The 72,089-nt window shown below is 39.7% G+C and overlaps 1 protein-coding gene across 5 annotated transcripts; it reads left to right on the plus strand.

Moving 5' to 3' along the window:
- Positions 1 to 14,048: 14,048 nt before the first annotated feature.
- LOC130462028 (uncharacterized) lies at positions 14,049 to 18,787 on the plus strand. 5 transcript variants are annotated; one of them, XM_056830358.1, is made up of 4 exons: positions 14,049 to 14,683; positions 14,832 to 14,882; positions 16,068 to 16,239; positions 18,541 to 18,787. In XM_056830358.1, exons 1-4 carry the CDS (start codon positions 14,555 to 14,557, stop codon positions 18,660 to 18,662), a joined length of 474 nt encoding a protein of 157 aa, XP_056686336.1. In that variant the 5' UTR covers positions 14,049 to 14,554; the 3' UTR covers positions 18,663 to 18,787. The 5 variants fall into 5 exon arrangements, 2 of the variants coding, with proteins under 2 accessions (XP_056686336.1, XP_056686335.1); XM_056830357.1 differs by having other exon boundaries at positions 14,053 to 14,683; positions 14,832 to 14,955; XR_008922138.1 differs by lacking the exons at positions 14,049 to 14,683; positions 14,832 to 14,882 and adding exons at positions 14,966 to 15,162; positions 15,272 to 15,414.
- Positions 18,788 to 72,089: the final 53,302 nt, after the last annotated feature.

Here is a 72,089-nt window from a genome sequence, read left to right on the forward strand (position 1 = left end):
TTCTACTGTTGAGTTTATATATGTCAGTCTTCACGATGTGGTGATCCACAGGGCTTGGACCCCTAGACAACTAGACGAGAAGGCAACCACCATCGGAGATCTAGCTCCATATATCATACCATAAAATGAAATTGAGGCTGTTAAGTTTTTGTCTTGTGTCAGGTAACCTTTGATGGCCATGGCAGCTGAAGCTCCCAACAAGGTGGCTGGTAGAACATAAGGGTCGTCCACAAGCTCTTTCCCGTAACTGGGAGTGTTAAGTAGTATCATCCCAACTCCCTCCTGCTGATTTTACTACTAAGACCTTTGTAGTTTTGTCATTGATCAGCTACCGCATGGTTTATGGCAGCCAATATGTCAAACTTAGCACAATTCCCTTCCCAACAAGCCTTGTATGCTGCTACATATATCTTTGCTAATGTCACTATAGGAAAAATCCTTATAGGTGGCTCATCAAAGGTTGCCCTTATACAACAAGAGCAACTTTTGATGGTTAAAAAAAAAAGAAAATTAAATCGTTAAAACTTTCCCTCCTTTTGAAATAAGCGCAACTTTAACATACTCACGCAACCAGCTTCTTCTCTTCTCTCAGCTCGCAGTCACGTACTCCATACTCACGTACTCCATAAGCCTCCTTCTTCTCTCGTGCAAGTCAGCTCCTCCGGCCACCATCACCGCCCACCATCACCATCACCATCACCATCACCACCGGCTCCTCTCCTCCAAAGTCCGGCTGTTCTTCTCCTCCAAAATTCGCAGTGCTGGCCTTCAGAATCCGACCGTTCTTCTTCACCGGCCTAGCTGCGTCCTCCTCTGCGTCATCTTCACCGACGACAAGGTTCTCCTCTTCAATTTTCTCGGCTTTGCTCAATTTGTTGTTTTTGGGTCAATTTGCAATGACTTTATTTTGTTAATTTGATGTGGGTGTGTTTGATTTATGTCTGGTGTTAATTGGGGCTTTAGAAAATTCAGCAGTTATTTGATTGATTGCTCAATTATACAGAGTAGTCAACGTCATTGCGTAAGCTAGTCCGATCTACCAACCGACGTAATTCAATTCATCGCCTACTTCCTTAGATTAAGATGCAAGGATGTGCAAAGTTTTCGAGGGGTTTGCACGGAATGGTGGCGCGCCACCCACATTTCAGCCTTGTTACCCCGCCGTATTTCCTCGAAGTTAACGATTTTCTCCTCCTACGTCTCTCTCATCCGTCCACTTAATAGCCCTCATTCACCCGCCTGGATGGTTCTAGATGTGAAGGCTACCGGCGCCGCCACCCAATTGTTCAACCCTATCTCCAGAACTCGAATCCCTAATTTTCCAGATAATTTCGATTTATCCCGTTATAAGTCCACTCAACTAGCCACGGAATACCACATCGTTACCGGTGACGACCATGGCGACAATTTCTTCTATTTTTCGTTCTTTTGTCTACGACAAAGTGTGAAGGAAATAATGCCCTTGGTCCAAGTATGCATTCAATGCTAAGTCTAATAAATGCGGTTCAGTATTAATTAATTATGCAAGTTAATAATTCAGTGAGATCAAGTGAACTGTATGCCCAGCTAGAGGCCGCTTCAGTTCAAGTGGAATTAATAATATTAATCCATAACTTACTCTTGACTGAACCCGTAAGGTCACAGAAATATTACGTGAACGGATCAAGTATTTAAGTGAATTAAATACTCTACTTATGGATATTCGGAATCGACGGATCTCGATTATAGTGGGAGCTGAAATCGTCAAAAGGCAAATTATGAATACTCCGAAAACGATGATATTGCCGGAAACGGAAATATGGATCGTATCGGAAATATAAATATTATCCAAGTCGTAGATATTTCCGGAAACGGAAACATGGTACGTATCGGAAAATATTATCGGAAATGGAAATATTGCCGGAATCGGAAATATTGCCGGAAACGAAAATATTGCCGGAATCGGAAATATTATCGGAATCGTAAATATTAAATATTTGTTCGAAACGGAAATTAATTCCGGAATCGGAAATATTAAATATTGTTCGAATCGGAAATGAATTCCGAAATCGGAAAATAAATCAGAAGCGCGACGTACGAAATAAACATCAGACGAGCTTGCTAGACACAAGGCCCAACACGAAGCTAGGCTCGCGCCTAGAGAAGCCTGCGCAAAGGCAAGCAAGGGAGCAACAGCCCGCCCCACCAAGGCAGGCCCAGCCAAGCACAAGGCAAGGCCAGGCCCAGCCACTGGCGAGGCAGCAGGCTGGCCGCGCCCACACATGGGCCGCGCGCGCTGACAGCGCCCTCGTGGGCTGTTCGTGTGTGTGGTCGATGTTCGTGCAAACTTCGAATCCTTAGTTGCTTAGGATTTGTAAGGTTAGATTATTTTCCTAAAACTACTAGAGTTAGTTGTTTAACTAAACACTAAAACAAAGGTTTAATTTAAGTCTAATTCTAATTGAATTAGATAAATTGAATCCTAGTAGGTTTCTAGTTCCGATAATCCCATCCTATAAATAGGTGATGAATAATCACAATTTATACATCATATTCTCAAGTATTCATATAGTTTTTAAGATTAAACTAAGCTTAATAATTTGCACAATAATTAAGTACGAATAACATAAAACCTTAGGCTAAATTCTAGTTAATTGAATCTAAGGCGGATCCGAACGTGCTGTGGACTATCTACGGAGGGACTACACTTAGAGTCATAAACTTGTTCTTGTTCGGTTCGGGAGCAGCTAGGGAAGGCATGCTTCAAACGTATGTATCCTAAATTATGCTAATTGACTATGTGACAATTAATTTGGATTACTGGCTTTATGGTTTTTCCGCATGAAATATATGTTTTATATTTGTCATAACCTAACAGTGGTATCAAGAGCCTCTAATTCATTCCATAATCAATTATAGTTAACATGGTTAAATTTTATAAATTTGCAATGAATTAAAGGGGTGATTAATTTCGATTTTTGTAATTAATTGCAAATTCATGCGATTATTTAATTATATGTTCGCAGGATTATCGGCAGTTTAGTCAATAATGGCCGGAATCGTATAATTTTATAGTGAATTTCGCATGTAAACGACGTTTTAAAATTTTGACTGAAATCAAAGATTTGATGCCGAAGCCAGAATTCCCAAATTCCAAGCCTAACTATGACTTTTCGGAGGTTTTAGTTTTTCGAACCTAAAATTTATAATTTTTAGGATGTTAAATTAAATATTTGCGAATCTTGTTTGTAAATCTTGAGTCTATGATTGACCTACTGTATATGTTAAACAATTTTAATGCCTAAGCTTGTTAATTATACAACCTAATTTGTAATTGTAATTAATTTGTTGAAATTCGAATAATTTAGAATTTGATTTGTTTTTCATAATTAGTTAGCAATTTAATTAGGAACCTATGATTAAAAACCACCATAAAATTTGTTAAAATTGAAAAGTTTTAAAATTTTATGACCTAGAATTGAATCCATGAAAATAATAATAATCGGAAATTAATTTGAATAATAAATTTTCGATTTTTCGCCCAAAATTTATGAAATTAATATGATTTATTAATTCGTCAATAACTTTAAATATTAAAAGTTTTAATTTTATGAAATCCGTTCACGAATCTTGCACGCACGAAGCAATGGACGCTAAGTGTTACCCTTAAGGGGTGTTGTATAGTGCGGGCATGCGGCGACGAGCAAGGGAGCTCGTTGCCCATGCGGTACGATGCATCGAGCAAGGGAGTGGCACATGCGCGCAAGGCAGCAGCCCTGCCATGCGCTATATGCTGCGTGCATGTGGGCGGAGGGGCGAGGAGAGCAAGGCAGTGAGCACTTGTGTGCTGCGCGCGCGGGTAGCGTGGGCTGGCTCGGCCAGCAGCGTTGCCCAACCCATCGAAGGAAGCCTCGAAACAGTAGGCGAGCGGGCTGCGCGCAAGAGTGGCTTGCTTGTCTTGCTGCGTTTGCGCGTGGCTGCTCATTTCTTGCGGTACGATCAATGCGAGTGGCAAGGCATGCCACGAGGCCTCGACGAGGCATGGGTGCGAGCCCATGGCCTTGTCTTGGCCCGATTGGTTCTTTTTAATTTTGATTTTTCGGTTGAAATTTTTTTTTAATTAAATTTAAAATTCGTAATTTAATTTTTTCTCGGAATTTAATTTTGAATATTTTAATTATTATAAATTTATTTATATTAATTATTTTACTAAAATTAAAACTTTGATTAAATTTAAATTAATTAATTTAATCAACTGAAAATAAATTAAAGGATTTAAATAATAATTTATATGAGCTTTAAATTTTAATTAAATTTGTAAGTTTCCGGTTGGACTAGGAAATACAATTTTATGTTTAAAATTCGTAAAGCATGTAAAATTCTTGGTTTTAGTGGGAGCGTTTTAGTCATAAACTCTTGATTAGGTCTACATTCCTTTAAGGTTAAAACTACTCGATTAGAATTAATAAGGATTGAATAATTGCTAGATTATTGGAAGCCTTGATTAATTAATGCAAATATTTATGTGATGCATAATATGTTCAACCTTCTATGTGGGCCATTCATTGATAAATGAATGGGTGAATGATATATTGTAAATGTACTGTTTTGCAGGTTATGGAAAGTGACTAGTATGACCCAAATAGGATAGAAAATATGGTATGCGTACCATTAATTTGAATGTAAAATTGGTATAATGCACCAAAGTTTTTAATTTAAATATGGTCTACGTACCATCAAATAGTTGTAATTAGTTTCAATTATAGCTTATCCTCTTTGAAGAAAATGGCGCCTCCCATGGTGAAATTCAAGACGGAGTTTCCAATCCATTTTCAAGACGGAATTTGAAGTTGAACCTTCAAGATGAAGTCGGGCTATACTAGATCACATTTATATCTTATGCATGCTTTAAGTTATTTATTGCTTTAAATATGTCTTAATTATGCATGAGATTGTGGCTTGATTATGTTGCATGATTAAGGATTTTAGTTCACATAAAATCTAACCAACATAGTAAGAGCCTTAAGTTCCAAACTTTAAAAATTGAGTTAAAAGGTGCCATGCCAAAATAACACTTACTTAGATAACCTTTACATCAATCTTAGTAATAGTTTTCCGCCATAGCGAGGTATTACTTATTGATCCTAAAGGGGTAAGGTACACAAAGAATTGTGAGTACATGTTAGTTTTAGTGAAACTCAACGATATAAGTAAGGAGTCCTTTTATGTCGTGGCAAACGAGATAGGTTTACCTAATAAGTTCTTAGACGTACCTATCAACCAAGAGTAGTTTCTAGACTATTAGAAAAGGATTTGCTTACCTAAAATATTTTAGAATTGAGTCTAAATACATAATGTGCTTAATTCTTCAATTATTTAAGGATCTTGGAATCATTTTATTCACACCTGTCGGAACAATAAATTCGAATAAAATGCCAATAACTTGTTTAAATTGCATGATTGCTTTAATTTTCAAGTTATTATTCATGATAAATGTTTAGACTTTGCGTGCTTCAATGTATGTTTTAATTATTGTTTATAATTAAATATCTTGCACTGCAGTAAATCCTTTTAGAAAGGTAACAGTACATTTCCTCGATTGGTAGTGAATCCAAGAACGATTCACGGCAATGAGAGAAAATGAGCAATTTAAAATGTACGTTTCTTATATCGACTTTTATGGTTGTTTTCGAGTATCAAAGTCGAATGGCAAACCGATTGGTGCTTGTGAATTCAAAATACAATGTAGTTTTGAGATCATAAAGCATTGAGTTTAAATGATCAGCTTTACCAATGGTTAACAACCTAATATCTTTGTCCATTTAATTCTCAAATGAGTCTAGTCCCTAGACATTCGAATAGATCGATGCTTAGAGAACTAATTGGCCGGAATTTCTTGATGGATTCGGGGTTTGCATTCTTCGGAATTAAAACAATATTAACCCTATTGATCGAGGTTGGGGTGGACTTGTTTATGAAAATGTGAGTAATAAATGCACACAAATCCACCTTCAGAAGGTCCCATTGATCTTTATAAAAAAGAGCATGGAAGCCGTATGGGCCTGGAGCCTTGAAAGGCTCAATTCCTAACAGGGAATTTTTAATTTCTGTCTCTGAAGGAATAATTAGCCACAACAAATGGGCAACCCCCAACCCAACATCAAAGTCATGGCTCATGTCCCTTTGGATTGTATGCTTTGACGTGGTAAATAGAATTTCAAAAAATCCGATAATAGTTTTAATCTCCGCTTGACCAGAATAATATTGCCCACTTCATCCTTAAGTTGGACAATCCTATATCTGGCCAGCCTTTTAAGGACTAATTTTTGGAAAAAAGAAGTGTTTTTATCCCCATAAATAATCTAATTTTCCTTAGACCTATTATGCCAGTACCTTTCTTCCTGAATAAAGACATTTTCCAACTCCTCCCTAAGATTCAAATTTAAATCAAACAAGTAAGAGGAACAGGGATGATCTCATAAAGGCACGTTGGACTCCCTCCACTCTGGCCAAAAGTCTGATTTTCTTCCTATGGACCGAACCAAAGGTGGACTTAGCCCAACAGGAGAATGGGGGACGCAGGTCTCTATTCTCACATCAAAAGGCCATTGGTCCGCAGCCATTCATTTGTGATCAAGGTCGAAAAGCAGGGTTCAAGGGTCCAGATTGACTCAAATTTAAAGGAAGGGTGGCGGTGGTTGGTTGTGGGGGTGGTAGTTCTCATAAGAATTGGATTGTGGTCAGATTTCAGTCTTGGAAGGTGGGAGCCACTGGATTCAAGGAACATGGACGGCCAATCGGAATTATATAAAGCCCGGTCTAGCCTTTCGAAAATTGGAGACAATTTCCTTCGGTTAGTCCAAGTAAAGCGTTGTCCAATAAAACTCTCATCCATTGAATTACAGTCTTGAATACATTGTAAAAAAGCCTGAAGTGTATGCATTTAAGGATATTTTCCCCCAAATTTTCCGCATGGGAGGTAATTTTATTAAAGTCCCCTATCACATACCAAGAGCCCGTTGAAGGAAATAATGCCCTTGGTCCAAGTATGCATTTAATGGTAAGTCTAATAAATGCGGTTCAGTATTAATTATACAAGTTAATAATTCAGTGAGATCAAGTGAACTGTATGCCTAGCTAGAGGCCGCTTCAGTTCAAGTGGATTAATGATATTAATCCACAGCTTACTCTTGACTGAACCCGTAGGGTCACACAAATAGTACGTAAACGGATCAAGTATTTAATGGCATTAAATACTCTATTTAATCAATATTCGGAATCGACGGATCTTGGTTTCAGTGGGAGCTGAGATCGTCAAAGGCAAGCAAATGAATACTCCGGAAACGATGATATTGTCGGAAACGGAAATATGGATCGTGTCGGAAAATAAATATTATCCAAGTCGTAGATGTAGCCGAAAACGGAAACATGGTACCTATCGGAAAATATTATCGGAAATGGAAATATTATCGGAATCGGAAATATTGCCGGAAACGGAAATATTGTCAGAATCGGAAAATAATTCCGGAAACGGAAATATTAAATCTTTGTTCGAGACGGGAATTAATTCCGGAATCGGAAATGTTAAATATTGTTCGTATCGGAAATGAATTCCGGAATCGGGAAATTAATCGGAAGCGCATCGTACGAATTAGCATCTGACGAACTTGCTAGACGAAGGCCCAGCACGAAGCCAGGCCCGTGTCCTGCAAGCCAGCGCGCCACACAAACAGCCAAGGCCACGCCAGGCCCAGCGCAAGGCCAGGCCCAGCAGGCCGTGGCTGCGTGCGCAGCTGCGAGAAGTGGGCCGCGAGCAATGCTGCTGCGCTAGCGTGGGCTTGTAGCTCGCGTGGGCCGAGCGGCCGTGTGGGATGTGCGTGGGCATGGCCTGCACACTTGCGGTTCATGCTCGTGTAATGTTTGTGCTTCCATACGAAACCTAAAACGTATAGGATTCGTTTGATGATTAAATTCCTAATCCTAAAAGATAAATTAATTAAATAAGAGTTCTGCTAGGATTCTAATTTAATTAATTCGTATCCTAGTAGGATTCGATTGCTTATTCCATGGCCTATAAATATGAGATCAAGGCTAGCTCATAATTTATAACGAGTTTGAAGTATTCAAAGGTAAGAATTTGAGCAAAAATTCAGTCATACACTTGCCCATAATAGCCGAATATTTTAGTACCTTAAGGGCGATTCTAGTTGGTCAATCTTAAGGCGGATCCGGACGTGTTGTGGATTTTCTACGGAGGGGCGACACTTGGAGTCCTAAAGACTTGTTCTTGTTCGGTTCGGGCGCAGCAAGGGAGGGCACGCTACAAGGAGTATGCATCCTAATTATGCTAATTGTTATGTGGCAATTAATTTGGAATCCTGGCATTTATGATTTTTCCGCATGATTTATATTCGTTTATATGTATCATAACGTAACAGTGGTATCACGAGCCTCTAATAAATTCCATAATAATTTCTTAACATGGTTAAATTTTACAAATTTGCAAGGAATTAAAAGGGGCGATTAATTTTCGTAATTGTTAATTAATTGCAAATTTGCGTTTATTTAATTATATGTACGCAATTTTTCAGCAGTTTCTTCGTTACTCAACGAAATCGAGTGATTTTTGTGTCAATTCCGCATGTAAAAGGCATTCTAAAATTTTTGGTCGAACCCAGAATTCCCAAATTCGAAGCCTAACTATGAATTTTCGGAGGATTTCATTTTTCAAACGCAAAAGTTTGTAATTTTAAGATGTTAAATTAAATATTTGCGATTCTTGTTGTTAAATCTTGAATTTTTTATTGACCTACTGTATATGTTTAACAAATTTGAATGCCTAAGCTTGTTAAATATACAACCTAATTTGTAATTGTAATTAATTTGTTGAAATTCGAATAATTTAGAATTGATTTGATTTTCATAATTAATTAACGATTTAATTAGGTATCCATGATTAAAAACCACCATAAAAATTGTTAATTTATGATAAATTTTAAATTTTTATGACCTAGATTTGAATCCATGATAATCGGAAATTAAATGATTAATAAATTTTCGATTTTTCGCCTTAAAATTATGAAATTAATATGTTTTATTAATTTATCATTACTTTTGAATTAAAAGTCTTAATTTTTATGAAATTCGCTCATAAAAGTTGCACGCACAAAGCAATGGACACTACGTGTTACCCTTAAGGGGTGTTGTATAGTGCGGGCATGCGACGACGAGCAAGGGAGCTCGTCGCCCATGCGGTGGATGCTGCGCCACAACGTGCATTGCCTCGCCCAGCAAGCACGCCAAGGCAGCATACAAGGCAGAAACAAGCACAACACAACGTGCACGCGGGCAGCGTTGGCTGGCGTGTCCAGCAAGCGTTTCCCATCAGCGTGCCAATGCAATGGGCGAGTGGGCTGCGCGCAAGCGTGGCTCGCTGGGCCTGCTGCATTGGTGCGTTGTTGCTTGGGCTTTGCGCTATGATCAATGGAGTGACAAGGGGTTTGTTGCTTGTTGGACTTGACGAGGCATGGGCGCAAGCCCATGGCCTTGTCTTGACCCGATTGGTTCATTTTAATTTTAATTTTGAATTTTCCGTTCGGAATCGATTTTAATTAATTTTAAAATTCATAATTTAAATTGTTCGGAATTTAATTTTGAATAATCTAATTATTATAAATTTTAATTTATACTAATTATTTTACTAAAATTAAAACCTTGAATTAATTTAAATTCATTTAATTCAACTGAAAATAAATTAAAAGGATTCAATTATAAATTTATATGAGCTTTAAATTTTAATTAAATTTGTATGTTTCCGGTTAGACTAGGAAATACATTTTTATGTTTAAAATTAGTAAAGCATGTAAGTTTATTGGTTTAAGTGGGAGCATTTTGAAGGAAATAGTGCCCTTGGTCCAAGTATGCATATAATATTAAGTCTAATAAATGCGGTTCAGTATTAATTAACAAGTTAATAATTCAGTGAGATCAAGTGAGCTGAATGCCTAGCTAGAGGCCGCTTCAGTTCAAGTGGAATTAATGATATTAATCCACAGCTTACTCTTGACTGAACCCGTAGGGTCACACAAATAGTACGTAAACGGATCAAGTATTTAATGGCATTAAATACTCCATCTATGGATATTCGGAATCGACGGATCTTGGTTTCAGTGGGAGCTGAGATCGTCACAAGGCAAGAAATGAATACTCCGGAAACGATGATATTGCCGGAAACGGAAATATGGATCGTATCGGAAATATAAATATTATCCAAGTCGTAGATGTTGCCGGAAACGGAAACATGGTACGTATCGGAAAATATTATCGGAAATGGAAATATTGCCGGAATCGGAAATATTGCCGGAAACGGAAATATTGTCAGAATCGGAAATATTATCGGAATCGGAAAATAATTCCAGAAACGGAAATATTAAATATTTGTTCGAAACGGAAATTAATTCCGGAATCGGAAATATTAAATATTGTTCGTATCGGAAATGAATTCCGGAATCGGGAAATTAATCGGAAGCGTATCGTACGAATTAGCATCGGACGAGGCCTGCCAGACGAAGGCCCAGCACGAAGCCGGGCCATCGCCCAGCAAGCCAGCGCGCCACAACGCACCAGCCAAGGCTGCGCCAGGCCCACCGCAAGGCAGGCCCAGCGCGCGCCAAGGCTGCTGCAGCGTGTGGGCCTCGTGGCAATGGGCTGCGAGCTCGCGGGCTGCGCGCGCGCGCATGGCGCCCCTCGTGGGCTGCTGTGCGTGCGTGTGTGTGTTTGTGTGCTATACGAATCCTAAAGCTATCAGGTTTCGACATATGATTAAATTACTAAACCTAAAAGGATGAATTAATTAAATAAGAATTCTATTAGGATTCTAGTTTAATTAATTCGTATCCTAATAGGATTCCAGTTCCTTTTCCATACCTCTATAAATAGGTGCCTAGGGTCATAATTTATAGATACAATTCAAGTATTCAAAGAGATTTTTGAGAGCAAAAATTCAGTCATACAATTGCCTACAATAGCCGAAAATTCTAAGTACCTTAAGGGCGATCCTAGTTGGTCAAGCTTAAGGCGGATCCGGACGTGCTGTGGACTATCTACGGAGGGACGACATTTGGAGTCCTAAAGACTTGTTCTTGTTCGGTTCGGGCGCAGCTAGGGAAGGCACGCAACAAAGTGTATGCATCTAAACTATGCTAAATGATTATGTGTAAATAATATGCTTTCCTGGATTTATGGTTTTTCCGCATGATTTATGTTTTGTCATATGAATCATAACCTAACAGTGGTATCACGAGCCTCTTATTATTTTCATAATCTAAATTGCATGAACATGGTTAAATATTACAAATTTGCAAGAATTAAAAGGGGTGATTAATTTTCGTAATTGTTAATTAATTGCAAATTGCGTTTATTTAATTATACGTACGCAGTTTTTCGGCAGTTTCTTCGTTACTCATCCAAATCGAGTGATTTTTGTGTTAATTCCGCATGTAAAAGGCATTCTAAAATTTTTGGCCGAACCCAGAATTCTCAAATTCGAAGCCTAACTGTGACTTTTCGGAGGTTTTAGTTTTTCGAATGCAAAATTTCGTAAATCTAAGATGTTAAATTAAATATTTGCGATTCTTGTTGATAAATCTTGAATTTTTGATTGACCTACTGTATATGTTTAACAAGTTTGAATGCCTAGCCTTGTTAATTATGCAATCTAATTTGTAATTATGATTAATTTGTTGAAAATTGGAATAATTTAGAATTAATTTGATTTTTATAATTAGTTATAATTTAATTAGATACCTATGATTAAAAACCACCATAAAAATTGTAAATTTATGTTAAATTTTAAATTTTTATGACCTAGACTTGAATCCATGTTAATCGGAAATCAATTAAATAATAAATTTTCGATTTTTCGCCCTAAAATTATGAAATTAATATTATTTATTAATTTGTCATTAATTTTGAATATAAAATTTTTAATTTTTATGCGACTCGCTCATATAACTTGCACGCACAAAGCAATGGACGCTACGTGTTACCCTTAAGAGGTGTTGTATAGTACGGGCATGCGACGACGAGCAAGGGAGCTCGTCGCCCATGCGGTACGAATACAACGAGCAAAGGCATGGTGCACGAGCACAAGGCAGCAGCCCTGCCTTGTGTCGTGGGCTGTGAGCAATGGGCGTGTGGGCAGGGGCGAAAGCAAGGCACAACAGTCGCGTGTGGGCAGCAAGCGTGCTGCGCCACAGCGCGCACTGCCTCGCGCAAGCATGCGGAGCCTCGCGCGCAGCGAGCGCAAGCTCGCGTGCCACCAGCGCTACGCACAACGTCGATGCCTCGCGCGCAGCGAGCGCCAGCTCGCATACTGCTGCCTCGTACGATGAGCGTAAGCTCGCGTGCGGGAAAGGCAGGCGCGCAGCGAGCGATGGCTTGCATGGATCGAGCGCTGGCGAGCGAGCGCAGCGAGCGATGGCTCGCGTGCATCGAGCGCTGGCGCGCGCAGCGAGCACCAGCTCGCGTGATGCCTTGCGATGGTGAGCAGCAGCGATGCGACGCAGCGCATGGGCTGCGCGCACATGGCCAGCGATGGCTGTGTGCGTGTGGCCCATGGGCGTGCGTTGCGTGGGATTGTTGCGTTGCGATTAGATCGTTTTGAAATTTTAATTTGAAATTTTCAGTTTACGTAATTTTAATTAATTTTAAAATTAATAATTTAAATTATTTTCTTGGATTTTAATTTTGAATATTGTAATTATAATAAATTTTATTTATTCTAATTATTTTACTAAAATTAAAATCATGAATTAATTTAAATACGACTGAAATTAAATTAAACTTTTTGGATTCAATTATAAATTTATATGAGCTTTAAATTTTAATTAAATTTGTATGTTTCCGGTTAGACTAGAAATACATTTTTATGTTTAAAATTAGTAAAGCATATGAATTTATTGGTTTAAGTGGGAGCCCTTTTTAGTCATATACTCTTGGTTAGGTCTACAAATCCTTAAGGTTAAAACAACTTGATTAGAATTAATAAGGACTGAATAATTTGTAGATTATTGGTGCCCTTGATTAATTTCTGCAAATGTTTATGTGATGCATAATGTGTTTTACTAACCAGCTATGTGGGCCATTCATGATAATGAATGGGTGAATGGTATATATTGTATATGTACAGTTTTGCAGGTTATGAAGTGACTAGTATGGCCCAAATAGGATAGAAAATATGGTCTGCGTACCATTAATTTGAATGTAATTGGTCTAAAGTACCAAAGTTGTTTTTCAATTCAAATATGGTCTGCGTAACATCAAATAGTTGTAATTAGTTTTAATTATAGCTTATCCTATTTGAAGAAAATGGTGCCTCCCACGGAGATTTTCAAGATGGACTTTGAAGTTAAAACTTCAAGATGAAGTCGGGCCATACTAGATCACATTTATCTTATGCATGTTTTAAGTTATTTATTGTTTTTAAATATGTCTTAAAATGCATGAGATCAAAAGCTTGATTATGTTGCATGATTAAGGATTTTAGTTCACTTAAAATCTAACCAACATAGTAAGAGCCTTAAGTTCCAAACTTAAAAATTGAGTTAAAAGGTGCCATGCCAAAATATACACTTGCTTGGATATCCTTTACATCAATCTAATAATAGTTTTCGCTCAGCGAGGTGTTACTTATTGGTCCTAAAGGGGCAAGGTACACAAATAATTGTGAGTACATGTTAGTTTTGGTGAAACTCAACGATATAAGTAAGGAGTCCTTTTATGTCGTGGCAAAATCGATAGGTTTACCTAATAAATTGTTAGACGTATCTATCAACCAAGAATAGTTTCTAGACTATTAGCAAAAGGCTTTTGCTTACCTAAGATGTTTTAGAATTGAGTCGACAAACCGTGCTTAGTTCTTCAATGATTTTAGGATCTTGGAATCATTTTATTCACACCTGCCGGAACACATAACTTGAATAAAATGCTTAATGAACATTGAATTATGCATGTATGCTAGAATTTAAGTTTATTAAGAGAAACTGTGAATGCACTAGTAGAAAAAACCCCTGTTGCAACCCCCTTGTTGCAGCGTACATGTAATAATACGCTTCAACAACCAGTAGGTCAACGCGGGTCAAACTTTATAAAGGGTTGTTGCAGCGTACAAATTAATTGCCCGCAGCAAGAGAGTTTTTTGCAGCGTACAAAATAAAAGCCCCCTGCAATAGCCCATTTATTTTGCAGCGTACAGATAAAAGCCCGCTGCAATAAAAAAATTTCGCTGCAAAGCTAATTAAGAAAAACATTTCGGATCTCAAACCTAAGGACGCTCATACTCCCTCTTCTTCCCTCAGCTTTCCCTGCGTACTCTCTCACCTCCTCATTCTTCTTCTTCTTCATCTGCTCTCTTTCTCTCTCCTAAATCCCTTCTTTCTCCGCCTGAACCACCACCTTGAATTCTGTCGCTGCCCTACCCCCTCCCATCGTCATCCCCGCAGTTCCTTCACTCCACCACACTCAATTTTACATCTTATCTTTCGCTTCAAGAAATTTGAAAGGGGTGACGTAAAAAATGGGAACCCGAGAAGTGTACGAGGAGAAGCTTCGAACTGGAAATGTGTATCACCATGATCCCACCATTAATCCTGGCCTCGGCACCCCTCGCTGCCCCCGTTGTCTCTTTCTCCTCGACTCCGATTCTGTATATTCTCTTTGACCCTTGTTAATTTTTTATTGTTTTATTGTTTTTCTCTGCCTTTTTCTATGCACATAAACTGTTCGATGATTTGTCTCTCAGAAATTTCTTGCATTTCTGACGATTTCCCTTTTTGGGTTTCTTTTTGATTTAGAAAAATGGTGAATGGACAATTACTTCTGTCTTGCACGATGCTACAGCTGTGGTATGCTCTCTCTCTTTCTCTTTGCTTATACCCAGATAAGCCTTCGAACTCAGCCGCCTTCGAAATTGAGGAGGTATAGTTTTCTAACTTTTTGTATTTGTTTTTCCCTAATTTCGTATTTTTAGGGTTTGCTTTCAGTCAATTCTTGATTTTCCCCTAATTTCGTATTTTTAGGGTTTGATAATATAAATTATTCTTATTCTTATTTTTTGTGTTACTTGATCTTTTGGTGATACCACATTACAACTATTTGAGCCACGCATCTCAAAAATATACGTTGGTAAAAATACTTCTCTGCGATAATGATTATGTTGAAACTACTGTTGATTTGAATCTTTAAGTTTTAAGCATGTCCCTTTTATGTTAGTTTATTTTTAATGACTTCGCAGTGAGTCTGTACTTCAGCCCCTCAACCAGTTGCCTCCTCCAAATGTCAAACGGGAGCTTATAATGCTTTCTTTACCGGCAATAGCTAGCCAGGCCATTGATCCTATGGCTCAGCTGATGGAGACAGCTTATATTGGCAGTTTAGGTTGAAATCTTATTCTTTATTTTGAATTTAAAAAAAACTTTGTTTTCTCTTATTAGTATTCCGTAGATTGTGTCCTTCGGTTCTTCTGGGGCTGTTATAGCAGCAGCTTCAGAAGAGAGAAAGCATGAGATGTAAGGTTAAGAATACCTTTGTTTCCCAGAGCACTATTCCCATTATGCTCATCCCTTTGATTCTTGGTGGCAGAATCGGGAGGCTTTGTTGAATATTAAGGTCTTAACTTTGAATAAATGATAATCTGGGAGGGAGTTTCCCTGGTTAGATGTTTCTATAATGGTCACACATTCACACTTGTAACATTGAATGTGCTAGCTGACTATTTGGTGGGTGGAAAATTATGGCTTTGCTAGCAGTTGTAGCTATGCCCTCCTGTAAAGTTGGTTATATCCTCACTACTGATTTGTATCTAATCACAAATCACGATCTATAGATAATTTGAAGTTGTTCTTCAGTATGTATATCTTGATTTGTCAAAAAATAGAATGTTAAATTTCTGTAAAAAGACTGGGTTTCTTTTCTAGGTAGGCATCCATCATGTATGTCTTTTGGCTTCACCATTTATGTTAATGTGTTCATCTTTTTCGCTTTACTTTTCTTGGTAACTGATGGATTTGGCACATCTGCGTTCTTCTTAGGTTCCACTTTTCAACATAATGAACAAGTTTGACGGGGAGACCATAACAGAAGTCGTGCGTCCTCAAATAGCTAGGATGCGATATCGTGTAACTAAACTGCCACCTTACATTATTGTGCACATGCAGCGTTTCACGAAGAACAACTTCTTTGTTGAGAAGAATCCCACCCTTGGTATGTATCATGTTGTGTCCTATTATTTTGGTGCTCGTGATGGGACTAGTCTGTGTCATCACAAAGTTGGTTTTTCTAATTATCTTCTTTATCTTCCTTTTAGTGCAACTTACCTTGTGTTCAACTGAAACAGTATTTTGTCAAACTTATACTTACCTTGTGTCCAATGTGTAAATCAGGTGTATACTTGCGACACTGTGTGCCTTTCCAGTTTCCACTTCTCTTATTACGTTACTTTTTTGACTCATTTGCCTAATTTTAAACTTAAACTTTGTTTTGATTTATGATTATCACAAAAGTTGAAGATTGTGAATAATGTGTGGGTTTTAACCAAATAGGAAAAGCTTCTTGGATTAATAAGCATTTGTTGTTGTCCAAAGATCCTGATTTGTGAACAATAAACCAAATAGGAAAAGCTACATATTTTCTCAGAGTATTACACTTATTACATGTTTAATATGAATAGTTTTAACTTTCTAACACTCATTCCAATCTACTTATGCAAATTTAAGGCTTGTTTGGTCGTTATAGGTCATATTAGGCTAAAATGAGGCTTTTTTGCTCCCAAATATGAAATAAAGAACCTTAGGACTCATTTTAAACATATTAAATGTTTTATATGATTAGTTTTAACTTTACAAGACTTAATCCAATCTATTTATGCACATTCATGACTTCTTTGGCCGTTATAGGTCATATTTAGGCTAAAATGACATTTTCGCTCCCAACTTTGGTCTAACGAACTTAAAAACTAATTTCAAACTTATTACATGATTCATATGATTATTTTTAACTTTTCAAGACTCAATCCTATCTATTATGCACATTTGAGACTTGTTTGGTCGTTATAGGTCATATTTAAGCTAAAATGAGACATTTTCGCTCCTAACCTTGAACTAAAGAACCTAAAGACTCATTTTAAACCCTTTACATGATTAATATGCTTAGTTTTAACTTTCTAAGACTCATTTCAATCTATTTATTCACATTTAAGGCTTATTGGGTCGTTATAGGTCATATTAAGGCTAAAATGAAGCATTTTCGCTCCCAACTATGAACCAAAGAACCTAAGGACTCATTTTAAACTTACTAAATGTTTTATATGCTTATTTTTAACTTTCTAAGACTCATTCCAATCCATTTATGCACATTTAAGGCTCATTGTGTCGTTATAGGTCATATTTAGGCTAAAATGACATTTTCGCTCCCAACTATGAACCAAATAACCTAAGGACTCATTTTAAACTTACTAAATGTTTTATATGCTTATTTTTAACTTTCTAGGACTCATTTCAATCCATTTATGCACATTTAAGGCTCATTGTGTCGTTATAGGTCATATTTAGGCTAAAATGACATTTTCGCTCCCAACTTTGAACTTAAGAACCTAATGACTCGTTTTAAACTTATTATATGATAAATATGCTTAGTTTTAAGTTTCTAAGACTTATTCTAATCTACTTATACCCATTTAATTCTTGTTTGATAGTTATAGGTCATATTTAGGCTAAATGAGGCATTTTCGCTCCTAACTTTAAAATAAAGAACCTAAGCACTCATTTTAAACTTAATACATGTTTAATATGCATAATTTTAACTTTATAAGACTCGTTCCAATCTATTTATGCACCTTTAAGGCTCATTAGGTCGTTGTAGGTCATATTTAGGCTAAAATGACATTTTCGCTCCCAACTATGAACTAAAGAACCTAAGGACTCATTTTAAACCTACTAAATGTTTTATATTCTAGTTTTAACTTTCTAGGACTTATTCCAATCCATTTATGCACATTTAAGGCTCATTGTGTCGTTATAGGTCATATTTAGGCTAAAATGACATTTTCGCTCCCAACTTTGAACTTAAGAACCTAATGACTCATTTTAAACTTATTATATGATAAATATGCTTAGTTTAAGTTTCTAAGACTTATTCTAATCTGTTTATGCACATTTAATGCTTGTTTGATAGTTATAGGTCATATTTAGGCTAAAATGAGGCATTTTCGCTCCTAACTTTAAAATAAAGAACCTAAGCACGCATTTTAAACTTAATACATGTTTAATATGCATAATTTTAACGATCTAAGACTCGTTCCAATCTATTTATGCACCTATAGGCTCATTGGGTCGTTATAGGTCATATTTAGGCTAAAATGACATTTTCGCTCCCAACTTTGAACTAAAGAACCGAAGGACTCATTTTAGACTATTAGGACATTGTCATTAGTTTCTTGAATGTTAAAATGTGATATTTAATTTGTATTTAATCTAATGTTTAATTTAAATTTCTGTTTTTGTAAAGGTCTACACTCCGAGGATTGCGCCTTATGCGAGGAATTTGATGTGGTTCGTGAGCAATGGGCTAAGTTTTTTACCAACAAGTATTTATTATTGGCTTTAGCGCGCTTGATCGAGTTGGTTTAGTTGTTATAGAATAAATTTTATATTAAAATGTATGTTTATGTTGAAATTGGAACATATATTTAAATGTAATATGTGCACTTTGGTTTTGGGATATATAGTATACAAAACTCCAGTTGTTGTTTTTATATTTGTTATACAGGTTGCGTTATTCTATTATTGTTTTGACAGGTTTCTATATTTGGTGCAAGGCACTCTAGGTATCCCTAAACAAAATTAGAATTTTCCCGCCAAAAGTGCTTTTTTGCAGCGTACATATATGTTGTACGCTGCAACAAGGGAAAAAAATTTGGCAAAAATTCAGACTTGTTGCAGCGTACAAATAAATGTACGCTGCAAAAAATTGAGTAATTCAGACTTGTTGCAGCGTACAAATAAATGTACGCTGCAAAAAGTTGAGTCTTTTGCAGCGTACATATATATGTACGCTGCAACAAGTCCAAAATTTTGCCAATTTTTTGGCACTTGTTGCAGCGTACATCTAAAAGCCCGCTGCAACAAGTCCAAAATTTTGCCAATTTTTTGGCACTTGTTGCAGCGTACATCTAAAAGCCCGCTGCAACAAATCACTTTTTGCAGCGAACATTGTACGCTGCAACAAGTTCAGACTTGTTGCAGGCCCCCCAGTTGCAGCATACGATGTACGCTGCAACAGGGGTCTAAAAGCCCGCTGCAATAAGGGTTTTTTCTACTAGTGATGGTTATTTATTTGTTTATTCTTTTCAATTGTAGTTTTAACTATGGCAAACAACAATCAAAACATCATCATGGGTTCTGAGCTTATGGTCAAGCTGAACCTAGCAAATTTTCTTGAATGGGAAGCTAAGCTAGTTGAAATAGTCAGACTCAATGGACTTGAGTATGTAGTGACCAATCCCATGCCAAGCTACTATTCCAGAGACACGACCCTTGAGAGATTTTACGCCTGGGATGCGGATCTCAAAAAGGTTATGAGTCTCATGCTGAACAATATCCCTGATGATTGGGCTAGAAGGTTTGTAGCCTATGAACCTTTTACGCTCATCAAGAATCTGAGGGATATCTGTCGTGGAAGCACGGAGGACAGGGACCTGAACGTCCATGAGTTGATTGAATCAATGTCTGGTCTAAAGGTTAGTTCTCCTAACAGGTGTTATAGGATGGAAGTCCAAGAAACACATGTTCAGCTCCTTCGCACTAAACAGAGGGTAGGCGTCCCACTAAGGTTCCATGTGGATCTTATGCGTTCATACTTTGATCGCCTATGTCTACTAGGAACACCAATAAGCGAAAGGATGGCAGTCTCTATCTTGCTCAATTCACTACACAGTGGGTTTGGTCGCTTCAAGCAACCATACCTAAGTGAACCAAGAGAAGAAACAGTTGCAGAATTTGTTCACCTTGTCAGAAAGGCTGAGATAATACTGGACTGTGAAGCCAAAGATTTACTCAAGGCTAGAAGGAGACCGTTCAAGAAAAGTGGAAAGTCCAAGGGCAATGCTAAATCAAAGCAGGATAAGTCCACATCAAGCTGTCTTTATTATGATGGAATAGGCCATTACAAAAGAGAATGTCCAAAGCTAAAGGAAGATCAGAAGAACGGAACAGTCGTTCCATCTTCAGGTATTTTCGTTATAGACTGTATACTTGCTAATTCAACTTCTTGGGTATTAGATACAGGTTGTGGCTCACACTTATGTTCCAATCCACAAGGACTAAGAAGAAGTAGAAAGTTAAGCAAGGGTGAAGTCGACCTAGAGTGGGAAATGGAGCACGGATTGCTGCATTAGCTGTAGGAACTTATTATTTGTCGTTGCCCTCCGGGCTAGTTTTGGAACTGGAAGAGTGTTTCCATGTTCCAAGTCTTACTAAAAACATCATTTCAGTTTCTTGCTTAGATGCTAAGGGATTTTCCTTTTTAATAAAAGACAATAGTTGTTCGTTTTATTTTAAAGAGATGTTTTATGGATCTGCTAGATTAGTCAATGGACTTTATTTATTAGATCACGACAAACAAGTATATAACATAAATACCAAAAAGGCCAAAAAGGATGATTCAGATCTCACCTATCTGTGGCATTGTCGATTAGGCCATATAAACTTGAAACGCTTAGAAAGACTTCAAAAGGAAGGAATTCTAGAACCATTTGACTTAGAGGATTATGGTAAATGCGAATCATGTTTACTTGGCAAAATGACAAAGCAACCTTTCTCTAAAGTTGGAGAAAAACCAAATGAACTATTGGGTTTAATCCATACAGATGTATGTGGACCAATGAGTACAAATGCTAGAGGTGGTTTCAGCTACTTTATCACTTTCACTGATGACTTCAGTAGATATGGTTATGTCTACCTAATGAAGCATAAGTCTGAATCCTTTGACAAATTCAAGGAATTTCACAGTGAAGTAGAGAATCAACTAGGCAAGAAGATCAAGGCACTGCGGTCTGACAGAGGCGGTGAATATCTGAGCTATGAATTTGATGACCATCTGAAAGAATGTGGAATTCTATCAGAATTGACTCCTCCTGGAACACCACAATGGAACGGTGTGTCGGAACGGAGGAACAGAACCTTGCTAGACATGGTCAGGTCAATGATTGGTCAGGCCAAACTTCCATTAGAATTTTGGGGACATGCACTAAATACAGCTGCACTCACTATAAATAGAGCTCCGTCTAAAGCTGTCGAAAAGACTCCATATGAATTATGGTTTGGAAAGCCTCCAAATGTGTCTTTTCTTAAGATTTGGGGATGTGAAGTATACGTCAAACGAATAATTTCAGACAAACTTTATCCAAAATCTGACAAATGTATCCTTGTGGGCTATCCAAAGGAAACAAAGGGGTATTACTTCTACAATACATCTGAGAACAAGGTATTTGTTGCTCGAGATGGTGTCTTTTTGGAGAAAGATCACATTTCCAAAATGACAAGTGGGAGAAAAGTAGACCTCGAAGAAATTCGAGTCGAACAACAAACTCTAGAGAATGCTCAAGATGACATTCAGGATGAAACTCAGAGATCTTTAGAAGAATCTGGTGAGAATCATGGTCAATCTAGAAATGTTACCCCGCGTAGATCGCAAAGATATAGATCTCAACCGGAAAGGTACTTAGGTATTTTGACGAACGAGAGCTATGACGTTCTATTACTTGAAAGTGATGAACCTGCGACTTACAAACAAGCTATGACGAGCCCTAGCTCCAAGCAATGGGAAGAAGCCATGCAATTTGAATTAGACTCCATGTCTGAAAACCAAGTATGGGATTTGGTCGATTTTCCAGATGGCTACCAAGCCATTGGAAGCAAATGGGTTTTCAAACTGAAAAAGGACAAGGATGGGAAACTTGAAGGTTTCAAAGCTAGATTGGTTGTAAAAGGTTACAGGCAAGTCCACGGTGTGGATTACGATGAAACCTTTCCACCAGTTGCAATGCTAAAGTCTATTCGGATAATGTTAGCAATCGCTGCATATTACGATTACGAAATATGGCAGATGGATGTCAAAACTGCTTTCTTAAACTGCGTTTTAACAGAAACTGTGTTTATGACACAGCCTGAAGGTTTTGAGGATCCAAAGAATGCTAAAAAGGTATGCAAGCTAAAGAAGTCAATCTACGGATTAAAGCAGGCATCCAGGAGCTGGAATATACGTTTTGATGAAGCAGTCAGTGACTTTAGTTTCATCAAGAACGCAGACGAATCTTGTGTATACAAGAAGTTTAGTGGGAGCAAAATTGCTTTCCTAGTATTATATGTCGACGATATATTACTTATCGGAAATGACATTCCTATGTTGAACTCTGTCAAGATTTGGCTTGGGAAATGTTTTTCGATGAAAGATCTAGGAGAAGCACAGTACATATTGGGCATCAAGATTTACAGAGATAGATCTAAAAGGATGATTGGACTTAGTCAAAGCACTTATATCAATAAATTGCTTGATAGGTTCAAGATGGCAGACTCCAAGCGAGGCTACCTACCCATGTCTCATGGAATAACTCTAAGCAAGACTCAGTGCCCAAAAACACTTGATGAGCGTAGACGAATGAATGGGATTCCATATGCATCATTGATTGGTTCAATAATGTATGCTATGATATGTACACGCCCAGATGTTGCGTACGCACTCAGTGCTACGAGCAGATACCAGTCAGACCCAGGAGAGGCGCATTGGACTGCTGCCAAGAATATTCTGAAGTACCTGAAAAGGCACAAAGATGACTTCCTGGTCTATGGTGGAGATGATGAATTAATTGTTAAAGGCTATACAGACGCAAGTTTCCAAACCGACAAAGATGATTTTAGATCACAGTCTGGGTTTGTCTTCTGCCTCAACGGAGGTGCAGTAAGCTGGAAAAGTGCTAAGCAAAGCACCATTGCGGATTCTACAACTGAAGCGGAGTACATTGCTGCACATGAAGCAGCAAAGGAAGCTATATGGCTAAGGAAGTTCATAGGTGAACTTGGTGTAGTCCCCTCCATTAAAGGACCAATAGCCTTGTATTGTGATAATAACGGAGCTATTGCACAGGCAAAGGAGCCTACACACCACCAGAGAGTCAAGCATGTACTTCGTAGATTTCACCTTCTACGAGAGTTCGTTGAAAGAAAAGAAGTCGAGATAAACAAGATTGGAACTGATGACAACATATCAGATCCATTGACTAAACCTCTGCCGCAGGCGAAGCACAACTCGCACACTGCAGCTATGGGAATCAAGCATATTGGAGAATGGCTTTGATATCCCTGTTTAATGTTTTAAAGTTTTAGAGTTTAAATCTTTGTAAAACATTATTGGTTAATCATTCACAATAAATGAAAAGAATTCATTTTTCCATTTAATTTGTGGTTTATTAAATGACGAGTCCCTTCAATTTGACGATATATTCAAGATAGACTTTCAGGACCAGTCCTGTGACTAAGAAATGTCTATCAAGTGAACTTGAATGTCAAAGGTTGAAAATGGTCCCTAGTCGGAGTTTTCTATAAAATTGGACGCATAGAAAAACGTTAGACGATTAGAATGCAAGATGACTAGTAGTTCTCTTTCTTGAACTATGTGGACATGGCAATGTCATAATCATTTGCATAGATACTTACTTTGGGAAGACTAGTATCGGACAAGACCTATGAAACTTTACTGTAAAAGATGAAAATCTGTCATAAGTAAATTTCATTAAAATTATTAGACACTAAATCCTCAATACCTGAGTGATTTGAGATTACTTGTTTGAGAACTGGTTGCTTTGACGTTGACCAACCGTCGCACCGTAAAAGGAGGCTATAAAGGCAACGCTCAGGTAATCACCTATCAAACGAAGTCTAATCTCAAGATCGCAAGATTGGGATTGTCCTCCCATAAATCGGGATGAGATGCTTAAAAGTTGTACAAGGCCACTCGGAGAGCTAGAAACTGTGAAATGCATGGCCGTGCTCGGATGAATCATAGGCTATGATTACCTGTTTATTTGATCAGTTGAACTCTGAAACCGAGGAACACCTCTGGACATAATAAGGATGACAACTCTTACCTTATGTTCAAGAGCAAGCATCGAGTGACAAAGGAATTAGGAAATGCACACTTGTCCCTAAGGACAAGTGGGAGACTGAAGGAAATAGTGCCCTTGGTCCAAGTATGCATAAAATATTAAGTCTAATAAATGCGGTTCAGTATTAATTAACAAGTTAATAATTCAGTGAGATCAAGTGAGCTGAATGCCTAGCTAGAGGCCGCTTCAGTTCAAGTGGAATTAATGATATTAATCCACAGCTTACTCTTGACTGAACCCGTAGGGTCACACAAATAGTACGTAAACGGATCAAGTATTTAATGGCATTAAATACTCCATCTATGGATATTCGGAATCGACGGATCTTGGTTTCAGTGGGAGCTGAGATCGTCACAAGGCAAGAAATGAATACTCCGGAAACGATGATATTGCCGGAAACGGAAATATGGATCGTATCGGAAATATAAATATTATCCAAGTCGTAGATGTTGCCGGAAACGGAAACATGGTACGTATCGGAAAATATTATCGGAAATGGAAATATTGCCGGAATCGGAAATATTGCCGGAAATGGAAATATTGTCAGAATCGGAAATATTATCGGAATCGGAAAATAATTCCGGAAACGGAAATATTAAATATTTGTTTGAAACGGAAATTAATTCCGGAATCGGAAATATTAAATATTGTTCGTATCGGAAATGAATTCCGGAATCGGGAAATTAATCGGAAGCGTATCGTACGAATTAGCATCGGACGAGGCCTGCCAGACGAAGGCCCAGCACGAAGCCGGGCCATCGCCCAGCAAGCCAGCGCGCCACAACGCACCAGCCAAGGCTGCGCCAGGCCCACCGCAAGGCAGGCCCAGCGCGCGCCAAGGCTGCTGCAGCGTGTGGGCCTCGTGGCAATGGGCTGCGAGCTCGCGGGCTGCGCGCGCGCGCATGGCGCCCCTCGTGGGCTGCTGTGCGTGCGTGTGTGTGTTTGTGTGCTATACGAATCCTAAAGCTATCAGGTTTCGACATATGATTAAATTCCTAAACCTAAAAGGATGAATTAATTAAAAAAGAATTCTATTAGGATTCTAGTTTAATTAATTCGTATCCTAATAGGATTCCAGTTCCTTTTCCATACCTCTATAAATAGGTGCCTAGGGTCATAATTTATAGATACAATTCAAGTATTCAAAGAGATTTTTGAGAGCAAAAATTCAGTCATACAATTGCCTACAATAGCCGAAAATTCTAAGTACCTTAAGGGCGATCCTAGTTGGTCAAGCTTAAGGCGGATCCGGACGTGCTATGGACTATCTACGGAGGGACGGCATTTGGAGTCCTAAAGACTTGTTCTTGTTCGGTTCGGGCGCAGCTAGGGAAGGCACGCAACAAAGTGTATGCATCTAAACTATGCTAAATGATTATGTGTAAATAATATGCTTTCTTGGATTTATGGTTTTTCCGCATGATTTATGTTTTGTCATATGAATCATAACCTAACACATTTTAGTCAGAAACTCTTGCATGTAAGTAAAGCATGTTTCAATGTATGTTTTAATTATTGTTTATAATTAAATATCTTGCACTGGGGTAAATCCTTTTAGAAAGGTAACAATAATTTTCCTCGATTGGTAGTGAATCCAAGAACGATTCACGGAAATGAGAGAAAATGATCAATTTTAAATGTATGTTTCTTTTAGCGACTTTATGGTTGTTTTCGAGTATCAAAGTCGAATGGCAAACCGATTGGTGCTTGTGAATTCAAAATACAATGTAGTTTTGAGATCATAAAGCATTGAGTTTAAACGCTCAGCTTTACCAATGGTTAACAACCTAATATCTTTATCCATTTAATTCTCGAATGAGTCTAGTCCCTAGACATTCGTGTAGATCGATTCTTAGAGAACTTTAGAAGCATCTGGTACGATCATCTAGTTGAAACAAAATATTCAACATAAATAAAATGGTAAGAACTTTGTTTGAGTGACATTGGACATATCTAAACAAAGTATAAAAGTCAACACTAGAGAATTCAATTCTTAAGGCTATAAGAAAGGGTACAAGAAATAGGAAAACAAGGAACAAATGAAAGGAATTTATGATTCCGTTTCTACCTATAAGTTTATGTTTAAGAGAAGTGACCTAGAAATCAAACTTCCTTGGTATCATATACCGCTTGAGGTTCTTACTTCGGTAAAAACTCAAATAATGGAAGCTAGGCTACACTAATGGCCTACAAGTGGGAAATGAAGCATGGCAATGCTACATTAGTTGTAGGGTCATCTGGTTTGTTTTAAGTCCTTTCAAGGCTGGAACTTAATGGCTATTTTGTTCCATAATCAGCATACCTAAATTTCTGCTTCAAGCACAAAAAGACTCACATTCAAGAAAAACAAAAACAATGTTTGTTTGTTTATTTGAATGAAATGGTCATTTACGGGTTGAGTCAATATGCTTGATTAAAACAAACAACTCTTTAACAATAAAGAACTTTACTAGGTTCAAATCAACCCCTTGACTTGAGTTCCACTAATCTTTGGCATTGTTGCTTAGACCATATCAACAAGTTAACATTCTAAAGCTCTAGTTTGATGGAATTTTGAAAGTTGATTGATTTCTAGATCATTCAAAACAAGCTAGTCTTACTGGTTAAAAGTAACAAAAGATATGAACTATTGTTAGAACACCTAGACAATAGAGTTCAAAGCTAAAGAAAGATTTTATGACTTTATTATTTCACATTGTTATGAGTGAATACAGACTTATTTACTAAAAGTAATATAAGTTTGAATATGTTTGGCTAGTTCAAAGATTCAGAAGTATAAAATCCACTTGGAAAGAAATCATAAAGATCTAGGTTAGATCATGTTGATGATTACTTATACCAAGAATTATCATCAATGATTGTGTGTTGTAATTTCACGATCTAGCTCCATAAGATATGGCAATATCTACGTTGGAATGATCGAAGTCAATTAGTACTTGATTCGATCAATGATGAATCATAAAGACTTTTCCTATATTTTCTAAAACAAAATGCTCAACTACCACCAAACTAAACCAAATTCGTCAAAGCTATTGAAAAATAATTTCAGAATACTTTTTCAATTATGTATATCTAAAGAGTTGCTAAACTCAGTGGGAGCTTAGTGTTTGTTATTCGACAAACTAAAGCCCAAATATAGATATATGTTTCATTGTGATTTACTCAAATGAGACATAAAGGTATTGTTTCTACCACGAATTTTTGAGAACATAATGTTTGTTTGCTCGAAATAATGTCCTTTTGGAGATTCATTTCCAAAATGACAAGTGGGAGAAAATAGACCTCGAAAGTATTCGAGGTGAACAACAAACATAAACGTACATTGCGGAGGCTTTTTGAAGTTCTTCAGAAAATCCGAACACTTATTCTTTAAGGACTTTAGAAGTGGCTTTAAAGAATAGACATCTCTTAGAAGACATTACAAGTGCTTCAAGGAGAAAAGAATATTCAAAGGACTTCCAAGTGTTTGTTGATATTCTATTGTTTGATGTTCTATACCCAAATAGGCATAGAGTTCAAGTCGCTGAAACTATGAGATTCTTCTATTAGATAGTAAAGAAACATGGAGTTCAGGTCCCTGAAGCTATGCGATTCTTCTATTAGATAGTGAAGAAACCTACAATATCATGTAGATTAATGAGTTTGTCACTTGTAAGAAAGCTATGACGAAACCTAGATTCCCTAAAATGGTTAGAGGCCATATATAGATGTTAGGTTATGATACATATGACAATTCATAAATCATGCGGAAAAACCATAAACCCAGGAATACATATTATTTACACATAATCATTTAGCATAGAATAGATGCATACTCTTTGTTGCGTGCCTTCCCTAGCTGCGCCCGAACCGAACAAGAACAAGTCTTTAGGACTCCAAGTGTCGTCCCTCCGTAGATAGTCCACAGCACGTCCGGATCCGCCTTAAGATTGACCAACTAGAATCGCCCTTAAGGTACTATTATTTTCGGCACTTTATAGGCAAATGTGTGACTGAATTTTTCTCTCAAAAACTCACTTTGAATACTTTGAAACTTGTGTTATAAATTGTGAGCCCTAGCCTCATATTTATAGCGGTATGGAAAGGGAATCGAAATCCTATTCAGATACAAATTAATCAAACCTAGAATCCTACAAGAACTCTAATTTAATTAATTTATCAAATAGAATTAGGAATTTAATCATTAACCGAACTCTGCATGTTTTAGGAAACGTGCACGAACACAAACACTTGCACACACACGCACGACAGCCACGATGGGCCTCATGCGTGCGCGCGAGCAGCAGCCCACTCAGCGCCGCGCGCGCGCTGTGCGCGCTGTGCGCTGCGCGTGCTGTGCGCGCTGTGCGCGCTGCGCGCTGCGCGCAGCCTGCTGGGCCTGGCCTTGCTGTTTGTGCGGCGCGCTTGGCTTGCTGGGCGATGGCCTGGCTTCGTGCTGGGCCTCGTCCGGCAGGCCTCGTCCGATGCTTATTCGTACGATGCGCTTCCGATTAAATTTTCCGATTCCGGAATTCATTTCCGATACGAACAATATTTAATATTTCCGATTCCGGAATTAATTTCCGTTTCGAACAAATATTTAATATTTCCGTTTCCGGAATTATTTTCCGATTCCGGTAATATTTCCGATTCTGACAATATTTCCGTTTCCGGCAATATTTCCGATTCTGGCAATATTTCCATTTCCGATAATATTTTCCGATACGTACCATGTTTCCGTTTCCGGCAACATCTACGACTTGGATAATATTTATATTTCCGATACGATCCATATTTTCGTTTCCGGCAATATCATCGTTTCCGGAGTATTCATTTCTTGCCTGTGACGATCTTAGCTCCCACTGAAACCAAGATCCGTCGGTTCCGAATATTCATAGATAGAGTATCTAATGCCATTAGATACTTGATCCGTTTACGTACTATTTGTGTGACCCTACGGGTTCAGTCAAGAGTAAGCTGTGGATTAATATCATTAATTCCACTTGAACTGAAGCGGCCTCTAGCTAGGCATTCAGCTCACTTGATCTCACTGAATTATTAACTTGTCAATTAATACTGAACCGCATTTATTAGACTTAACATAGAATGCATACTTGGACCAAGGGCATTATTTCCTTCAGTCTCCCACTTGTCCTTAGGGACAAGTGTGCATTTCCTAATTCCTTTGTCGCTCGATGCTTGCTCTTGAACATAAGGTAAGAGTTGTCATCCTTATTATGTCCAGAGGTGTTCCTCGGTTTCAGAGTTCAACTGATCAAATAAACAGATAATCATAGCCTATGATTCATCCGAGCACGGCCATGCATTTCACAGTTTCTAGCTCTCCGAGTGGCCTTGTACAACTTTTAAGCATCTCATCCCGATTTATGGGAGGACAATCCCAATCTTGCGATCTTGAGATTAGACTTCGTTTGATAGGTGATTACCTGAGCGTTGCCTTTATAGCCTCCTTTTACGGTGCGACGGTTGGTCAACGTCAAAGCAACCAGTTCTCAAACAAGTAATCTCAAATCACTCAGGTATTGAGGATTTAGTGTCTAATAATTTAATGAAATTTACTTATGACAGACTTTCATCTCTTACAGTAAAGTTTCATAGGTCTTGTCCGATACTAGGCTTCCCAAAGTAAGTATCTATGAAAATGATTATGACATTGCCATGTCCACATAGTTCAAGAAACAGAACTACTAGTCATCTTGCATTCTAATCGTCTAACGTTTTCTATGCGTCCAATTTTATAGAAAACTCCGATTAGGGACCATTTTCAACCTTTGACATTCAAGTTCACTTGATAGACATTTCTTAGTCACAGGACTGGTCCTGACAGTCTATCTTGAATATATCGTCAAATTGAAGGGACTCATCATTTAATAAACCACAAATTAAATGGAAAAATGAATTCCTTTCATTTATTGTGAATGATTAACCAATAATGTTTTACAAAGATTTAAACTCTAAAACTTTAAAACATTAAACAGAGACATCAAAGCCATTCTCCAATATGCTTGATTCCCATAGCTGCAGTGTGCGAGTTGTGCTTCGCTTGCGGCAGAGGTTTAGTTAATGGATCTGATATGTTGTCATCAGTTCCAATTTTGTTTATCTCGACTTCTTTTCTTTCAACGAACTCTCGTAGAAGGTGAAATCTACGAAGTACATGCTTGACTCTCTGGTGGTGTCTAGGCTCTTTTGCCTGTGCAATAGCTCCGTTATTATCACAATACAGGGCTATTGGTCCTTTAATGGAGGGGACTACACCAAGTTCTCCTATGAACTTCCTTAGCCATATAGCTTCCTTTGCTGCTTCATGTGCAGCAATGTACTCCGCTTCAGTTGTAGAATCCGCAATGGTGCTTTGCTTAGCACTTTTCCAGCTTACTGCTCCTCCGTTGAGGCAGAAGACAAACCCAGACTGTGATCTGAAATCATCTTTGTCGGTTTGGAAACTTGCGTCCGTATAGCCTTTAACAATTAATTCATCATCTCCACTATAGACCAGGAAGTCATCTTTGTGCCTTTTCAGGTACTTCAGAATATTCTTGGCAGCAGTCCAATGCGCCTCTCCTGGGTCTGACTGGTATCTGCTCGTAGCACTGAGTGCGTACGCAACATCCGGGCGTGTACATATCATAGCATACATTATTGAACCAATCAATGATGCATATGGAATCCCATTCATTCGTCTACGCTCATCAAGTGTTTTTGGGCACTGAGTCTTGCTTAGAGTCATTCCATGAGACATGGGTAGGTAGCCTCGCTTGGAGTCCGCCATCTTGAACCTATCAAGCACCTTATTGATATAAGTGCTTTGACTAAGTCCAATCATCTTTTTAGATCTATCTCTGTAAATCTTGATGCCCAATATGTACTGTGCTTCTCCTAGATCCTTCATCGAAAAACATTTCCCAAGCCAAATCTTGACAGAGTTCAACATAGGAATGTCATTTCCGATAAGCAATATGTCGTCGACATATAATACTAGGAAAGCAATTTTGCTCCCACTGACCTTCTTGTATACACAAGATTCGTCCGCGTTCTTGATGAAACCAAAGTCACTGACTGCTTCATCAAAACGTATATTCCAGCTCCTGGATGCCTGCTTCAATCCGTAGATTGATTTCTTTAGCTTGCATACCTTTTTAGCATTCTTTGGATCCTCAAAACCTTCAGGTTGTGTCATAAACACAGTTTCTGTTAAAACACCGTTTAAGAAAGCAGTTTTGACATCCATCTGCCATATTTCGTAATCGTAATATGAAGCGATTGCTAACATTATTCGAATAGACTTTAGCATTGCAACTGGTGAAAAGGTTTCATCGTAATCCACACCGTGGACTTGCCTGTAACCTTTTGCAACCAATCTAGCTTTGAAAACTTCAAGTTTCCCATCCTTGTCCTTTTTCAGTTTGAAAACCCATTTGCTTCCAATGGCTTGGTAGCCATCTGGCAAATCGACCAAATCCCATACTTGGTTTTCAGACATGGAGTCTAATTCAGATTGCATGGCTTCTTGCCATTGCTTGGAGCTAGGGCTCGTCATAGCTTGCTTGTAAGTCGCAGGTTCATCACTTTCAAGTAATAGAACGTCATAGCTCTCGTTCGTCAAAATACCCAAGTACCTTTCCGGTTGAGATCTATATCTTTGCGATCTACGCGGGGTAACATTTCTAGATTGACCATGATTCTCACCAGATTCTTCTAAAGATCTCTGAGTTTCATCTTGAATGTCATCTTGAGCATTCTCTAGAGTTTGTTGTTCGACTCGAATTTCTTCGAGGTCTACTTTTCTCCCACTTGTCATTTTGGAAATGTGATCCTTCTCCAAAAAGACACCATCTCGAGCAACAAACACTTTGTTCTCAGATGTATTGTAGAAGTAATACCCCTTTGTTTCCTTTGGATAGCCCACAAGGATACATTTGTCAGATTTTGGATGAAGTTTGTCTGAAATTAATCGTTTGACGTATACTTCACATCCCCAAATCTTAAGAAAAGACACATTTGGAGGCTTTCCAAACCATAATTCGTATGGAGTCTTTTCGACAGCTTTAGACGGAGCTCTATTTATAGTGAGTGCAGCTGTATTTAGTGCATGTCCCCAAAATTCTAATGGAAGTTCGGCCTGACCCATCATTGACCTGACCATGTCTAGCAAGGTTCTGTTCCTCCGTTCTGACACACCGTTCCATTGTGGTGTTCCAGGAGGAGTCAATTCTGATAGAATTCCACATTCTTTCAGATGGTCATCAAATTCATAGCTCAGATATTCACCGCCTCTATCAGACCGCAGTGCCTTGATCTTCTTGCCTAATTGATTCTCTACTTCACTCTGAAATTCCTTGAATTTGTCAAAGGATTCAGACTTATGCTTCATTAGGTAGACATAACCATACCTACTGAAGTCATCAGTGAAAGTGATAAAGTAGCTGAAACCACCTCTAGCATTTGTACTCATTGGTCCACATACATCTGTATGGATTAAACCCAATAGTTCATTTGCTCTTTCTCCAACTTTAGAGAAAGGTTGCTTTGTCATTTTGCCAAGTAAACATGATTCGCATTTACCATAATCCTCTAAGTTAAATGGTTCTAGAATTCCTTCCCTTTGAAGTCTTTCTAAGCGTTTCAAGTTTATATGGCCTAATCGACAATGCCACAGATAGGTGAGATCTGAATCATCCTTTTTGGCCTTTTTGGTATTTATGTTATATACTTGTTTGTCGTGATCTAATAAATAAAGTCCATTGACTAATCTAGCAGATCCATAAAACATCTCTTTAAAATAAAACGAACAACTATTGTCTTTTATTATAAAGGAAAATCCCTTAGCATCTAAGCAAGAAACTGAAATGATGTTTTTAGTAAGACTTGGAACATGGAAACATTCTTCCAGTTCCAAAACTAGCCCGGAGGGCAACGACAAATAGTAAGTTCCTACAGCTAATGCAGCAATCCGTGCTCCATTTCCCACTCGTAGGTCGACTTCACCCTTGCTTAACTTTCTACTTCTTCTTAGTCCCTGTGGATTGGAACATAAGTGTGAGCCACAACCTGTATCTAATACCCAAGAAGTTGAATTAGCAAGTATACAGTCTATAACGAAAATACCTAAAGATGGAACGACTGTTCCGTTCTTCTGATCTTCCTTTAGCTTTGGACATTCTCTTTTGTAATGGCCTATTCCATCACAATAAAGACAGCTTGATGTGGACTTGTCCTGCTTTGATTTAGCATTGCCCTTGGACTTTCCACCTTTCTTGAATGGTCTCTTTCTAGCCTTGAGTAAATCTTTGGCTTCACAGTCCAGTACTATTTCAGCCTTTCTGACAAGGTGAATAAATTCTGCAACTGTTTCTTCTCTTGGTTCACTTAGGTATAGTTGCTTGAAGCGACCAAACCCACTGTGTAGTGAATTGAGCAAGACAGAGACTGCCATCCTTTCGCTTATTGGTGTTCCTAGTAGACTTAGGCGATCAAAATATGAACACATAAGATCCACATGGAACCTCAGTGGGACGCCTACCCTTTGTTTAGTGCGAAGGAGCTGAACATGTGTTTCTTGGACCTCCATCCTATAACACCTGTTGGGAGAACTAACCTTTAGACCAGACATTGATTCAATCAACTCATGGACGATCAGGTCCCTGTCCTCCGTACTTCCACGACAGATATCCCTCAGATTCTTGATGAGCGTAAAAGGTTCATAGGCTACAAACCTTCTAGCCCAATCATCAGGGATATTGTTCAGCATGAGACTCATAACCTTTTTGAGATCCGCATCCCAGGCGTAAAACCTCTCAGGGGTCATGTCTCTGGCATAGTAGCTTGGCATGGGATGTGACAGTACATACTCAAGTCCATTGAGTTTGACTATTTCAACTAGCTTAGCTTCCCATTCAAGAAAATTTGTCAGGTTCAGCTTGACCATAAGCTCAGAACCCATGATGATGTTTTGATTGTTGTTTGCCATATTAAAAACTACAATTGAAAAGAATAAACAAATAAATAACCATTCACAGTTTCTCTTAATAAACTTAAATTCTAGCATACATGCATAATTCAATGTTTATTAAGCATTTTATTCAAATTATGTGTTCCGGCAGGTGTGAATAAAATGATTCCAAGATCCTAAAATCATTGAAGAACTAAGCACAGTTTGTCGACTTAATCCTAGAACATCTTAGGTAAGCAAAAGCCTTTTGCTAATAGTCTAGAAACTATTCTTGGTTGATAGGTACGTCTAAGAACTTATTAGGTAAACCTATCGAATTTGCCACGACATAAAAGGACTCCTTACTTATATCGTTGAGTTTCACCAAAACTAACATGTACTCACAATTATTTGTGTACCTTGCCCCTTTAGGACCAATAAGTAACACCTCGCTGAGCGAAAACTATTACTAGATTGATGTAAAGGATATCCAAGCAAGTGTATATTTTGGTATGGCACCTTTTAACTCAATTTTTAAGTTTGGAACTTAAGGCTCTTACTATGTTGGTTAGATTTTAAGTGAACTAAAATCCTTAATCATGCAACATAATCAAGCTTTTGATCTCATGCATTTTAAGACATATTTAAAACAATAAATAACTTAAAACATGCATAAGATATTTGTGATCTAGTATGGCCCGACTTCATCTTGAAGCTTTGACTTCAAAGTCCGTCTTGAAAATCTCCGTGGGAGGCACCATTTTCTTCAAATAGGATAAGCTATAACTAATTACAACTATTTGATGGTTCGCAGACCATATTTGAATTGAAAAATAACTTTGGTACTTTAGACCAATTACATTCAAATTAATGGTACGCAGACCATATTTTCTATCCTATTTGGGCCATACTAGTCACTTCATAACCTGCAAAACAGTACATATACAATATATACCATTCACCCATTCATTATCATGAATGGCCCACATAGCTGGTTAGTAAAACACATTATGCATCACGTAAACATTTGCAGCAATTAATCAAGGGCACCAATAATCTACCAATTATTCAGTCCTTATTAATTCTAATCAAGTTGTTTTAACCTTAAGGATTTGTAGACCTAATCAAGAGTTTATGACTAAAAAGCGCTCCCACTTAAACCAATAAATTCATATGCTTTACCAATTTTAAACATAAAAATGTATTTCTAGTCCAACCGGAAACATACAAATTTAATTAAAATTTAAAGCTCATATCAATTTATAATTGAATCCAAAAATTTAATTTAATTTCAGTCGTATTTAAATTAATTCATGATTTTAATTTTAGTAAAATAATTAGAATAAATAACATTTATTATAATTATAATATTCAAAATTAAAATCCAAGAAAATAATTCAAATTATTAATTTTAAAATTAATTAAAATTACGTGAACTGAAATTTTCAAATTAAACATTCAAAACGATCTAATCGTAACGCAAACACCCTACGCGTTGCACGCCCATGGGCCGTACGCACACAGCCATTGCTGGCCATGTGCGCGCAGCCCATGCGCTCGTCGCATAGCTGCTGCTTCCCTATCGCAAGCCTCCGCACGCATTGGTGCTCGCTGCGCGCGCCAGCGCTCATCGCACGCGAGCTATCGCTCGCAGTGCGCGCGCGCGACATCGCTCGCTGGGCGCGCGACATCGCTCGCTGGGCGCGCGAGCCATCGCTCGCTGGGCGCGCGACATCGCTCGCTGGGCGCGCGACATCGCTCGCTGGGGCGCGACATCGCTCGCTGGGCGGGCGACATCGCTCGCTGTGCGCGCGAGTAATGCTGGGCGCAGCGCTCGTGGCACGCGAGCTTGCGCTCGCTGCGCGCGAGGTTGCGCGCTCTTGTGCGAGGCAGCGCGCGTTGTGGCGCAGCTCGCTTGCTGCCCACACGCGACTGCCTTGGCTCGCTCTTCGCCCATGCCCATTCGTTCATTGCTCGTGGCACACGACACAAGGCAGGGCTGCTGCCTTGTGCTCGTGCACTACGCCCTTGCTCATTGCATTCGTGCCGCACGGGCGACGAGCTCCCTTGCTCGTCGTCGCATGCCCGCATTATACAACACCCCTTAAGGGTAACACGAAGCGTCCATTGCTTCGTGCGTGCAAGTTTTATGAATGAATCGCATAAAATTTAAAATTTATATTTAAAATTAATGACAAATTAATAAATAATATTAATTTCATAATTTTAGGGCGAAAAATCGAAAATTTATTATCCAATTGATTTCCGATTGATATGGATTCAAGTCTAGGTCATAAAAATTTAAAATTTATCGTAAATTTACAATTTTTATGGTGGTTTTTAATCATAGGTTTCTAATTAAATTACAATTAATTATGAAAATCAAATTAATTCTAAATTATTCTAATTTTCAACAAATTAATCATAATTAATAATTAGATTGCATAATTAACAAGACTAGGCATTCAAACTTGTTAAACATATGCAGTAGGTCAATCAAAAATTCAAGATTTATCAACAAGAATCGCAAATATTTAATTTAACATCTTAAATTTACGAAATTTTGCATTCGAAAAACTAAAACCTTCGAAAAGTCATAGTTAGGCTTCGAATTTGAGAATTCTGGGTTCGGCAGAAAAATACTATTTTTGTCAAAATTTCTAGAATGCCTTTTACATGCGGAATTGACACAAAAATCACTCAATTCGGATGAGTAACGAAGAAACTGCCGAAAAACTGCGTACGTATAATTAAATAAACGCAATTTGCAATTAATTAACAATTACGAAAATTAATCACCCCTTTTAATTCTTGCAAATTTGTAATATTTAACCATGTTCATGCAATTTAGATTATGAAAATAATAAGAGGCTCGTGATACCACTGTTAGGTTATGATACATATGACAATTCATAAATCATGCGGAAACAACCATTAAGGCAGGAATACATATTATTTACACATAATCATTTAGCACAATTTAGATGCATACTCTTTGTTGCGTGCCTTCCCTAGCTGCGCCCGAACCGAACAAGAACAAGTCTTTAGGACTCCAAGTGTCGTCCCTCCGTAGATAGTCCACAGCACGTCCGGATCCGCCTTAAGATTGACCAACTAGAATCGCCCTTAAGGTACTATTATTTTCGGCACTTTATAGGCAAATGTGTGACTGAATTTTTCTCTCAAAAACTCACTTTGAATACTTTGAAACTTGTGTTATAAATTGTGAGCCCTAGCCTCATATTTATAGCGGTATGGAAAGGGAATCGAAATCCTATTCAGATACAAATTAATCAAACCTAGAATCCTACAAGAACTCTAATTTAATTAATTTATCAAATAGAATTAGGAATTTAATCATTAACCGAACTCTGCATGTTTTAGGAAACGTGCACGAACACAAACACTTGCACACACACGCACGACAGCCACGATGGGCCTCATGCGTGCGCGCGAGCAGCAGCCCACTCAGCGCCCGCGCGCGCTGCGCGCTGCGCGCAGCCTGCTGGGCCTGGCCTTGCTGTTTGTGCGGCGCGCTTGGCTTGCTGGGCGATGGCCTGGCTTCGTGCTGGGCCTCGTCCGGCAGGCCTCGTCCGATGCTTATTCGTACGATGCGCTTCCGATTAAATTTTCCGATTCCGAAATTCATTTCCGATACGAACAATATTTAATATTTCCGATTCCGGAATTAATTTCCGTTTCGAACAAATATTTAATATTTCCGTTTCCGGAATTATTTTCCGATTCCGGTAATATTTCCGATTCTGACAATATTTCCGTTTCCGGCAATATTTCCGATTCTGGCAATATTTCCATTTCCGATAATATTTTCCGATACGTACCATGTTTCCGTTTCCGGCAACATCTACGACTTGGATAATATTTATATTTCCGATACGATCCATATTTTCGTTTCCGGCAATATCATCGTTTCCGGAGTATTCATTTCTTGCCTGTGACGATCTTAGCTCCCACTGAAACCAAGATCCGTCGGTTCCGAATATTCATAGATAGAGTATCTAATGCCATTAGATACTTGATCCGTTTACGTACTATTTGTGTGACCCTACGGGTTCAGTCAAGAGTAAGCTGTGGATTAATATCATTAATTCCACTTGAACTGAAGCGGCCTCTAGCTAGGCATTCAGCTCACTTGATCTCACTGAATTATTAACTTGTCAATTAATACTGAACCGCATTTATTAGACTTAACATAGAATGCATACTTGGACCAAGGGCATTATTTCCTTCAATAGACTCAAATGTTTTAGATGGTTAAAGGCCATAAAACATAACCAATATTTTGATGACACAATTGAAATTTTGTTGATTTGCAAGAATGGTTTACATCTATTGGTTGCAAATTGGTTTTACGGATAAAAACCATCAAACATGGAATGGTGTTCACACACAAAGCTAGATTAGTTGCTAAAGGTTACAAGCAAATTCATGGCGTGAATTGTGTTGAAAGCTCATGCATAATCGTAAATGCTCAAGTCTATAAATCAAGCAATAATTGCATATTGGTACATATGGCAATTGGATGACAAAACATATTCCTGAATAAAATGTTGGAAGAAACTATGTACATAGCATATCATAAGATTTGTGGATCCAAATAAATACTTGAAAAGGAAAGCTAGATTATGAAATCGAAGTACAGATTTAAGCAAGCAATTGGGAATTGAAACTTTACTTTAGTGAAGCTAATAAGTATTTTAGTTTCATAAAATGTACATGATTCTTATAGATATATAAGAAGTTTAGTGGGAGTACATAAAACTTAATTGGTCCTATGTGTATCACACACATATCTCTCTAGTGTGAAATAACATTCAAATGCTAATGACTTAGATTTGAAATTATTCACCAATGATGGACCAAGGCGAAACTTAGTACATACTGGGTATTAAGATCTATTTACAAAGATCTTATAATATTGTTTTGGATTAAGTAATGTCATTTACTAAATCAAACACGAAAGACTCCATTGGAGATATTCGACCCATATGAATAAATCTAAGTAATGAATGTTTGAACTATGTATAAGCATTTACTAAGTTAAACATACATCAAAGGATCTAAATGAGATTCTTAACCTATATTATATGTCAAAGAATTTAGTTGGATTCAGTATCTAGTGAAACTGAATGAGCTAAAGTAACATGAATAAAATTCAATTGGGAATTATTCCGCAAAATAATTTATCATGTATAATATAATAATGAAGGAAATAATGCCCTTGGTCCAAGTATGCATTTAATGATAAGTCTAATAAATGCGGTTCAGTATTAATTAACAAGTTAATAATTCAGTGAGATCAAGTGAATTGTATGCCTAGCTAGAAGCCGCTTCAGTTCAAGTGGAATTAATGATATTAATCCACAGCTTACTCTTGACTGAACACGTAGGGTCACACAAATAATACGTAAACGGATCAAGTATTTAATGGCATTAAATACTCCATCTATGGATATTCGGAATCGACGGATCTTGGTTTCAGTGGGAGCTGAGATCGTCAAAGGCAAACAATGAATACTCCGGAAACGATGATATTGCCGGAAACGGAAATATGGATCGTATCGGAAATATAAATATTATCCAAGTCGTACATGTTGCCGGAAACGGAAACATGGTACGTATCGGAAAATATTATCGGAAATGGAAATATTGCCGGAATCTGAAATATTGCCGGAATCTGAAATATTGCCGGAATCGGAAATATTATTGGAATCGGAAAATAATTCCGGAAATGGAAATATTAAATATTTGTTCGACACGGAAATTAATTCCGGAATCGGAAATGTTAAATATTGTTCGTATCGGAAATGAATTCCGGAATTGGGAAATTAATCGGAAGCGCGTCGTACGAATTAGCATCGGACGAGACTTGCTAGACGAAGGCCCAGCACGAAGCCAGGCCCACGCCCAGCAAGCCAGCGCACCACACAAGGCAACCAAGGCCACGCCAGGCCCAGCGCAAGGCCAGGCCCAACAGGCCAAGGCTGCCAGCAGGCTGCGCGCGAGACGGGCTGCGAGCATTGCTGCTCGCGTGGGCTGTGAGGCTCGCGTGGGCCGGAAGGCTTGCGTAGGCTAAGCGCCCGCAAGGGCGATGCTCGTATGCGTGTGTTTGTGTCCGATACAAATCCTAAATCCAAAGGGATTCATTCAATGATTAAATTCCTAATCCTAATGGATAAATTAGTTAATAAGAGTTTTAATAAAATTCTAATTAAGCTAATTAGTATCCTAATAGGATTCCAATTCCCTTTCCATACTCCTATAAATATGTGGCCTTGGTTTATAATTTAATAACGAGTTTCAAGTATTCAAAGGTAAGCATTTAAGCAAAAATTCAGCCAAACACTTGCCCCATATCAGCCGAATATTACTAGTACCTTATGGGCGATTCTAGTTGGTTAATCTTAAGGCGGATCCGGACGTGCTGTGGACTATGTACGGAGGGACGACACTTGCAGTCCTAAAGACTTGTTCTTGTTCGGTTTGGGCGTAGCTAGGGAGGGCACGCTACAAAGTGTATGCATTCTAAACTAATTAATTGGTTATGTGCAATTAATTTGAATCATGGCATATAGGTTTTTCGCATGATTTATGTTGTTCATATGTATCATAACCTAACAGTTGTATCAGAGCCTCTAATTAATTGCATAATCAATTATTTCTTAACTAAATTTTACAAATTTGCAAAGAATTAAAAGGGGTGATTAATTTTCTTAATTGTTAATTAATGCAAATTGCGTTTATTTAATTATATGTACGCAGTTTTTCGGCAGTTTCTTCGTTACTCAACGAAATCGAGTGATTTTTGTGTCAATTCCGCATGTAAAAGGCATTCTAAAATTTTGACAAATTTGCTTTTTTCTGCCGAACCCAGAATTCCCAAATTCGAAGCCTAACTATGACTTTTCGGAGGTTTTAGTTTTTCGTACGCAAAAGTTTGTAATTTTAAGATGTTAAATTGAATATTTGCGATTCTTGTTGTTAAATCTTGAATTTTTGATTGACCTACTGTATATGTTTAACAAATTTGAATGCCTAAGCTTGTTAATTATACAACCTAAATTGTAATTGTAATTAATTTGTTGAAATTCGAATAATTTAGAATTTCATTTGATTTTCATAATTAATTGACGATTTAATTAGGTATCCATGATTAAAAACCACCATAAAAATTGTTAATTTATGATAAATTTTAAATTTTTATGACCTAGATTTGAATCCATGATAATCGGAAATTAATTGATTAATAAATTTTCGATTTTTCGCCCTAAAATTATGAAATTAATATGATTTATTAATTTGTCGTTAATTTTGAATAAAAAATTTTAAATTTTTGTGAAAAACTCTCATAAATGTTGCACGCACAAAGCAATGGACGCTACGTGTTACCCTTAAGGGGTGTTGTATAGTGCGGGCACGCGACGACGAGCAAGGAAGCTCGTCGCATGTGCGGTACGAATGCAGCGAACAACAAGCTAGGCGCGCGCGCAAGGCCCATCCCTTGGGCGTGTGTGCTGTGCGATGGGCGAGAGCGATGAGGCAGGGCACAAGCGAGCGAGACGCGTGTGGGCAGCGATGGTGCTGCGCCAGAGCGCGCCTGGCTCGCCCAAGCAAGCAAGATAGAACGCGCAAGCAGGGAGCGATCCCTCGCCCAGCGCGCGATCCCTCGCCCAGCGCGCGCTGCCTTGCGCAGCAAGCAGACGCGACGAAGCAATGGGGCTGCGTGTGCGTGTGGCGTTGCTGCATGTGCCTTGTACTGCGATCAGTCGTACGGGGTGTAGCAGCCTCGTGGCTCGATGGAGCTTGGGCGCAAGCCCAAGTGCCTCGTCTTGCTACGATTGATGCGTTTTGATTTTAATTTTAGATTTTCAGTTCGGAAATAATTTTAATTAACTTTAAAATTAATCATTTAAATTGTTTTCTCGGAATTTAATTTTGATTATTATAATTATTATAAATTTTAATTTATACTAATTATTTTACTAAAATTAAAACCTTGAATTAATTTAAATTCATTTAATTCAACTGAAAATAAATTAAATGGATTCGATTATAATTTTATATGAGCTTTAAATTTTAATTAAACTTGTATGTTTCCGGTTAGACTAGAAATACAATTTTATGTTTAAAATTAGTAAAGCATATAAATTTATGGTTTAAGTGGGAGCCTTTAGTCATAAACTCTTGATTAGGTCTACAATCCTTTAAGGTTAAAACAACTTGATTAGAATTAATAAGGACTGAATAATTGGTAGATTATTGGTGCCCTTGATTAATTGTTGCAAATATTTAGGTGATGCATGACATGTGTTTTACTAACCAGCTATGTGGGCCATTCATGATAATGAATGGGTGAATGGTATATATTGTATATGTACTGTTTTGCAGGTTATTGAAAGTGACTAGTATGACCCAAATAGGATAGAAAATATGGTATGCGTACCATTAATTTGAATGTAATATTGGTCTAAAGTACCAAATTTTATTTCTTTAAATATGTGTAGGGTTTTTTTTTTTTTTTTTTTTTTTGTAATGTTTCCCCGTTTCCTACAAGGGGGGGTTGGCACGCGGAGGTTCGTTTAGAGAACCGTTGAATTGTTTTTGCACCTCGAAGGAGTCGCCACACTTTATTTTGGGTCCCGTTTTGGAAGACTGCAAAATGACTCTATTTTTGGATAAGGCCTTGAATCCTTGAAACGGATGGGTGAGATCCGGGCTCGGGAACGAAAATGCTTATTCGGCGAGCTTTAGAAATTTTCAAGTACGTTGGCACAACATTATTTCGAAAATAAACCCTAAGATTAGACTATGTGGGTTTGAAATTTAGAGCAAAATAGAATTTCTAATTGTACAGTGGTCACTTTGCTTTAAAGATTGATTTAAGGAACCTAAGGCCGGTTTGTCCAAAAATATGTTTGTTAAGTGTGATGTAACCTTTGTATTTTGTGGTATTTAGCATGTTGGTGATGAAAGCGATAAAGCACATAAAGCAACATCACAATACTAAATAAAGTGCGCGCGGAATTAGTAAATACAAGACTAAACCTTTAAATGCTAAAAAGGTGTCATCTTTGATTACTCCACACTTGAAGGTGATTCTAGTTCAAAGAGACGAATGTAAGCAACTTTGAACATCCTTGAATCTTGAAAGTTTGTATTTTGTATTTTGAAAAAGTTTGTATTTTCGAAAGCATGTATGATTGTTGCAAGTGGTGTTTTTTATGGCAAAAAACACCAACTTACTAATCATTTGAAATTAAAATAGCATGATTGATTAAAATGGGATTCGGATTTACCTAGTTAGGCTTAGGCACGAGCTCCCAATTGCTTTTGAATTTAGGAATTTTGTATGTGTTTTTGAGGAGTTATTGAGTTTGTATTATGAGGAGTAATGTCGAAATTACGACGTTGTATGTGTTGTGCTCCCTCTTTTTTCGATGGAAATGAGGGGTATTTATAGGAGGGAATGGTGCAAAATGCCAGCACCAGCCAGCGCCTGGCGCCAGGCCAGCGCTGTGCGCAGCTGAGGTGGCTTGAATGCCGCTAAAGCAAGGACGGGGAATCGTCCTTGTTTGTCTTGTAGCGTTGTACCCGTTGTACGAATTGTACTAGGTATGGCGTTTTGTATTTGCTTGGAGGTTAAGGCATGGTTTAGCGTCTATAAACAAGCCTTTCTCGGGTTTTTGAACTCCGGTTTTACGGGGCGGGGCCCGGCATGCTCGGTTTTGTGGGTCGGCGCCCGAATTTGACTTGCCTTATATGATTTTGTGTGGAAAAGGCCTAGTAAAACCAATGGGATGGTCCACTAGTTGAGATTGTACTTTGATTTTGAAATTGGATTTGGAAAGTTGTATTTTGTACCGAGTTCCGGGAGGGGAACGGTCTCGGGGATTGGATTTTGGACCTTGGATTTTGGAGGTGTTCTTAGCAATTGGAATTTCCGCCTGGAGTTACTCCAATCGCCTAACAAGGATAGTGGTATCGTCATCATCCCAAAGGGGAGACACAAATTAGGTGTCTAAAGAAGCCCCCACTTTGACTGAGCGTTCGATTAGGAAATCGCAAGTCAAAGTATTTCGAAAGGGACGGAGAATGGTCAAGATGTTCTGCAATCGAGACCACTCTTTGTACGCCGGTACCTGCATAAAACAAGCGTTAGAAAAAGGATAGAGTCTACCTCGGTGCGGTTGGTGATGACTCCGATTTGTACTTGTATCTTTCCGCCTTTAGTTCAGGACGGAGCTTGGCATCAAAAATTTTGAATTTTTAAATCTTGAATTTATGAATTTGACACCCGGAGTTAATCCGTTGGGCTGTGATCTGCTGGGGATAAGAGCTTTTTACTGGCCCTTAAAATTTTTGATTTTCGACTGACTTTCCCGGAGCTTGGGTCCGTTGGGAGTTGTACGCCTGAGTCGTTGTATTTTTTGGACTTTGCATTCTTCAAATATTCATCTGTTTGTACTTGGAGATACAGGTGTATACCCGTATTTTCGATGGATGGTTCGATGCGACGTTTGATGCTTGGTGCGGAAGACCGTAGCAGCAAAGGACGTGCAATCAGCATGGGAGACCGCGCGCGCTGCAGATTTGCGCATGCAGCAGGTGTGAGGGGGTCGAAAAAGCACGAGGCTAATGCGTGACCTTGTCCCTCGTGGGTGTGACGTTTCTTTTTGTCAAATCAAGTGTAATTGGATTTCCTGTGAGTTTACACCCAATTGACTAGTAATATAGGAGTCGCCATTCAGTTTTTAACGACAATGAGAAAAACTGATAAAAAAACCCGGTTATCGTGACATAAAGAGTGTGCAATTTTGTTTGACCACGACGGCCGTAGGTTCCCTTGAGATCCCTGGTGTGGGGATCTCTCAACATACACCCGCAAGGTAGAGATTGAGGGTTCGGGGGACTGTAACTACCGAGAGGAGTACTCGCTCTTCGATAACTCCAGAGGCAGGATATCCTTACTAGCTCAGCATAAATAATTGAAGGGACATGCGTTAACTATTAAACTAATCTGAGTTGATTTTAACAATATGCAACATATAGTACTAGATCGAACGCGATTATCTGATTTAGATTGTTTTAAGGGACCTAGCATGATAATCCAATTTCCCAACATATTATCTTTATTAGGCATGATAGAACAATCATATTTGATTAGTTTAAAAGTTCATAAAAGGGCGAGGAAAGCAATTAAACCATGGAAAAGGGACACATTACGACGCACCCTTGAGAGGTGCATCACGGTTCTTAGAAAACTAACCACTTTGACTTTGCTATTTCTCCTTTTATTTAACGAATCTCAAATTATAGGACAGGATACGTTCTGTTCGATGTTTGGATCGATTGCGACAGAACGCGTGATCAGTTTTGCAACGTGAGGCTTAGGCTTAGGGGTTTAGACTCAATACTCAGAATAATAATTGTGTATTGTGTCCTTTTTACGTCGAACTTAGGGCCCTATTTATAGAAAAGAGTTCGTGGAAAGATAGATTTGTAGAACTCTAATCCACGAGGAATTAGGAAAGAACACGTCCCAGGTATTTTCAGCGCCCAGGGCTGGGCGCCAAAGATTTCGGCGCCCAGCTGTGGGCGTTGAAAATAGGATCCAGGCAATTTCAGCGCCCACGGCTGGGCGTTGAAATTGATGTTTGGGCCGTTTCTCTGTCAGATTCGGACTCTTAGAATCCGGAGTGTATGAGACTTAATCGAGTCTTTTAGTGCGTATTAATTTTATGATGGAATGCATCTGGGCCCGTTACGAACTCTAGGCTCGTTAGGATTTTAATTAATACGTAACTCTTATTTTCGAATCGTATTAGGAATAGGATTCTCTCGCAATTTCTATCTCATTTAGGATTTATGTTGGAGTGCAACACCTAATTCTGACAGGTTTCTATCTTTTATGACTCGCCACTTTTAACAACTACCCATTACGGCAGTTACTATTTTTAGCAGGTTTCCATAAATAGAAGGTTTATATAAATAGCAGGTTTCGGGTGAAATGAAAAGGGGAATTGAGATTCGTTATTTTATAGGAGATGCGTTGTCAAGTGGAGATTTATGTTCTCATCATCAAACCTTCCCTTTCGGGAATGGGGACAAAAGTAGGTGTCTACAGTTAGCCCCCACTTTGACTGAGTCTTGGAGTAAGACGATGGTCAAAGTATTAGACGGAGTGCGTTACACAAGCCATGGTGACCTGCTTTTGGGAGGGTCTCATAAGCCCCCGAGTGATAACATTTGACTTAAGGGTCATCACTTGAAGTGTCGACATATCCCTCACGTGTCATTGGAATTTGTCAACGGATAGTATAGAAACTCCCTAACCTTGTCATTGGAAGTATCTAAAGATGCGTAGAAACTCCCTCACTTTGTCATTGGGAGTAGCTACATATGTTTTCGAAATCAAAGCTATAAAGTGTAATTGGGCCTGGCCAAGCCCAACCACGAGGTAAAAATGTTTTCAAAGATTCTCATTTTCAGGGCTAGCTAAACGAGAAAACTCCCTTGTTTTTATAGGATGTAAAACGAAGGAAAATCCAGCACATCGCTCTTTTTTGGAAAAACGGAAAACCAATCCTTAAATTTTTGAAAAAAGGGAAAACCAGTCCTTTAATTTTTGGAAAAAGGGAAAACCAGAAAAAGTTATCGCTGCAGCGACTAAGGACCTGCGCGGTTAGTGACGCAGACCCCGCCGGCTAAAGATGGCGAGCCTGTCCGCTAAGGGTGGACACCCCGTCCGATAGAAGTGGACGAATCTGTTTTTGAAATTTGAAAATAAGGACCTACGCGGTTTGTGACGTAGACCCCGCCGGCTGAAGATGGCGAACCTGTCCGCTAAGGGTGGACACCCCGTCCGATAGAAGTGGACGAATCTATTTTGAAATTTGTTTGTGCTTTTTTAAAATAAGGACCTACGTGGTTTGTGACGTAGACCCCGCCGGCTGAAGATGGCGAGCCTGTTTTAAATTTGAAGACTTTATTTTTCGAAAACTGAGGACCTGCGCGGCTATTGACGCAGACCCCGCCTGTTGAAGGTGGGCGAGCCCATTTTTGTTTTTTGAAGATATTTTTTTTGAAAACTGAGGACCTGCGCGGCTAGTGACGCAGACTCCGCCCGCTGGAGGTGGGCGAGCCTGTCCGCTAAGGGTGGATGCCCCGTCCGATAGAAGTGGACGAATCTCTTTTGATGTTTTGAAAATAAGGACCTACGCGGTTTGTGACGTAGACCCCGCCGGCTGAAGATGGCGAGCCTGTTTTTGTGTTTTGAAGAATTTTATTTTCTTTCGAGGGATGCTCGGATTTAGTTACAACCTGAATATGGGTTGACAACGTGCTTAGACGGACCATTGTCTCGTGGTCATCATCTTTCATGGTTTTGAGCTAGTCTTTATGGCTCAATTTTTCCACTACTTGGGTCCTTGATTAGGGGACTATGTGTAAGTATCAATGGCGACCTTTGTCTTTGAGGTCGTAATCCGGTTTTATTTTTTGAGGTTATCCAAACACGGGACTTCGTACAGCGTAGTCTGGGAATATTGTTTTAACTTTGCATACTCTCTTTTGAAATATGTATTTCCTTTCGAGCCCCCAAGCATTCGTGCTTGATGGTCATTTCTTGTCAAAGAGGTTCCTTGGGGATACGCATTCTGTAATATCCTTGATTGTGTTTGGGATTGTGCTCGTAAGTGCGAGCGACCTTTTGTAGTGGTGTGCTACTTTTAACAAAGCCGTGAGGTGCGACTTTCAGAAATCGGCAATTTTCGAGTCGAACGGATACAGCAGGGCCCTATAGAAGTCAGGGGCCCTTTTTTTTTGGGTCTGGGATTATTTTCGGCGCCCATGCCTGGGGGTTAAATATTTCGGCGCCCAGCGCTGGGCGCTGAAAATGAATTAGGGCGAGGTTTCTTTATGACATAGTTGGCCTCTTGTTCGTTCGTTTTCTTTTTTTTTTTCTTCTTTTGAATGCGTTCGTAAATGTTCGATACTTAGAAAGATGATATGTATGTGCAACGAGCGTTCATAGAATGGCCGTTGTGTGCGGTCCATTAATCAGTTTGTTTGACTCATTTTTTTTTGATCAATGACTGATTTTGAATAGTTTGCTTAGAAGTTAGAAGCTTGATAGGGTTTAGGCCCCTTCACGAGGTGGGCTCAAACATCGTGCCCTTTCGATTGTTCAAACATTTTCTTTGAGATTTTTTTATTTTGCTACGGTCGTTTCGCAGCTTGGAGCCCCCAAGCATGCATATTGGGATGCTTACTTTTGGCGTACGTTTTTTGTAGGTTCTTTCGAGAAAGATACCTTGGGGTTCCGCTCGTGTAGGTGCGAGCTATCCCTTCTGTAGCAGGTAATGTTTTGCTACTTTCAATCCTTAATGTAGAAGTCATGTGGCTTGCATTTTGAATTTGGGCGATAAGTAGTCTTTGCCTCTTTTACACATGCTCTTGGTCGTGCCCGCATTAGTGCAATATGCCTTACTCTCTTTTTTAGACTTGTATCGTGGGATGGTTGAACTTATGGTGCGACGTAGGCTTGTGTGGCCTAACAGCATGTATTAGAATATTTCTCCAGGTGTTGGGATATCATTATTATTTTTTGCATTGGAGTACTTCATCACGCTTCATTCAGGTGTTCGAACAAGTGTAGCACCTTCTGCGTGGGTGTGCACGGCTTATTACTTCGTTCGATGCGAGGATTCATAGATGTTCCCTTTTTTATTTATCCTTGATTTTTTTTCGCTTTTACTTTGGAACGGCGTAGACTGTGTAACGGGCGCTTGTAGGGCGAGCGTTATGTGCAGTAGTTTGATCGGAGTTTTGGTGACTCGCGATTTTCAGTTACCCTTGTTAGTGGGGTGACTTTATACATTCTAAGTAGCGCTTAGAATTTGGGAGGGGTTGTAACCATTCTAAGGTTCGTTTTACACGATTAAATCTTAGGATTGTGCCCTTATGACGTATGTATAGCATTAGTGTCGATAATTTGCGATAAAATCGTCATTTCGAGCATTTTTAGAGTGTTTTTCTCAAGCCCCCAATTGTAGCTACGGGATTGGCTTGGTGCTATAATGCTTGGCATACGTCTTTATGCATTCATGGTGACATGGATCATGAATTGTTTGAACCAGACTCGTTTAGTGCGAGGTACGTTCGAGTAGTGATCTGCTACTTCTCTTGTAAATGTCGTATTATGCGACATTTCCATGGTCAAGGTAGTCACATGTTGAAGTGTGCCTTGACCAAAAGTTAGGTGCCTTTCTTTACCCCTAATTATATTTAGAAATCTTTTTGACTCACTTGCAACATCGAGATAAAAGCATATTTAGCTTAAACCAACGACACTTTATTATGTTCGAAGAAATTATTTGAAAATTATTTGAAATCCGAGTCCTACTGTTTACAATCCGAGGTGTCCTAACTAAGTTGACTTATAGAAGGGTTCGTACAGGATTACATGAGTGAATCAAAATACTGTTACGATTTTTGGAATGCTGTCTAAGGATTTGCTGGAAGCCAGGGTGCAGGCGTCAAGATATTACTTGTGCCCGTGTGGCACATGCTTTGGGCTTTTAGGGCCATTTTTTCTAGAATTACGGGAATATAAACCGTTTTCAAATTGACTTAGATTTACTTGGTGTATGTCTGCACAAAAGGTCAAGGTATACTTAGTTCTTTCCCTAGCTCTTTCATTTCAATTTTTTTTGCCCCCAGTTGCTGTTATGTCTTCCCATTAATGATGCTTTCAGATTTCGATTTTAGATGCCCGTGTCATATGCCTGAGTAGGGCGAGCCTTGGTTAAGTGCCAAGTCATATTGACAATGTCTGAATTTTCTTTTTCCAAAGGGGATTAGCAAGCATTTGAACCACCATGAACGTGTGCCCTGAGTTCGAAGGAACGATGGGGCGACGTCGTAGAACAATCCTCTTTATTGCAAGCTTACTGCCTTTATTACTTGTTGGCGATTATGACTGTGTCTTAGTGGTGAAAGAAGGTCTTTAAGCGAACGACTATGTCTAGTGGTGAAAGAAGGTCTTTAAGTGAGTTAGTTCGCTTCAGGGAGGGTCAAGTCGAGTACTTTAGAGGTCATGGACGCTTGCGCTAGCCCCCATTCAATTGAGGCAAAGCGATATTTTGAGTCTTGGCTAAGTGCCTAGGAGTGTGAGTGCTCCTTCTGGCAAGGGTACGTGCCCTTATTATTTTTCGATGTGTGCTCGTTTTGGCATTTTGATGAGCTGGATTCTTTCTTTGACTTAAATTTTTCTTTCGACTTGGATTGCAAGTAATTAAATTTCAATAAGGGACTCTATTTCTTATTCTTGTTATTCTATAGGCTCTAACATTTTTGCAAATTGGTTGGACCGAATCATGGATTGCCTATGTATCTGCCTTAAATAGATTTAATTTGGAATCAGGTCTTGCGTAGTTCTTAGCCTAGAAAATGGTTTCTTAGAATGCCGATTTTAAACAAGTACGTTCTGAGGTGGAAACATATTATTTGAAACGGTGGAATAAGTGAAGTTTATTATTATTTTAATCTGCCGCTTTGCCGTAAGCCAAAATTTTTGTTTATTTGTTTTATTTTTTTGAGTACATGTATATTTTTTGGTGGTACGTATATCTGAATACGTGCTGTACCCCTCCAAGTGTTCGTTATTTTTCCGTGCATGTGCGGATAAAATGACGAGCACTTCTGGACGAAATTTGGCGAGCAGAGAGATTCAGCGCCCAGGCTGGGGCGTTAAAGATTTCGGCGCCCAGCAGTGGGCGCTGAAAAGGATTTCTGGGCGGATCTTTTTTTTTTGGTGCGCTAGATGCTTGTTTTCTCTTTTTAGACGAACTTTTAAAGGCGCTTTGCAAAGTTTCTTTTGTATTATTTACTTTTTTTGTACTTTTCATTTGTCTTCTTTTTTATTCGTGACTCAAGACGGTTTGAAAGATGGGTTGAATGAGATAGGATAATTTGTATAGGTATTGGTCAAGCATGAGGATTATATTTGCTGGGACTCACAATTTGCAGCCTCGAGCTAGTGTCATGAGTTTAAATCAACCAAGGCCAATGAGTAGCATGGGGACGGCTCAAGGGTATACCAACAGGATGTATTCAAACAAGTTATATGGTCATTATGCTAACGGTGGTGTAATAATGGGTATGACGCACGTGTCAATGGCCGTACATGGTTTGTAGTTGACAACAAGTTCAAGAACAAGAGTCGAGGTAATGGTTTCTTGGGTTATGGCAATGAGAACATGGATGGGTTAAATGAGCTGAACAGGGGCCCCAGAGCGAAGGCGTCTAAGAACCTAAGGATTGGAAAGGGTAGACGTCGTAGAACCTTATGTAGTTTTTGTGGCATGATTTAGATTGGTTGACTCAATTCTTTTCCTTCGTTTACTTGGGTAAATTTCGCACTTTGGGAGGTACGGGCTAAGTATTTCATGGCTCGCTCTTTTCGCTCTCCTTTTGCTCTTTCTATTTTTTCATTTTGCTTGAGATTTCTCCCCAACATAAATCCTTCAAAACAAATATTTTTTTTTTTTTTTTTTTATTTGGGCTAAAAGGTAAATGGTTGTGGTCTTTGAGTCACGAGGCGAGACTGAGTGAGCCTCGTTTGGTAGGATTATAGTGGACCTCTAATTTTAGTAGGCTTAGGGTGGACCTTTAGCTTTAGTAGGCCTAGAGTGGACCTTTAAATTGTCTTACTTTGCAAGCGTATTTAGTCGTCTCTTAAAATGTGCAAGTAGCGTAGATTCGAAATGTTGTTTTTACTTTATTGAAATTTAACGAAAGAATTACATCGAAAATAACTTTTTGCTTCTTTTCAGATTCCAGTTTTCAGGATTTAATTGGAAGTTGTGATTTAGACTCGAACTTTCATTAATTTTTCTTATTATGACCCGTGTAGGAATATAAGGAGATGGCCTAGACTCAAAATAATGACGTGGCGTAAGCCACTTGACCAAGCAACTTTTAGACTTAGGCTAATTGGACCATAACTTTCATTGGTTGACACTTTAGATTTTAACCCTTGGGTGTTCATTTGTCATGCGCCATTTTGCTTAATGTTGGCAAGGTAGTTAGTTGGGGAGATCGAATTTTTATTTTTGCAAGACTAGAATCATTAGTGCGGCTTCCCTCTTAGTGTGTATTGCTTTACCCCAATGGTAGCCTTATGGTATGCCGATTTGGGTATTTTCATGGTTCGTCATGTTGCATTCATGGAAAATCTTTTAGTCCGTACTTAGTAGTATTTCAAGGAGTGAGTGGCTCGAGAGGACTATGATAGTCATGACCCAATGTGATCATAAGCCTTGAGGCCATTAATAATTTTTTGCCAATGGTATTGATACCTTAGGTTCACTTTGGGGGTTGTGCGACTACGGGGGAATGATTTTCAGAATGTGACTGTTTCCATTTTGCAAATACTATAATATATTCTTTTTTATTGGTGAGAGAGAGTATTGAGGCCGTAGATTCTTAGCAAGGGATGACAATTACATATTGGTTCTTATTGATTTAAATGTTAGGAGGGGAGACTCAATATGGTTTAACCTTTTAACTTGTAGAACGACACCAAGCATTAGGACCGATTCTATGGATAAGATAACTAAGACTTAGGATTTAGATTGTACTTTGGCATAGCCTAGTCTAGACTCGGATTTATTTTTTATCCGAACATTATTTTTCCTTGAAGACTCTATTTGAACATTATTTTTCGAATACTTTGCCCGTGTGACATTCATAGTTATTAGCACGCTCGGTTTTAGTGCCGAACATTGTCGTCGTAGGAGGCCTAACAACGACACAAAGAGTTATTTATTATTATTTTTTAGTCTCTTTTAGAATCGAGTGCCTTTTCATACGCCCTCACAGCAATTTTCACGAAAAGTTTTTTTTTGCTACGTATTTTTTATGCGCGGGCACCGAAGCTGCTGCGCCTGACCAAAAGGCCAGGCAGCAACTTCAGCGCCCAGCGTAGGGCGTGAGAAATATTGGCGCCCAGCCAGGGGCGTTGAAAATGCGTCCCTGACTGTTCGCGTATATATTTTTTTGTGTATGCGACTTAATTTTGCGTGCTTGCCTAATAACGTCCTTTACGCGTCGTGCAGCGTTGTGGGATTCGTTACGGGCCCTCCTGAGCGTCGCTTATTTTTGTGGCAATCGTTCGGGGTTGCGGAACACGTATCTTGGTATAACTCTTTGGCCAAATGGTTTGTGAATGTTTGGAGAATTTTTAAGGTCGTTGGTTTTCTAGCATTATATGTCACACACAATCACATAATTCGCTACACATAACTAGCATTACAACATGAGGCAAAATAATAATATGTCATGTAGTTTATGATAGGCTTCTATGGGTAGTATTTGCGCCGGCTTGGTACCGCTTCTATCGCAGATCCAACACATGCCCCGGTCGAGGTAGTGCCTTCAACACACGAATTTCGCCCAAGAGGCCAATCACGATGTAAGCCAAGGGGGCATGCACCAATGAGAGGGACCTAATGGGCGAGCGATTGGGTTTGGGACGGGTGTACTACTAGCGAAAGTGCCGAGTGGAAAACATTCGAAGCGTATGCACCCCCCCAGTTGGCGATGGGTATCCTTAGTCCCAACTCCCGAGATGAAACATCCAAGGGAGCCAAGATTCGTTATGCGGTTCTGCCCGTTCACATTAATATACTGATTTTCAGGTCGTCCCAACTTGATGGGGAAATAAACGCGAGGTAGGATCGTTTCACCCTTCGGCTATTTTGATTACCTACAAGCACGAGTATTTCCTTCACTATCCCCAGTGGAGTCGCCACTGTGAGGGGGTCGAAAAAGCACGAGGCTAATGCGTGACCTTGTCCCTCGTGGGTGTGACGTTTCTTTTTGTCAAATCAAGTGTAATTGGATTTCCTGTGAGTTTACACCTAATTGACTAGTAATATAGGAGTCGCCATTCAAATTTAACGACAATGAGAAAAACTGACAAAACCCGGTTATCGTGACATAAAGGGAGTGCAATTATGTTTGACCACGACGGCCGTAGGTTCCCTTGTGATCCCTGGTGTGGGGATCTCTCAACATACACCCGCAAGGTAGATATTGAGGGTTCGGGGGACTGTAACTACCGAGAGGAGTACTCGCTCTTCGATAACTCCAGAGGCAGGATATCCTTACTAGCTCAGCATAAATAATTGAAGGGACATGCGTTAACTATTAAACTAATCTGAGTTGATTTTAACAATATGCAACATATAGTACTAGATCGAACGCGATTATCTGATTTAGATTGTTTTAAGGGACCTAGCATGATAATCCAATTTCCCAACATATTATCTTTATTAGGCATGATAGAACAATCAGATTTGATTAGTTTAACAGTTCATAAAAGGGCGAGGAAAGCAATTAAACCATGGAAAAGGGACACATTACGACGCACCCTTGAGAGGCGCGTCACGGTTCTCAGAAAACTAACCACTTTGACTTTGCTATTTCTCCTTTTATTTAACGAATCTCAAATTATAGGACAGGATACGTTCTGTTCGATGTTTGGATGGATTGCGACAGAACGCGTGATCAGTTTTGCAGCGTGAGGCTTAGGCTTAGGGGTTTAGAGTCAATACTCAGAATAATAATTGTGTGTTGTGTCCTTTTCACGTCGAACTTAGGGCCCTATTTATAGAAAAGAGTTCGTGAAAAGATAGATTTGTAGAACTCTAATCCACGAGGAATTAAGAAAGAACACGTCCCAGGTATTTTCAGCGCCCAGGGATGGGCGTCAAAGATTTCGGCGCCCAGCTGTGGGCGTTGAAAATAGGATCCAGGCAATTTCAGCGCCTAGGGCTGGGCGTTGAAATTGATGTTTGGGCCGTTTCTCTGTCAGATTCGGACTCTTAGAATCCGGAGTGTATAAGACTTAATCGAGTCTTTTAGTGCGTATTAATTTTATGATGGAATGCATCTGGGCCTGTTACGAACTCTAGGCTCGTTAGGATTTTAATTAATACGTAACTCTTATTTTCGAATCGTATTAGGAATAGGATTCTCTCGCAATTTCTATCTCATTTAGGATTTATGTTGGAGTGTAACACCTAATTCCGACAGGTTTCTATCTTTTATGACTCGCCACTTTTAACAACTACCCATTACGGCAGTTACTATTTTTAGCAGGTTTCCATAAATAGCAGATTTCTATAAATAGCAGGTTTCGGGTGAAATGAAAAGGGGAATTGAGATTCGTTATTTTATAGGAGATGCGTTGTCAAGTGGAGATTTATGTTCTCATCATCGAACCTTCCCTTTCGGGAATGGGGACAAAAGTAGGTGTCTACAGCAGGTCAGCGCAGGGCGCTGGGGCGGTGCCTGGCGCGGGGCTGCACTATATAAGTTCCCCTTGCCGTGCCATTTTGAGGCACATTCACTTGAAATTCTTTTGCCCTTTTTCTCAAAGGTTGATTAAGCTCTTCCCTTGGTCTTGTTCTTGCCTTGTCCATGTAAGTTTTTCATGTTTTTGCTTATGAAATAACTCCAGGATTGCATGTAGTTTTGATTTTCTCATACTTTGAAATGATGCTTGTATGCTTAAGCTTCTTGAATCTTGTAGAAATTTGTTTGATAGCCACTTGAACTTGAACTGTTGGAACTTGTACTTTTGAAATTTCTTGAGCTCGTATCTGCTTCGGCATGGATAGCCTAGGCGTTGATGTAGAACTTGAATACCTGCTTCGGCGTGGATAGCCTAGGCGTTGGTGTAGGAATTGTATACCCGCTTCGGCGTGGGTAGCCTAGGCGTTGGTGTAGAACTTGTACCTTGAATTAGAGGTCCACTGGGGATTTTGATTTGAATTTTTTTTTTGACTTTGTTTAGGCTAGTATAGGATAGCCCCCTGTTTAGAATTTTGACTCTTTCTATGCTACTTGATTTAGTATGCCTCGTCACACTCGGAGAAAGCTCGCTGAATCATCTGTGGTTCGAGCTGCTGAGGAAGACGCTTCGGATGATGAAGCGGCTGCAATAAATGCGCCAGGTGGGGGTATGGTTCCCCGAGATGCGCCTGCTTTCCCTGGTGCTGGTTGGACCCCTTCCAACCTGGTGTTTCGGCCGGATTGGCACTTGTCTCAGCGGCCTCGCGCTGGCATGGTGAGTCTTGTACTGTGTTTTGGGTTTGTACTTTGTACTTGTATAGGTCTTGAGCTAACTCGTTCACCTGTAGGCCGACGGAAAGCCGTTCCGTACTTACTGGTCCTTGGTGGAGGTTCAGAGGGCCTTTAAAGCTCTCCGTGCTGATGCAGAGGCTATGGAGATTTGGTCGCAGATGGGCCTGGCCGATTTCTGGCGCACCATGGGAGGTTCCCCTAGGAGAACGGGGATTAAAAACCGTTTGTGGGCTTTGTTAGAGCGGTGGTGGGATACCACCAACACTTTCCACATGGCATGGGGGGAGATTACTATTACCCCTCTTGAATTTGCTATGATTACATGTCTTCCTTTTTTCTGAGAGGAATGTGACCTTTGATTCTAAGCTGACGTGGCGCTCGACCATTGCCAGGGACTTGCTCGGCCCTGTTGTTGATTTGTCAGAGGACGACTCTCACGCTTCTGTGACGGTGCTTGTGGATGCTATCTGTGGTGAGGGTGTGTCCGCGGAGCAGAGGGTTAGGCTCTTCCTCCTTGTCTTGGTTAGTAGAGTGATAGCCCCGAGTAGGAACAGTCGGGTGCATATTAGCTTCTTTTCCGCTCTGAGGGACTTGAGAGTTGTCCCGAGTTATAACTGGGGTGGTTTGGCATATAGCCACCTCTTGTATGAAATGGGGCGGGCCTCCCGGACTGCACTGGGGAGTGACCCGAGCACGGCTGCTCTGTGGAGCGTGCTGGAGGTATTCGAGACTCCTTGTACTTTGTACTTTGTATTTGTATGCTTGTATCTTGAACTTGACTGATGTTTTGTTTGTCCCTTGAAAGATTTGGATCTATGAGCACTTTCCGACTTTGGCGCCGGAGCGTACTAGAGATGCGGCTTACCCGTATGCTGCCTCTTGGATAGCAGCGGTGCGCGTTGGTGCGTCCCTGGCGGCTTCTCGCAGAGCTTGGAGAGTTTTACCTACTGATAGGGTAATATTCTTGTACTTTTTTGCTCTCTTGTATTTGTATTTGTACTGTTGCCTGAGTTGTTGGTTTCGCAGGTGGTATGGCATCCTTTTGCCAACGCGGTTGTACCTGCCTCAGCTGCTCGTGCCCATTTCCTGTCTGGGCGGCGGGTTTTTCTTCCAGGGGTGTACCGCCATATGTGGTATCTGGGGGAGCGGGTGTCCCCTCAGCACAATTCGGGGGAGAGACTCATCCCCAAGGACCAACCAGGGTCCATGCTGGCGTTGGATGAAGAGTTGGCTCGGCTCTATGTGGAGGCTAGGGGCGATGCTGTTTGTCGCTCTTGGAGGGATTTTGTACACAAGAAGGGGAGCTATGATGACTTCCTGAGGAGGTTGGCTCCACCTGTACGCTTTGTACTGCCGGTGAGCTTTTGAACCTTGTATTCTTGTATTCTTGTATTGAGGTATTGATTGGATGATTGTATGATTGTATGATTGTATGTAGGAGGAGGAGGTTGATCCTGAGGACATTCCTCATGCTGATAGGATCCTCCGCTATGAGAATTCGGACGGGGAAGAGGTGGTGGAGACCATTCCTTGGGCATCTCCTCTGCACCGGAAACCATATGATGCCGTACCCGAGCATTACGCCCCTGTAAGTACTGTTGCATTTTTGAAACTGTTTGTAACTTTGCATGGGAAAATTGATCTTGAATTTTGTATGCAGGCGCCTCGGGTGAGAGTGCGTAGCTGGATGCTCTTGCTTGATTCTTGGAAGAGGCAGTGCGCCAAGCTGACCCAGAAGCTTTCTGGCCGGAACAGAGAGGTACCTCACTTGATTTTGAAACTTGTATACTGGAAATTCCAATTGGGAAATTGATTCTTGAAATTGTATCTTTGATAGGAGCGTCGTCGAGACCATAGAGACTCTGTTGACAGGGAGCCTCAGGGGGAGACGTCCTTGGGACAGTAGGGACCAAGCTTGGATCTGGGACAGGGGTCCGGTGCTGGTGCTCATTAGAGGCATTCTGATGCTGAGCGGGGAGCTTCCCCTTTTGTACATGTTGATCCCACCAGGCATTCATTTGGAGGTGCTAGCGGTTTACGGCCCTTTGTTCCTCCTTTCGGCTATTACTTCGGAGGAAGTGGTCCTCAGCCTTGGGGTGTGGGTTCATGGGCTTGTTATGCGGAGATGGAGAGGATGAGTCAGGCTCAGATGTTTGGGTCGTACCCGTATATGCCGATGCCGCCGCCTTATCAGTATTCCACTCCTCAGCAGGGAGTTCATCCCTCCACTGGCACACTTCGTATCTCGGAGGAGGATCCTAGCACCCCTGGGACGGAGCTGGATCGGGAGCTGGAGCGCCTTAGGAGGCGTATGGTTGACATCACCGCTGATGATGACTCAGACTGACCCTGCATGGTAGCGAGTTCCAGCTTGCCTGGGTTGATTTTGTATAGGCTGGGTTGTATTGTGTTTGTATGGATTGAAACTTGAATTTTTTTGTATGGTTTGTACGGCTTTGAACTTAAATTGGTTTGAAGTTTTGAAGATTGGGATTTGTATGTTTGAAAGCTTGAAATTGTATGCGTGGTGTGTGCCTTGAAATTTTGTAGCTATATGCATGCATGACAATTTTGCGAAAAATTTTGAAAAAATTTGCCCATTTTTTCTGGTGTATGTGCCCACTATAAGCCCCCACTTTGACAGAGGTTTTTTGGTTAGGAAAAGCGCAAATCAAAGTATATTCAACTTTTGCTAATGCACATGCAGACTCGACTTAGGACGCCGATCTAGGACTAGAATGATTGAATTTTGAAAGAAAAAACTGATCCGAAATCTGCCCGAAGCGTTGATCCGGACTGCTTGAAATTGCGCGGCTTGCGGCTTTGGAATCTTGAATAATGGAGGTTGTACTCTGCTATCCGAAACACTAAAGAGTGTGTACTCGGAGTCATAAGAGAGGACGGTGGCCTCGTCCTTTGGTGCAGTCTTCCGGCGTCTGGCGCGGGCTTGGCGCCTGGCGCCTGTGAGCTGTCGTGCAAGAAAATTCTTGTATAAATAGGGAGCATTTCGGATAATTTCTTGTATCAATCCTTCCCTGCTATCATTGCATACTGCTTCCTCTCGAAAAGAAAATATGGCTGTGTCCTTTGAAAGTGCCTTGAACTCATGGCTTGGTTCTCTAGGCAAGTTGGAGAAAAGGGAGCTTGATGGCATGCATCTTGGGGTGCTCGTCTCTTTCCGGTTTGTAAAATTAGATTTGCACTTCATTCTTGCTGCTCTGGAGGCTTGGGACCCGAATCATCATGTCTTCCGCTTTGGAAATAATGAGGTATGTCCCCTCCTTGAGGAATTTAGTGCCGTATTGGGGTGGCCCTTGATGCCGGAGCCATGTATGCCTAGTGTTGAAGAACACTTTTTCTTGAGCTTTGAAAGGTATTTGGGCCTGAAGCCCCCACTTTTGAGTGCTGTTGTATATGGCAGAGGGGTGGATTTGTCCATCTTTGTCACCTACTTTGCTGGGTTTGATGTTCCCAAATTTTTCCGCTTGAGAGCCTTGAGTTTTTGTATATTTACTCGCTTCCTCTTTTCGAAGCAGGGGTTTTGCAATTGCGATGCCTCCCTAATTGAGATTGTAGAGCAGTTCGCTAATGGTCGGGACCCAATGCCGCTCGTGAATGGCGAAACATTGATGGGCCTTGACATGCTGAAGTCGGACCCCTCTTCATTGCCGTCGGGAAGTCCGGTATTACTCCAAGTAAGGATCTGGAGCCTTCTTTGTATTGTTGAACTTGTACTTGTATTTGAATTTTGAATGTTGAATTTTGAAATATGCTTCTTGTATACTCCCCAAGGTTTGGCTTATGGAGAGGCTCATGTTGGTGGCACCACCGGAGAACATGGCGAGCTACAATAGAAGAGGATTCACCGTACGGCCCATGGTGTATGGCCGACTTTCATTTAATGAGTAGAGATGCGCACTCTCTGGGATTGAATCTTGTATAAGGTGGGTAGTTCCTTGATGGGGAATTGCTGCTATGAGACATGCCCCTAGTTCTACTGGGTTGAGGGTGCCAAGCCTCACAATGCTGGTCTTCTATTCGCCTGCTCGAGTGATGAGACAATATGGCTTGAAATAGGAGATCTCGGACTGCAAGGAAGAGAACCCGAAACCTGCTGCGCTGAATGCAAATCGACTTGAAGTTTGGAGGCGGTATTGGGTCGCCAAACCATTCTTGAGTATCCAGTTCCCGCCTGAGCCAATTACTCTGTCTGCGGGGTACATTGTATGGATGAGAGGCCTAGGCCAGAGGGACATTTCTTTCTCAGGACCAGCTAGAGTCCGAGGTTCTAGAGCTAGACGTCCTGCATCAACTGACTATGAGGAAGGTGACGGGAGTGTGGCCCATCCGGTGCTTGACCGTTCGGAATCCAAAGGAGGTTCGTCGTCCTCCCGTCTTGGAAGGCTTGCAAGTTCCTTCTCCCGCCGCTTGGGCAAGGGGAAGATTGATGATTGATTGCGGGAGGAGCCAGGGGATAGTACTCAAGGTGCCAAGACTCGAGAGCATAGTCGCCCGACCCTAGATCTTTGTAGGCTAAATGTGTTTGAAATTGTATTGGAAGGAATTGTGTTTAGAATGTGTTTGGAAGATGTGTTTAGAAAGATGTGTTTGGAAAATGTGTTTAGGAAGTGAAAAGGCTTTTGAACTTTGCTTCACTTGATCCTGACTTTGTATTTGAATTAGCTTTGAAGGCCTTAGGGCCCAAATAAAGAGTTATTGTGTTAAATTCCGCTTGAACATGCTTTGCTTTGAATTGGCACATTTGGAATAACAACAATTGAACTTTGAAATTTGATTTGATTTTTAGGATGCCCTTAATTGAGGAAACTTTGAATTTTTTTGCATTAAAGTGGCCGTGACTCGGAATGAGGTTGCCTACGTGCCCCGTTAGGGAATCAGGCCGGACGTAGTTCTGTCTGCCTTACAGGACTTGAATTTGAATTCTTGAACATGAACATGGAACTTAGACATAGAACTTCTTGAGTTGATCGAGGTTGGTCAGAGAATTGAATTCTGTTCCGTCGATGTCTGTTAGTTCAACTGCTCCCCCGGAGAGGATCTTCTTGACAATGTATGGGCCTGCCCAGTTGGGTTTGAATTTTCCCCTTGGGTCCATGATGCTTTTGCGAAGGGCTTTCAGGACAAGCTCGCCTTCCTTGATGTTTCGGGTTCTGACCCTTTTGTTGAAATGTTTGGCCACTCGGCGCTGATAGACTTGTACATGGTGAGCGGCTTGAAGCCGTCGCTCATCGATCATGACTAGCTCGTCATATCTTGCTTGTACCCATGCATCTACTGGGATTTTACTTCCGAGGAGTATCCTTAGAGAAGGTATCTCTAGCTCGATAGGTTGTACTGCTTCCATCCCATAGACCAATGAGAACGGAGTTGCACCAGTTGACGTGCAGATTGAAGTTCGATATCCCCACAATGCGAAATGCAGCTTTTGGGGCCAGTCCTTGTAATTGGTAGTCGTTTTCTTGATGATGGTCTTGACATTCTTGTTGGCTGCTTCGACTGCCCCATTGGTTTGTGGGCGATAAGGTGAAGAGCGATGATGTTGAATTTCCCGGAGCATGGGTCCGTTGGGATTGTTGTATTGAAGATTGTACGGTATCCCCTTTTGAAGTTTGAGCTATTGAAGCTTGTAGATGTTTTTAGAGCTTTAACCTTGGAGTTTGTAACTTGAATTTTGTACTTTGGAATTGTAGATGCCTTGCTTGGCACAACCTTGCTCGGATAGAGACTATAGAACTTGAATTTTGTACTTTGGAATTGTAGATGCCTTGCTTGGCACAACCTTGCTCGGTTAGAGATTATAGAACTTGAATTTTTAATCTTTGTACTTGTTGAATGGGTCTTCACATTCTCCTTGGAAATGGGTTCCCTGGTCACTAATGAACTTGCGGGGAACACTATATCTGCATATAATGTTTTCTTGAATGAACTGGGACACTTGCTTGGAACCCATTACCTTGAATGACCTGGATACTTGGACTCTTGAATAAACCCGGCCTCTAGCTGCTTAGAGACCTCTTCTTGAATTTTGAGGGAAACATCCGGTTTCATGCGACAGAGTTTCTGCTTGATGGGTTTTGAACCTGGAATAAGGGGAATTGTATGCTGACCGATGCTTGGATCAACCCCTGGCATATCATGATAGGACCATGCGAAGACGTCTACATACTCTGAAAGTAGCTTGATAAGATCGTCCCGCTCTGCTTGAGAAAGAGTTAAACCAATCTGAACTAGTTTTGAATCACTGTTGTTAGAAAGGTTGATTTTTTCTGTTTCCTCAATTATGGGCGTCCTGTTTTCATGATTTTCGATAGCTTTTAGAAATTCATAGTCAGTTTCTTGTAAAGCAAAGTTGTTTGGATTAGGATTGTGTTTTGAATTAGGACTCGAAGAGTAAGTAGAAATTCAAGTGTTATTGAAATCAACAATCATTACATCGACTGTTTTGACTTGAAGCTCGGCCTTTAGAGGCTCTTGATTGAGGCAAGACTCTAGTTCTAGACACTTAGACTCATTGCTAGACTCGGATCCAGACTCATCCTCTGACTCGGACTCGCTCATCATAGATCCTTCGCCCACTGTAATCTTCAACATTTTGCCATTTGAATTGATTCTTGAGAGGGACTTGAAGCTTGATTTGTAGAAGGTGAACTGACTGCTTGCTCGATGCCGGCTATGAGGGAAGCTAGGGATGATGGATTTCTTTTCAACCTTTCTCCTCTTCGGCGAACCCACAGGATCTTTGAACTCCTAGTTAGAACATACCAGGCGATTTTAGAACTTGGACTTCCCGACACATGATATGATATGCATGCAATGAATGAGACCTAGACTTGACTCTAAGTGTCACTCCGAAGATTCGGGATTTTGGATTTTGTACTTGTATTCGGGATTTGCAACCCGTTGAAAATGTTTGAGAGGAGCGTTCATTCTTTTGTGAAAGTTGGCTCTTGTACTAGAACTTGGAATGTCGAAAATGAATATTTCGACCTATTGGAAATTGGACTTATTTGAAGGGGATTTCAACCCGCTCGAGAATTGGGAAATTGGGCTTGTACTAGGAAATTGAATTTTGTATTATTTAAAGGGAATTTCAACCCGTCAATATTTCAGGGGGATTTCAACCCGTTGGAAGATTGGACTTGGGGTATTTGAAGGGAATTTAACCCCGATTGAAAGGGAATTGATTTTGTATTATTTAAAGGGAATTTCAACCCGTCAATTTTTCAGGGGAGTTTCAACCCATAGGACTTGGAATATTTGAAGGGAATTTCAACCCGCTTGAGAATTGGAATTTGTATTATTTCAAGGGAGATTCAACCCGTTGAAAGATTGGACTTGTATTATTTTAGGGGAGTTTCAACCCGTCAATATTTTAGGGGAATCTCAACCCATTGGAATTGGAGTATTTGAAGGGAATTTCAACCCATTGGAATTTGTATTATTTCAGGGGATTTTCAACCCGTCAATATTTTAAGGGAATCTCAACCCATTGGAATTGGAGTATTTGAAGGGAATTTCAACCCATTGGAATTTGTATTATTTCAGGGGATTTTTAACCCGTAGATGGAATCTTGAACTTGTATTATTTCTGGGGAGTTTCAACCCGATTGAACAATTGGACTTGTATTATTTCTGGGGATTTTCATCCCGATTGAACAATTGGACTTATATTATTTCTGGGGATTTTCAACCCGATTGAACAATTGGACTTGTATTATTTCTGGGGATTTTCAACCCGATTGAACAATTGGACTTGTATTATTTATGGGGATTTTCAACCTGATTGAAATTGGACTTGTATTATTTCTGAGGATTTTCAACCCGTTGGAAGTATTTTGACTTTTGTATTGGGAAGGCGAGGATTTTTTTGTAACTTGAAGATGAGCTTGAAGTTTGAATTTGACTTGAAGTTTGAATTTTGAAATGGGAGGAGATGCACTTTCGTATATAGAATATGAGGCTTTGTGTTTGGAAAATCCGGCATTGTGCCGCCGTTGGATTTGAAACATTGAATTTGGGAACTTGAAAGTCCAGCATTATGCCGCCGTGGACTTGGAATTTTAAAGTATAGGACTTGAGGTTCGAAAGGTTGAACATAGAACTTGAGGTTTGAGTTGAAAATTCGGCATTGTGCCGGCAATGAGTTTGGATATTTGAACTTGAGGCTTTGAGATTGGAGTTAGCAACTTGAGTTTGAGATTTGAAGACTTGAATGTTTGAAATAGGGAATCCGGCATGACGCCGTTGGATTTGATCTTGAAACTTGGCTAGAGAATCCGGCATTATGAAGCCGTTGGATTTGGGTTTTGAATTGAAACTTTGAAACTCGAAACTTGAACTAGAAAATCCGGCTTTATGACGCCGTTGGGTTTGGACTTGACAATTGAGGTTTTGGACTAGGAAATTGGGTTTTGAATGGGAAGCTTGAAATTTGGAATTGAAGACCCGGCATTATGACGCCGTTGGGTTGAATTTTGAACTTGAAATTTGGAATTCGAAATGGAAAATCCAGCATTATGACGCCGTTGGATTGAATTTGTGGCTTGAATTTTGGAATTGAAGACCCGGCATTATGACGCCGTTGGGTTGATTTTGAATCTGTAGCTTGAAAATCCGGCACTAGCCGTTGGATTGATCTCGAATTTGTAGCTTGGAATTTGGACTTGAAAATCCAGCATTATGACGCCGTTGGATTGATTTTGAACTTGTAGCTTGGAATTTGGACTTGAAAATCCGGCATTATGACGCCGTTGGATTGATTTTGAATTTGTAGCTTGGAATTTGGACTCGAAAATCCGGCATTATGACGCCGTTAGATTGAACTTGAATTTGGCATTTGTGCGTGAGGCGTGTTTAAGGGTTTTGAATCAAATGGAGTGACACTCCTAAAGACCCTAGAAATCGGCGATTTAGATGCATGAGGTTTGAATGATGCTCCTAGGGGTTTGGTTTCCTAGTTGGAGGCTAATTGGTTTTGGAAAGCTAGAACTCGAGGTTAGCCATTCACGCGTGCAAAGACGCCCACACAATGCACAAGTAGCACGTTGTCACACTAATCATGAATATGAATGCGACATGCAAAGTTCTCAACCTAAGGTCGGTCTATGTTTTGTATGATGCAAGTGGTCGGCTTTGGGTGTCAAAAGGTGCTCGGCTAAGAGACGGATCCGGCGACAATCATTCACATCCGCCTAAGGGAAGTGTGTGTCGGAAGACGGCCTCCATACTTGACATCGGGAATGTCAAGCAAATGCCAAGTTTCGGTAGGCGCGGAAATGGTCACACACTTTGGTCAGGAACCGTATGGAGAGTCACCATTTCGTTGCCCCCGGGGCTAGCCCGAATGTAGAACACATCCGTTTGGGCAAAGGTAGAAATTCATTTTGCACAATATGGTTTTCGAAAAATGCATGAAATGCCTAGAAATTGAAATTGAAATCGTACTTGAATTTGTATTTGTAAAGCCCGTTTTTGGGCACTCGTTCACGAGGTTTGGGAGCGTCCTTCCAGATGCAAAAACAGACTAACTCCCAACACGAAAAGTTGAGCAAAAGTGGGCGACAAGCCACTGTGATCCACTGTCCTGGATGCAGGTAGTGGCGTTGGGCGCAGGGGCTGCGCCTGGCGCCAATGCTGGCATCCAGTACTTCGGCAGATTAGTGGCTGGTTGCTAGAAATCTGCTCTCATTTTCGAAATTGAAATTAGAAAAGATTCTCCAGTGGAGTCGCCAGAATTGTAGGGGTTTTTTTTTGTTTGTAATGTTTCCCCGTTTCCTACAAGGGGGGTTGGCACGCGGCGGTTCGTTTAGAGAACCGTTGAATTGTTTTTGCACCTCGAAGGAGTCGCCACCAAACTTTATTTTAGGTCCCGTTTGGGAAGACCGCAAAATGACTCTATTTTTGGATAAGGCCTTGAATCCTTGAAACGGATGGGTGAGATCCGGGATCGGGAACGAAAATGCTTATTCGGCGAGCTTTAGAAAGTTTCAAGTACGTTGGCACAACATTATTTCGAAAATAAACCCTAAGATTAGACTATGTGGGTTTGAAATTTAGAGAAAAATAGAATTTCTAATTGTACAGTGGTCACTTTGCTTTAAAGATTGATTTAAGGAACCTAAGGCCGGTTTTTCCAAACATATCTTTGTTAAACGTGATGTAACCTTTGTATTTTGTGGTATTTAGCATGTTGGTGATGAAAGCGATAAAGCACATAAAGCAACATCACAATACTAAATAAAGTACGGAATTAGTAAATACAAGACCCCCTAGAAAAGGACTAGGGAGTAGGTCCCATTACCTAGAAATGGACTAGGCGAGTAAAGGTGCGGAATTGAAAGTGCGGTATTGAAATTGCGGTATTGAAATTGCGGTATTGAAAGTGCGATATTGAAAGGTGCGATATTGAACTTGCGATATTGAAAGGTGCATAATTGAAATTTGTACTTGGGCACATGAGATTCGAACGCCAAGCGGCTCCTTAAAAATAAGTGCGCCCGACACGAATTCAAAGCCAAAAATCTCAACTTTGGAGAGGTTGCTCAACCCAAATGTCCTAGATTTTGCATATTGAATTTGAAATTGAAAGCTTGAATATTGAAATGTTTGAACTTGAAATGATTGAAATTTGAACTTGAAATGATCCTAGTTTAGAGAGGTAGTTATGAACAACCCTAAACATGGCGGGATCTTGAAATTTGAAAACTTGAACTTGTATATTGAAAAAGGGAGTCTTGAATCTCAAAAGATTAAACCTACAAATGCTAAAAAGGTGTCATCTTTGATTACTCCACACTTGAAGGTGATTCTAGTTCAAAGAGACGAATGTAAGCAACTTTGAACATCCTTGAATCTTGAAAGTTTGTATTTTGTATTTTGAAAAAGTTTGTATTTTTGAAAAAGCATGTATGATTGTTGCAAGTGGTGTTTTTTATGGAAAAAAACACCAACTTTCTAATCATTTGAAATCAAAATATCATGATTGATTGAAATGGGATTCAGATTTACCTAGTTAGGCTTAGGCACGAGCTCCCAATTGCTTTTGAATTTAGGAATTTGATTTTTGAGTTTGTATTGTGAGGAGTAATGTCGAAATTACGACGCTGTATGTGTTGTGCTCCCTCTTTTTTCGATGGAAATGAGGGGTATTTATAGGAGGGAATGGTGCAAAACGCCAGCACCAGCCAGCGCCTGGCGCCAGGCCAGCGCTGTGCGCTGCTGAGGTGGCTTGAATGCCGCCAAAGCAAGGACGGGGAATCGTCCTTGTTTGTCTTGTAGCGTTGTACCTGTTGTACGAATTTTACTAGGTTTGGCGTTTTGTATTTGCTTGGAGGTTAAGGCATGGTTTAGCGTCTAAAAACAAGCCTTTCTCGGGTTTTTGAATTCCGGTTTTACGGGGCGGGGCCCGGCATGCTCGGTTTTGTGGGTCGGCGCCCGAATTTGACTTGCCTTATATGATTTTGAGTGGAAAAGGCCTAGTAAAACCAATGGGATGGTCCACTAGTTGAGATTGTACTTGGATTTTGAAATTGGATTTGGAAAGTTGTATTTTGTACCGAGTTCCGGGAGGGGAACGGTCTCGGGGATTGGATTTTGGACCTTGGATTTTGGAGGTGTTCTTAGCAATTGGGATTTCCGCCTGGAGTTACTCCAATCGCCTAACAAGGATAGTGGTATCGTCATCATCCCAAAGGGGAGACACAAATTAGGTGTCTACAATATGGTCTGCGTACAATCAAATAGTTGTAATTAGTTTAATTACAGCTCATCCTATTTGAAGAAAGTGGCGCCTCCCATGGTGAAATTCAAGACGGAGTTTCCAATCCATTTTCAAGACGGACTTTGAAGTTGAAGCTTCAAGATGAAGTCGGGCCATACTAGATCACATTTATATCTTATGCATGTTTTAAGTTATTTATTGCATTTAAATATGTCTTAATTATGCATGAGATTATGGCTTGATTATGTTGCATGATTAAGGATTTTAGTTCACTTAAAATCTAACCAACATAGTAAGAGCCTTAAGTTCCAAACTTAAAAATTGAGTTAAAAGGTGCCATGCCAAAATAACACTTACTTGGATAACCTTTACATCAATCTTAGTAATAGTTTTCCGCCATAGCGAGGTGTTACTTATTGATTCTAAAGGGGTAAGGTACACAAATAATTGTGAGTACATGTTAGTTTTTGTGAAACTCAACGATATAAGTAAGGAGTCCTTTTATGTCGTGGCAAATTCGATAGGTTTACCTAATAAGTTCTTAGACGTACCTATCAACCAAGAGTAGTTTCTAGACTATTAGCAAAAGGCTTTTGCTTACCTAAAATAATTTAGAATTGAGTCAAAATACATAATGTGCTTGATTCTTCAATGATTTATGGGTCTTGGAATCATTTTATTCACACCTGCCGGAACACATAATTTGAATAAAATGCTTAATAAATGATAAATTATGCATGTCTGCTAGAATTTAAAGTTTATTAAGTGAAACTATGAATGATTATTTATTTATTTATTGTTTTTCTATTGTAGTTTAACTATGGCAAACAACAATCAAAACATCATCATGGGTTATGAGCTTATGGTCAAGCTGATCCTAACAAATTTTCTTGAATGGGAAGCTAAGCTTGTTGAAATAGTCAGACTCAATGGACTTGAGTATGTACTGTTACATCCCCATGCCAAGCTACTATGTCAGAGACATGACCCCTGAAAGATTTGCCGCCTGGGATGCGGATCTCAAAAAGGTTATGAGTCTCATGCTGAACAATATCCCTGATGAATGGGCTAGAAGATTTGTAGCTTATGAACCTTTTACGCTCATCAAGAATCTGAGGGATATCTGTCGTGGAAGCACGGAGGTTAGGGACCCAAACGTCCATGAGTTGATTGAATCAATGTCTGGTCTGAAGGTTGGTTCTCCTAACAGGTGTTATAGGATGGAGGTCCAAGAAACACATGTTCAGATCCTTCGCACTAAACAAAGGGTAGGCGTCCCACTGAGGTTCCATGTGGAGCTTATGCTTTCATATATATTTTGATCGCCTAAGTCTGCTAGGAACACCCATAAGCGAAAGGATGGCAGTCTCTATCTTGCTCAATTCACTACACAATGGGTTTGGTCTCTTCAAGCAACTATACCTAAGTGAACCAAGAGAAGAAACAGTTGCAGAATTTGTTCACCTTGTCAGAAAGGCTGAAATAATACTCGACTGTGAAGCCAAATATTTACTCACGGCTAAAGGGAGACCCTTCAAGAAAGGTGGTAAGTCCAAGGGCAATGCTAAGACAAAGCAGGACAAGTCCACATCAAGCTGTCTTTATTGTGATGGAATAGGCCATTACAAAAGAGAATGTCCAAAGCTAAAGGAAGATCAGAAGAACGGAACAGTTGTTCCATCTTCAGGTATTTTCGTTATAGACTGTATACTTGATAATTCAACTTCTTGGGTATTAGATACAGGTTGTGGCTCACACTTATGTTCCAATTCACAGGGACTAAGAATTAGTAGAAGGTAAAGCAAGGGTGAAGTCGACCTACGAGTGGGAAATGGAGGACGGATTGCTGCATTAGCTGTAGGAACTTATTATTTTTCGTTGCCCTCTTGGCTAGTTTTGGAACTGGAAGACTGTTTCCATGTTCCAAGGCTTACTAAAAACATCATTTCTGTTTCTTGCTTAGATGCTAGGGGATTTTCCTTTTTTAATAAAAGACAATAGTTGTTCGTTTTATTTTAAAGAGATGTTTTATGGATCTGCTAGATTAGTCAATGGACTTTATTTATTAGATCACGACAAACAAGTTTATAACATAAATACCAAAAAGGCCAAAAAGGATGATTCAGATCTCACCTATCTGTGGCATTGTCAATTAGGCCATATTAACTTGAAACGCCTAGAAAGACTTCAAAAGGAAGGAATTCTAGAACCATTTGACTTAGAGGATTATGGTAAGTGCGAATCATGTTTACTTGGCAAAATGACAAAGCAACCTTTCTCTAAAGTTGGAGAAAGAGCAACTGAACTATTGGGTTTAATCCATACAGATGTACGTGGACCAATGAGTACAAATGCTAGAGGTGGTTTCAGCTACTTTATCACTTTCACTGATGACTTCAGTAGATATGGTTATGTCTACCTAATGAAGCATAAGTATGAATCCTTTGACAAATTCAAGGAATTTCAGAGTGAAGTAGAGAATCAATTAGGCAAGAAGATTAAGGCACTGCGGTCTGACTGAGGCGGTGAATATCTGAGCTATGAATTTGATGACCATCTGAAAGAATGTGGAATTCTATCAGAATCGACTCCTCCTGGAACACCACAATGGAATGGTGTGTCGGAACGGAGGAACAGAACCTTGCTAGACATGGTTAGATCAATGATGGGTCAGGCCGAACTTCCAATAGAATTTTGGGGACATGCACTAAATACAGCTACACTCACTATAAATAGAGCTCCGTCTAAAGCTGTTGAAAAGACTCCATATGAGTTATGGTTTGGAAAGCCTCCAAAAGTGTCTTTTCTTAAGATTTGGGGATGTGAAGTATACGTCAAACGATTAATTTCAGACAAACTTCATCCAAAATCTGACAAATGTATCCTTGTGGGCTACCCAAAGGAAACAAAGGGGTATTACTTCTACAATACATCTGAGAACAAGGTGTTTGTTGCTCGAGATGGTATCTTTTTGGAAAAAGATCACATTTCCAAAATGACAAGTGGGAGAAAAGTAGACCTCGAAGAAATTCGAGTCGAACAACAAACTCTAGAGAATGCTCAAGATGACATTCAGGATGAAACTCAGAGATCTTTAGAAGTATCTGGTGAGAATCATGGACCATCTAGAAATGTAACCCCGCGCAGATCGCAGAGATATAGATCTCAACCGGAAAGGTACTTAGGTATTTTGACGAACGAGAGCTATGCCGTTCTATTACTTGAAAGTGATGAACCTGCGACTTACAAACAAGCTATGGCGAGCCCTAGCTCCAAGCAATGGCAAGAAGCCATGCAATCTGAATTAGACTCCATGTCTGAAAACCAAGTTTGGGACTTGGTCGATTTGCCAGATGGCTACCAAGCCATTGGAAGCAGATGGGTTTTCAAACTGAAAAAGGACAAGGATGGAAAACTTGAAGTTTTCAAAGCTAGATTGGTTGCAAAAGGTTACAGGCAAGTCCACGGTGTGGATTACGATGAAACCTTTTCACCAGTTGCAATGCTAAAGTCTATTCGTATAATGTTAGCAATCGCTGCATATTAAGATTACGAAATATGGCAGATGGATGTCAAAACCGCTTTCTTAAAATGGCGTTTTAACAGAAACTGTGTTTATGACACAACCTGAGGGTTTTGAGGATCCAAAGAATGCTAAAAAGGTATGCAAGCTTAAGAAATCAATCTACGGATTGAAGCAAGCATCAAGGAGCTGGAATATACGTTTTAATGAAGCAGTCAGTGACTTTGGTTTCATCAAGAACGCAGACGAATCTTGTGTATACAAGAAAGTCAGTGGGAGGAATATTTCTTTTCTAGTATTATATGTCGACGACATATTACTTATCGGAAATGACATTCCTATGTTGAACTCTGTCAAGATTTGGCTTGGAAAATGTTTTTCGACGAAGGATCTAGGAGAAGCACAGTACATAATGGGCATCAAGATTTACAGAGATAGATCTAAAAGGATGATTGGACTTAGTCAAAGCACTTATATCAATAAGGTTCTTGAAAGGTTCAAGATGGAAGACTCCAAGCCAGGCTACCTA

Source organism: Spinacia oleracea, chromosome 5 (genome assembly GCF_020520425.1).
Source record: "Spinacia oleracea cultivar Varoflay chromosome 5, BTI_SOV_V1, whole genome shotgun sequence".
NCBI classification, from domain to species: Eukaryota; Viridiplantae; Streptophyta; class Magnoliopsida; order Caryophyllales; family Amaranthaceae; genus Spinacia; species Spinacia oleracea.

What these genes read in the sequence shown, in the direction of transcription:
- LOC130462028 (XM_056830357.1), top strand. Translation starts at nt 14,598, where the DNA reads ATGTGTATCACCATGATCCCACCATTAATCCTGGCCTCGGCACCCCTC. An exon ending in CCGCCTTCGAAATTGAGGAG is followed by an intron (nt 14,956 to 16,067) that starts GTATAGTTTTCT and finishes CGTTCTTCTTAG; the next exon opens with GTTCCACTTTTCAACATAAT. An exon ending in TGAGAAGAATCCCACCCTTG is followed by an intron (nt 16,240 to 18,540) that starts GTATGTATCATG and finishes GTTTTTGTAAAG; the next exon opens with GTCTACACTCCGAGGATTGC.